Source organism: Pleurodeles waltl, chromosome 7, assembly GCF_031143425.1.
Source record: "Pleurodeles waltl isolate 20211129_DDA chromosome 7, aPleWal1.hap1.20221129, whole genome shotgun sequence".
In the NCBI taxonomy this organism is placed as follows: Eukaryota; Metazoa; Chordata; class Amphibia; order Caudata; family Salamandridae; genus Pleurodeles; species Pleurodeles waltl.
In genome coordinates, this window is record NC_090446.1 from 58,300,819 (window position 1) to 58,356,259 (window position 55,441).

The 55,441-nt window shown below is 44.9% G+C and overlaps 1 protein-coding gene across 1 annotated transcript; it reads left to right on the top strand.

Annotated features, from left to right (window-relative positions):
- Positions 1 to 26,735: 26,735 nt before the first annotated feature.
- Positions 26,736 to 46,439, top strand: LOC138246799 (killer cell lectin-like receptor subfamily F member 1). The gene is made up of 5 exons (XM_069201561.1): positions 26,736 to 26,798; positions 31,461 to 31,521; positions 39,453 to 39,613; positions 44,832 to 44,944; positions 45,904 to 46,439. The coding sequence occupies exons 1-5, from the start codon at positions 26,736 to 26,738 to the stop codon at positions 46,055 to 46,057; spliced, it is 552 nt and encodes a 183-aa protein (XP_069057662.1). The 3' UTR covers positions 46,058 to 46,439.
- Positions 46,440 to 55,441: the final 9,002 nt, after the last annotated feature.

Here is a 55,441-nt window from a genome sequence, read left to right on the forward strand (position 1 = left end):
ACCTAGGAATTTACAACATTAATAGCTCTAACTCGAGCAAATGCGAGACCCATTGCATTGCAAATGCTTGTTTATGTTTTCTAGTTTCAGCTTTTCCGTAGTTCTTTTGTAAAAGACAGTCATCTGTGAATTCATCTTTTATTTGATAAGGCCAATGTACATTAGAACAGTCTTGGCACCGAATTTCCTTTTCAGGTGCATTTGTGTGGGTGACCTAGTTCTCTCAATGCAGACCTTCCAGTGGACTCAAAGGTTTCTGTTGCTTGACCACAATAACCTTTTCATTTGTTAAGTGAGATCATTGTATGTTTGCATGTTGCCTTGTTTTTAATGATTTTCCCTCACAATCATAATTATCCCTAGTATGGATGTTCTATTCTCATAAATCCATGAAAATGTTTTATTTAGCATCAGTCCTGCAATCCAGTGATTTTATTGAAATATTTCATACTTCATTTTGTCTCTGTATCTATTTTTTTCTTCAAAGGAATGCATTTTTTTTAACATTTTGCACCACGTAATCAAGCATTTTCCTTCTATTCTCTTCTCCTTTACTTCATATATTCATAAAACTGAGGCGCAGCTGCTCCTCTGTAGGACACCTTACTTCATGAGAAACCTGATGTTTGTACCTTAAACAACAACTTCTGTACCAACCAGACTTCTAGAAGAGAGCCAAATTCGTGTGCACATCATGTGGGCGGTTCAGACCTTATAACGAGTGGGGGATACCAAATACATTTTTCCAGTTGACAATTTAAAGGAATTTTCACCAGAATGTATTTGTTTGGAGTTAATCGCACAGGCACTGAAGGGATGGTCACCTACTCTTTAAGGTAAATAAGACTTTGGGTTATGCAGCGGCTTCCTTTGGTTTGGTGAAAACCAGTTCAACCTTTTTTGAGCTACAAAGCAAAAATGTAAGATTTTTAGGTCTTCTCTATTGCCTTCTCCCAATTAATTGTTTGCACTGCTCTATCAATCGTAGCATTTCATTCTCATTTATTTTACAAGTACCTTGAACTGTAATATATTTGATTTCTTCTTCTCTCCCCTCTGACCTCTGGAGTAGCATCAGATGACTATTTGAGTGTTTGGTGACTAGTGGCCAGAGAAGTAGCTCTCAGTGGTGCAGCAAGTGCAGGGGCACCGGGACTCAAAGTCAAGATTTGCTGGCATTTGACTATCCAACCAGTGGAGGGGGAAGAGGAGGGTCTCCCTCGCTTGCACCAGGGCCCCTGACACCCTTACTATTATTATTAATATTTCCTCCAGCAGAGCTGCTCTCAGGCATTTATTATTTGAGTATTTTGAGGATGTGAGGGCTCCCAGAGAGTGCTGTGTACCCTGGGTAGGAGATCCACCTATTCTATTGACCTCAGCTTCTATGGAACCCATCTCCATCTTGCGTTTAACTCACATCATAGATTTTATGGTGACCGATTTAGGTTGAATGTTGTACATAAGCTGGTTTCTTAAGTGTGACTCTTGCTTAGCAGAGATTCCAGTTTTCCATTGTGATAATCAGGGTAGTCAGAGCAGGCACCATTTGGTGCTTTTTGGAAATGTGATTCAGGCCTGAGGCAATGGCATTTCTTACCAATACTTTGCACCTTAAATATGAAGCACAGTAGACCCACACCTATCCTCTTAGAAAGGCTTTCCGCTCATGCCATCTGCTGGCTGTGATTCATTGTGCACAGAGCGCTCTTAGAATTAGGAGGAACTTAGGCCCAGGTTTATACTTTTTTGAGCACAGCATTTGCGTCAATTTTTGACGCCAAAATGGCGCAAACGTGCAAAATAAAATTGTATTTTGTAAGTTTGCGCCGTTTTTGGGTCAAAAAGCGGCGCAAATGCGGTGCTAAAAAGTATAAATGTGGGCCTTAGAGTTTATTGTTTCTTTGGCCAGTTATGATCTGTGGATTATCTGATATGTGCTTTTCTGAAATTAGATGTCGGACAATGTATTTATGTACAATTACATTTTTTTTAATGAAAAAAAGGATTATTCATGCTACATTGATTTGTTTGTGGCTCTCTAATGGTTTTAAATATGCTGAATATATTATGTATCAATTGAATGATTGATTGACTATCCTGTTCATGTTAACATTCACCCTCACTTGTCTGGTTTTTAAGTGTGTTTTCAAATCATTTCAGTGCCAAAAAGGGGAACAAGAAGAAAGTGTGGTTTATCATTGCCATCTTCCAGGCAAGTGCATGTATAGCTCGTGGACAGGTATGGTCGTAAGCAAAGCCGTCATGTAGACAATTCGTATCTCTAGAGCCCTCGTATTCAGGGAAAAACACTGGTGGTTTGTAAAAAGAGTCCTCACCCACGAGCCTTCGCGGCAGGTTTGATTATCAGGCCCTCACTCTATGAATGACTCAGCATTAGGGTGTGCTCGAGCAGCGCTCTGGAACCTCTTTCACATTGTAGGCTTGAGATAAAATAATACAGTTAAGATTATCCAGGATGTAAATATATAATAGTTGATTTATTAATGGGTATCCATATAAGCTTCAAAATGAGAGTACTGGTTTAGTACACAAAAGGGAGGTTCTTAGGGTAAAGATGGCATCTACGTCATATCTACAGATACATCCATGTCAGGTGGCCCGGGGGTTCATGTCATGTGGCCACGGTCAGGACCAGGGTACCTCTAAACAGGGTACTGGGAAACCAACTAATAACTCCCTGATTCAGTAGTGAAAGGGATTGATATGCACACACTCATTCGAGACACTCACGAACACTTACAGTTGCCGAGGGGAATGATCGGTCCCCCCACCCATGGCTTGTTAAGGCCCCGTAGGATGTGCGGTGGGACCAGCTCTGTGGTCACACATTCGTCAAGAGCTCCGGTTTGCATCTGCACCTACACACCTTCCGCACACCCGCTGCGCCTGTATCTTTTATGGCTATAAATACGCTGAATAAACTATTTATTGATTGATCGACTGACTGACTATCCTATTCATGTTATCATTCACCATCACTTGTTGTGCATGTCAGGGTGTTTTCAAATCGGGGGCATTTTCAAATCACGCCTTATATGTGTTTTCAACGATTGACAAACTCACTAATTTGAGTTTTGAAACAGACATTTGTAAGTGACGTGTCGGTGCCCCTTTCACTGTGGCGGCCGTTTTACGTTGGAACTTGCTTCAGAGCGACTACCATATGTTCCAATCTTCATTCAGCTATTTTTTACATGTATTTGCAATGCTCAGTACACGTTGCATATGCTTGAATGTATGCATATGTAACTAGTTTCAATTAAAAAATATATTAAATTCAAACATTTAGCAAAAGTTGCGATTGTTTGGAAGTTATTTTGTTTGTAATTTTGTTTGATCATTCATTTCCCAAGTATAACTACAGTTCTATTCACTCTGATTATTACACTCATTACTTTTTGTTTACGTATCTGTGTTGCCTTCTTTTGTTATACCGGACACTCCTTGTCTAGGGTGTAATTTCTTTGTTACGGTTTGCTGTACTACCGATCTGTCTCATTTATTGGCATGGCCGGCTCCTCCATAAGGGCAGAGGAGCGTCACCCACCCACCCGGAGGCAGCAACCACTGCAAATCCTCTCACAAGGAAGGGATAATAAACCATGTTTATTACCCCTTCCTTGTGAAAGGTGCGGGCATTGGGGTTGACGAGCAGAGGGGAGTGCTCTGTGCACTCCCCTCAGAGCGCATGTGTGGTAGGCCGGCCGTCTCGGGCTGGCCAAACACACATGCGCACAGGGCTCTCAATCTGCCTGGGCGCTCCCAGAAAATCCTGACGCTGCTCTGAGCAGCGGCAGGATTGGCCACAGGGCAGGCTGGGAGCCTGTGTCTGACTGCAGCCGACACGACGTGGGAGAGAGGAGCGCCGTGGGAGGGGAGGTAAGTTCTTTAAAAATTATTTTAATTTTTTTTTTATTAGTTCCCCCCACCCCACGCACCGCCTCATTCCCAGGAATCACCACAAGCCAATACTGTTTGTTGGATGTCACTAGCTGTTTCTCCGGCCTTTTCTCTTGCTCTTTGTGGAGCAAACAGCTTATTTGTAATTCAAACATCTTATCTTCATCCTGTGAGCAAAAGTCTGCTGCAAACCATGTAAGTGTTGTCAAGTGTTGTTAGTGTTTCATATTTCCTTTTTAGACTTTTAAAAACTTTCACCAAATGTATTTTATCATGATAATGTACTGAGGTGCATGTGCAGTAAATATAGTCATTTTTAAGGGTGCATTTTGATCTTCCTACAAGCTTGTAGCAAATGTAATTTCTGTGAACCATTTGCAGTGCTCATGCATTACTCAAATGTAGTCTCATCAGCACAGTGTTTTTTGGTTTAGCACATGTATGCATTCACCAAAGCTGTAAACATTACTCACATTAATATTCTTGCACCTTATTATATCACAGCAACACTTCTGACAATGCAGCTCCCTTTGCTTTTCCTCTTACAGTTCGCTCTAGTGCAGGAGTATTTGGCTTTTCTTTAAACCAGAAATTAAGACAAATGGAGAGGGATAACACGGCTCAGACTTCACCAGGGCTGAGGCTTACGGCCATGCAAAATCTTCTGTGATCCCCCATCATGAGTTGCATTACAAGCATCTCAATCATGGGTAAGACGAATGAGATCTGTGCACCTAAGAGCTTCCCGCATGCGAGGGAAGCCAGGCAGATAGTCATTCCCTACCACCACTCTTGCAACACACTTCAGAAAGTTCTGCCTGATCTGGCCTGCCTAAGAACATCCATGACTCCTTTGCCAGATTCCCAAAATGTACCTTGCTGATTGCAGCACAGGTCGTAGATAAGTGACCCATTTTGCCATAACTGTTGTGTTGTTGTGCATAACTGAGATGAGTGATGTTGGTGAGCTATACGCAACCACTGAACTGCATCCAGTCTAATGCCATTGAGAAGCATGACTGCGTACACCACCCTTAATTGTTTTTCTTTTTCTGGCATCGAACAAGGCACGGTGCCGAATGGATTGTCTGTCTAAACTCAATTCACACCACATTGGTTGTTCACAGGAGAGTTAGTCACTAGTCCTAGTTTCTGCCAGGCCCTGAACCCTTGGCATCTGGCCCTCACTGCGCACGGCATTTGGCAGTCATAGTATGTATGTTGGCCACAGGACCTGGCTCTTCACCAGGCCCTACATTCAACCATGACACTTCACATGTCATGTTGCAGAAGGCTGTTTATAGCTATTGGCTGCAAGTACTGGCCTGCTCCCAGGAATGGAACTCAAAAACCCTTGGTCCAGCCACTGTTGCGTATGTCTGAATGTTGGACAGAGCATTGATTGAACGCAGGGTATGACCTGTACCCAAATGTTTATGTTCAACCTCCGCTATGCATGGCCTTCTGCAGTGCACAGTGCAGATTAACCACAGGCTAGTGCCTTGTACTGTGCACATTTTTTTGTCCTTGTCCACTGGAGTGTGATTGCAGGGCATAAGCGGAGGCCAGTCATGAGGCCAACCGTCCCTATATACTACCAGTGCTGAGCTCAGCCGAGGGAATTGTGCAGTGTTGGGTTGATTGTAGAGTTTGTGTCCCCGCACCTAGGCATCCATCTGCTGCTAAACACTTAACCTCCAGTTGCGCACTGGAGGGTGTGACTGAATGTCCAGAACTGCGGCCAGGTCCTGCACCCAGTGGTCGGTTTAATACATTTATGCTGCACCCTACTTAGAGAGTGAGTAGCAGGGGATAGCTATGGGCCTGGCCTGCGGTCAGGCAACACATTCAGCTGCCTGTGCATCCAGCCTCCACTGAGGATGCTCAAGACACCCACTGTGGATGGTCCTTTGCCGTGCAGGGCAAGGCTTACTTTCTGATGTAGTCATGAGATGCCACCTCTGAAGCGAGACCTTCAAAGGTAGCAAAATGTATGCTTTTTGAATCTACTAACTAAAACTTGGTTACAAAGCCATAGGTTTCATAGGGAAATATAACCACTTTGGCATGTAATTTGGCATGGTCAATCCTTATTTAAATTAAACATAGGATTGTTTTCACTTTTCTCTTCCATGATCTTGCATTTCCCATGGTAGCCCTAGAAAGTAGATTCTCGATGACTGAGAATCTAGGTGTAAGGAGCATGATGGGAAAATAAAAGAATACACAGATCTTACAATCTCAGGCTGCAGGCAATGGAAGCATCCCTTCAGTGAGCAGTTCTTGCCAACTCACACTACAAAGTTGAAACTCAAATTACAGATACCTTGGTGGTTCAGACATCACAACAAATATGTGTTTACAACAATCTAGCAGGTTTACAGGTGCCAATATATGGCGGTAAAGCCATTTCACTACATATTATCAAGTGTCCTATGTATTTAAATAATCGCCATACTAGTTACAAATTCTAGAGCCAAGGGCATCTTGACAAAGAAACATTTTGTTCTCAAAGCGTATCTTGTCATTTTCTGAAAAGGGGAACCATTTTGCTGTTAAATAGATGCCTTTATTTGTAAGTAAATGCATGTGTTCCCTACATGTACAAGATTGTCAATTTATAAAATATAGGGGGTCATTACGACCTTGGCGGCGGTAACCGCTGTGCGGCCGCCAATGCGGCCGCACTCACGCGGCCCCCATTATGACATTTCCGCTGGGCCGGCGGGAGCAAACCAAGTTTGCGCCCGCCGGCCCAGCGGGGATGAGGCCGCAACATAGGAGCAGGCTCCTAATGGAGCCGGGGGTGTTGCGGCCGTGCGACGGGTGCAGGTGCACCCGTCGCGCTTTTCACTGTCTGCTATGCAGCCAGTGAAAAGCTGGCCGGGGCCCTGTTAGGGGGCCCCTAGACACCCCTTACCGCCAGCCTCTTCCTGGCGGTGCAAACCGCCAGAAACAGGCTGGCGGTAGGGGTGTCATAATCCCCAGGGCAGCGCTGCCCTGGCGGATTATCACTGCCGGGGCTAAAACGGCGGGAAACCGCTGGCCCCGGCGGTGCAACCGCGGCGCTTCCGCTGCGGTCGTAATAGGGCTGGAAGCACAGCCAGCCTGTTGGCGGTGCTTCCGTCCTTTTAGCCCTGGCGGTCTCGGACCGCCAGGGTCAAAATGACCCCCATAGTGTCTCTAATTCACAAATATATGTTGAGGTTTAAATGCACGTTTATGGCCATAAATTTATCCATTTATTGTTAGCAGGAATTCACAAAAGGGTTCTTGGTAGGTGAAAATTCATTTAGTACTGGACATTTCTCGGCCATGACTGCAGGTAAATCTGCATTAATAAATAACACACCTGCATGCTCACTCATATAGTTAGTTAAAAATACCTTTTAAAGCCATGCACTTGTTCATGGAGACACACACACGCTAATATGAATAAACACACATGTATGTACTCAAAACATACAGCACCAGTGTAACTTGTGGGGGGCTTCCTCTCCTTGGGCACTCCTGGAAGCACCAATAGCAGGCTGCGTTGTATCGAACGTGCAGCTCTGGTCAAGGGATGCCCAGTATCTGTGTCTGAAGTCAGGTCCCGATTAACAAACTGCATTTTGTAGTAGGCAAAGTAGTACTACTCACGTGCCACAAAATGCAGTTCAGAAAACTAGAGCCACCAGGAAGAGGGAGATCTCCACACACATAAGTATACAGTTTAGTTTAGTTTAGGTTAGTTCTGTTTAGTTCAGTTGTGAATTCATAGAAAGAAATCGAGGGAGAAACTAATGTAAAAACGTTTTTTTCTGAATGATCTACTTTTCCAAAGGTTTATACTTTTTCCACGTTTTATTTTTTGTAAACACATTTTATTGATTTTACAACTTCGTAACAGTTCCCCAAATGAAGTACACTAAATTTTATTATTGCAGTATTGCTAAGGTAGGCTCTGCATGTCCGCTGGTCTTTGTTCACTGGGCGCGAGAGTCCTGAACAAGCGAGGGACCGCTCTGCATCTTCTCAGCTTTCCGCATACGTCAAGGTCGTATCGTAGACATGCAATTTATATACATTAGCACACCTGTTACTCTGTTTAGCAGTCTAGAGTCATATCCTATCATGGCAGTGAAACTCCTTCTCACCCCCCTTGCTCCCTCTCCCCCTCTGCACCCGCCCGCTTCTTGCCCCACGCTAGTTTGTCTGGTTGTACCCGTGTCTAAACAGCATCTGTGCGCATCCTTTGGTTTGTCTGCTCATGGGGTAGGAATATGTTCAGGCCTCATCTCCTTCAATGGCTCACCGCAAAGGAGGTGTCGCTACCCAGCGCAGCTGACGTGAGGTGATTAGGTTAGTCCGACTGGGGGGCTCTAACTCCTCCTGCAACGCTACTACTATCTGTTCCCAGGCTGACATTAGATCCTTGGGAGCCCGACCCCCGAGCCAGCTCTCATTTCATGACCAGCCCTTCAAACACCTGCCCATCTCCTGAGCTCCCTTCTCCATCTGTGGACGTTGGGGGCCATGGAATTCTTCCAATTTTTTGTTAATTCACGTTTGGCCAGGATGTATGCCAAGTCTGGGAGTTTGCTGGTTGCCCTGGTCTTAGCAGTATGGGGGAACCAGTGTAATAAACAGTGGGCCGAAGTGCAATCCACCTTGTGCTCGATGACTCCCGCGACATATGCAGTCACTTCTTCTTCCAGTATTCAGTCAAGTGGGGGCAAGACCAAAGCATGTGTATTAGATCTGCCGCCTCCTCCCCACATCTAGGGCATTTTGCATCTGGAACATGGAAGTGCTCCCGGAGCCTTTTCGGGATAAGGTGCGCCCTGTGTATAATGTAGTAGTGTATGAGTTGAAACCTGGCGTTTCTGGAGACCTTCGAGGCTCAGTCCAATATCTGATCCCAGGTCTCCTCCGATTTAGGGGTCCCTAGGTCTGTCTTCCATTTGTGTCTCAGAGCAGCCAAGAAGTGTCCTATCTAACCAAGAAATGGCTTTTTGTGTGCCGTCAGTGTTCAAAGCGCTAGGTCTATGAAGGGGCGGTTCTTCATCTCGCAGACGCCAGCACCTGTTGATAGTGTGTGTCAATGCCCGGTGTAACAGGAAGTGTCCCCCTGGTAGGCCATGTGCCTGGCGAAAGTCCTTGAACGGTAATTGATTAGCGTCGCAGTAGAGATCTCACATTTGTACAGCCCCTGCCTCTTCTCAAGTTGCCAGTCCTCTCCAATCTCCCTCCCCAGGAACCCATTTTAACCAAGACATCGGTATCTCGGGCGTGTAAGGTATGGTTGCACGCGTCTTGCAAAGGCATTGTCTCCAACATCGGTGGACCACCTGAGTCTCCAGGGCAAGTGTTCTGTCCGGTCGACTCAGATTAAGAAATATGCTCGCCAGTGTCGAGTTTGCGGGGGTAGAGCCTCCCCCACAGCCTCATTCGGACCTGCCATCGTCAATCCATCTGGTAAACCACTGTAATTTGGCTGGCAAGTAATACGCCTCGAAGTCTGGGACCACCAGGACCCCCCTCCGCTCTAGGTTGCTTCATCACAGTCAGTGCCACTCTGCGTCTCCCGTCCCTCCATATGAATGCCGTTAGTAGAGAATCAATTTCTTGGAACACCGTTGCCCGGATCCAGAGCGGTAGTGCTGCGAAATAATATAGTAACCGTGACAACACTATCAGCCACAGAAATCAGAAGTGTTCCCCAGAAGCCTATGTTAGTTTTCAGCACCCTTATGGCTCCCCGATGTTGCCCTCCAATATATCCGCTCTTGTATGATATATTCGCACTCTCAGGTACGACATGCATCTGGGTTCCCATGTCACTCTACCCTGCACCTCAGGTGTTCTACGATTACCCTGCAGCGGGAACAAGTAAGATTTCTGCCAGTTCACCTGCAGGCCCGTTAGGCGGCCAAAGAGCACCAGGAGGTCACGGGTTCCCCTGAGGTCTGAATCAGTGTCATGCAAAAATAGGAGGAGGTCATCCGCGTATAGTGCTATTTTGTTAAGTGGGCTTCCCTGCCTCAGGCCCTAACACCAGTCGGCGGTTCGAGCGTGAGCAGCCAGTGGCTCCATTGCCAATGCGAACAATAAGGACTAGAGCGGGCATCCCTTTCTATTGCCCCTCTCCACTGGATATTGGGCAGAGATCATGACCCCGGTTCTAACCCTTGCTTTTGGCTCTGTGTACAATAATTCCGTCCACCTGAGACAACCTTCCCCCAGGCCCATGTGAGCGAGTACAGCGCTATCAAACGCCTTCTCTATATCTACTGCCAGAATGGTTGCCATAGCTGGCTGGAGGGCAGCATTATCTATGATGTTAATAACTCGACGGATATTCTGAGCAGTGTTCCTAGTAGGGATAAAGCCCACCTGGTCGCTATGGGCCAGTCATGTCATGTATGGGAGTAACCTGGTCGCTAATATACGACTTAGGATCTTATAGTCCGAGTTCAGCATAGACAGAGGCCTATAGTCTCTGCTATCATCTGATTGTTTACCCGGTTTTAACAGTGGGATTATCAACGCTTCTTTTATAGAGTTTGGGAGGAGTTCGGATTTTCATGCTTGGTTGAATAATTGCACTAGCTTGGGGGTCAAATCCTGCTCATAAGTGGCATAGAACACAATTGGCAACCCATCTGTGCCTGGAGTATTCCCCCTCGTGAGGCTTTTACTTGCATCCCTGACTTCTGAAGACACTATGGGGGGTTATTACAACTATGGAGGAGGTGTTCATCCGTCCCAAAAATGACGGTAAAGTGACGGATATACCACCAGCCGTATTACGAGTCCATTATCTCCTATGTGTAAAGAAATGGCTCCCTGTTGCAGTTACCCCCCACTTTTTGCCTGATACTGATGCTGACTTGACTGAGAAGTGTGCTGGGACCCTGCTAACCAGGCCCCAGCACCAGTGTTCTTTCACCTAAAATGTACCATTGTCTCCACACTTGGCACAACCCTGGCATCCAGGTAAGTCCCTTGTAACTGGTACCCCTGGTACCAAGGGCCCTGATGCCAGGGAAGGTCTCTAAGGGCTGCAGCATGTCTTATGCCACCCTGGGGACCCCTCACTCAGCACAGACACACTGCTTGCCAGCTTGTGTGTGCCAGTGGGGATAAAATGACTAAGTCGACATGGCACTCCCCTCAGGGTGCTATGCCAACCTCACACTGCCTGTGGCATAGATAGGTCACCCCTCTAGCAGGCCTTACAGCCCTAAGGCAGGGTGCACTATACCACAGGTGAGGGCATAGGTGCATGAGCACTATGCCCCTACAGTGTCTAAGCAAAACCTTAGACATTGTAAGTGCAGGGTAGCCATAAGAGTATATGATCTGGGAGTCTGTCAAAAACGAACTCCTCAGCTCCATAATGGCTACACTGAATACTAGGAAGTTTAGTATCAAACTTCTCAGAATAATAAACCCACACTGATGCCAGTGTTGGATTTATTAAAAAATGCACACAGAGTGCATCTTAGAGATGCCCCCTGTATTTTACCCAATTGTTCAGTGCAGGACTGACTGGTCTGTGCCAGCCTGCTGCTGAGAGACAAGTTTCTGACCCCATGCGGTGAGAGCCTTTGTGCTCTCTGGGGACAGAAACAAAAGCCTGCTCTGGGTGGAGGTGCTTCACACCTCCCCCCTGCAGGAACTGTAACACCTAGCATTGAGCCTCAAAGGCTCAGGCTTCGTGTTACAATGCCCGAGGGCACTCCAGCTAGTGGAGATGCCCGCCCCCTGGGCACAGCCCCCACTTTTGGCGGCAAGTCCAGGAGAGATAATGAGAAAAACAAGGAGGAGTCACTGGCCAGTCAGGACAGTCCCTAAGGTGTCCTGAGCTGAGGTGACTCTGACTTTTAGAAATCCTCCATCTTGTAGAAGGAGGATTCCCCCAATAGGAATAGGAATGTGACCCCCCTCCCCTTGGGAGGAGGCACAAAGAGGGTGTACCCACCCTCAGGGCTAGTAGCCATTGGCTACTAACCCCCCAGACCTAAACACGCCCTTAAATTTAGTATTTAAGGGCTCCCTGAACCTAAGAATTTAGATTCCTGCAACTACAAGAAGAAGAGGACTGCTGAGCTGAAAGACCCCTGCAGAAGAAGAAAAGAAGACACCAACTGCTTTGGCCCCAGTCCTACCGGCCTGTCTCCTGCCTTCTAAAGAACCCTGCTCCAGCGACGCTTTCCCCAGGACCAGCGACCTCTGAATCCTCAGAGGACTGCCCTGCTTCAAGAAAGACAAGAAACTCCAGAGGACAGCGTCCCTGTTCCAAAAAGACTGCAACTTTGTTACAGAGGAGCAGATTTAAAGACCACTGCAAATCCCCGCGAGAAGCGTGAGACTTGCAACACTGCACCCGGCGATCCCGACTCGACTGGTGAAGAAACAACCCTTCAGGGAGGACTCTCCGGCGACTCCAAGACTGTGAGTAACCAAAGTTGTCCGCCCTGAGCCCCCACAGCGACGCCTGCAGAGGGAATCCCGAGGCTCCCCCTGACCGCGACTGCCTGACTCTAAAATCCCGACGGCTGGAAAAGACCCTGCACCTGCAGCCCCCAGCACCTGAAGGATCGGAACGCCAGTGCAGGAGCGACCCCCAGGAGGCCCTCTCCCTTGCCCAGGTGGTGGCTACCCCGAGGAGCCCCCCCCTTGCCTGCCTGCACCGCTGAAGAGACCCCTTGGTCTCCCATTGAAAACCATTACAAACCTGACGCATGTTTGCACACTGAACCCGGCTGCCCCCGCGCTGCTGAGGGTGTACTTTTTGTGTGGACTTGTGTCCCCCCCGGTGCCCTACAAAACTCCCCTGGTCTGCCCTCCGAAGACGCGGGTACTTACCTGCTGGCAGACCGGAACCGGAGCACCCCCTTCTCTCCATTGAAGCCGATGTGTTTTGGGCACCTCTTTGACCTCTGCACTTGACCGGCCCTGAGCTGCTCGTTTGGTAACTTTGGGGTTGCTCTGAACCCCCAACGGTGGGCTACCTTGGACCCAAATCTGAACTCTGTAGGTGGGTTACTTACCTGCAAGAACTAACAATACTTGACCTCCCCCAGGAACTGTGAAAATTGCACAGTGTCCACTATTAAAACAGCTATTTGTGTTTTATGTGAAAAGTATATATGCTACTGTAATTATTCAAAGTTCCTAAAGTACTTACCTGCAATACCTTTCAAATGAGATATTACATGTAGAATTTGAACCTGTGGTTCTTAAAATAAACTAAGAAAAGATATTTTTCTATAACAAAAACCTATTGGCTTGGAATTGTCTCTGAGTGTGTGTTCCTCATTTATTGCCTGTGTGTATGTACAACAAATGCTTAACACTACTCCTCTGATAAGCCTACTGCTCGACCACACTACCACAAAATAGAGCATTAGTATTATCTCTTTTTGCCACTATCTTACCTCTAAGGGGAACCCTTGGACTCTGTGCATACTATTCCTTACTTTGAAATAGTGCATACAGAGCCAACTTCCTACATTGGTGGATCAGCGGTGGGGTACAAGACTTTGCATTTGCTGGACTACTCAGCCAATACCTGATCACACGACAAATTCCCAAAATTGTCATTAGAAATTGATTTTTGCAATTTGAACTATTTTTCTAAATTTTTAAAAGTCCTGCTAGGGCCTTGTGTTAGTCCCTGTTAGCATTTCTTTTAGAGTTTAAAAGTTTTGTGAAAGTTTGAATTAGAACCTAGAACTAGTTTTAGATTCTTAAAAAGTATTCCAACTTTTAGAAGCATAATGTCTAGTACAGATATGAATGCGGTGGAACTCGACACCACCCCTTACCTCCATCTTAAAATGAGGGAGCTAAGGTCACTCTGTAAATTAAAGAAAATAACAATGGGCCCCAGACCTTCCAAACTACAGCTCCAGGAGCTTCTGGCAGAGTTTGAAAGAGCCAACCCCTCTGAGGATGGCAACACAGAGGATGAAGATAGTGACTTGGAGGAAAATTCCCACCTACCAGTCCTAACTAGGGAGAACAGGGCCTCTCAAGCCCTGTCTCCAAACATAATAGTCAGAGATGCTGTTCCCCTCACAGGAGGGACCAACTTCTCTGAAATCACTGAGGATAACTCCAGTGAAGAGGACATCCAGTTAGCCAGGATGGCCAAAAGATTGGCTTTGGAAAGACAGATCCTAGCCATAGAAAGGGAAAGACAAGAGATGGGCCTAGGACCCATCAATGGTGGCAGCAACATAAATAGGGTCAGAGATTATCCTGACATGTTGAAAATCCCATAAGGGATTGTAACTAAATATGAAGATGGTGATGACATCACCAAATGGTTCTCAGCTTTTGAGAGGGCTTGTGCAACCAGAAAAGTAAACAGATCTCACTGGGGTGCTCTCCTTTGGGAAATGTTCACTGGAAAGTGTAGGGTGAGACTTCTCACACTCTCTGGAAAAGATGCAGAATCTTATGACCTCATGAAGGGAACCCTGATTGAGAGCTTTGGATTCTCCAATGAGGAGTATAGAATTAGATTCAGGGGGGCTCGAAAATCCTCGAGCCAGACCTGGGTTGATTTTGTAGACTACTCAGTGAAAACACTGGATGGTTGGGTAACTGGAAATGAAGTGCATGACTATGTTGGGCTTTATAATTTGTTTATGAAAGAACACATTTTAAGTAACTGCTTCAATGAAAAGTTGCATCAGTATCTGGTAGACATAGGTCCAATTTCTCCCCAAGAATTGGGAAAGAAGGCAGACCACTGGGTCAAGACTAGGGTAACCAAAACTTCCACTGGGGGTGACCAAAAGAAAGGGGTTACAAAGCCTCCCCAGGAGAAAGTGGGTGACACTAGAAACAAAGAAAAAGAGTCCTCTGTAGGCCCCCAAAAACCAGACCACGTGGGTGGGCCCCGAGACACAACCCAAAACAAAGGTGGGTACCAGGGTAAGAACTGGGATGCCACTAAGGCATGGTGCCATAACTGTAGACAGACAGGGCACCACACCAAGGACACTTCTTGTCCCAAAAACAAACCCCTTAGCAAAATCCCAGGGGTGACCAGTGTAGCCATTGGGGATGACTCCTCAGATGAGGAGGTCTTCATAGCCTTCAACTGGGAAAAAGGGCCCAACAGGTGAGTTGGAGATTCCAGAGGGAAGTAGACACTTCCACCACCTACTGGTGAATGGAATCCCAGCCACTGCCCTGAGAGACACTTGTGCCAGTCACACCATTGTGCATGACAGGCTGGTGTTCTCAAACCAGTACATCCCAGGTGAGACTGCCAGAGTAAGAGTTAGCCCAGACAGGGTCACTGACAGGCCTGTGGCTTTTGTGCCCATAGAAGTGGGTGGGACTTTTAGCTGGAGAAGGGTGGTAGTCAGTACAGACCTCCCCCTTGATTGTCTCCTTGGAAATGACTACCCAGAGGTTAGTCAGAGCCCAAAAGAGGAACTGGTCCAGTGCCAGTCCTCTCCCCAGGATTCTGGTGGTGCTGCCTCTGCAGTAACTGCAAGTAGGCCCAAGAAGAAAAAGAAACGAAAACAGAGTAGGAAAGGTGGACAACCTTGAGCCAAGGTTCCAGCAAGCCAAGGAGATTCTGCTCCAGTAGGGGAGAACTCCAAATGTGGCACTGGTAAAGTCCAACCTGACCAACAAGAAGTCCTGGCTAGTCAGGCAACTGTTAAACCTGAGTGGGTGGCTCCTCAGTTAACAGAAGAAAGAGTGGAAGAAGGGTGTTTACTACAAGAGGTAGTAACCCCCACTCTAATACAGCAGACAGGCACCCTGAACCCAAAGAAGCCTGTAACTTAGCCCCTTCCCTTGTAGGTGAAGAGCTCAAGGTGTGGTTCTGGGCACTGACAGCTGTCAGTGGCCTCTGCTGGGTGTTAGCCTTTATGGCTGCACTATCCTTGGCATGGTGGTCTGACCCCATGCCAAATAGCAAGTTAGGCCCCCTGACCTTGTTGGTCATGGTGGGGTTACTCCAGCTCTGGGTAACCTCTTTGGGTAAGCTAGGGGTGACCCTGGCTAAGATAAGATTAGCAGAGGTGGATACCTTGAACCCCAAAATAGAGAGAATGGGTGGAGACATTAAAGATACAGACAAGAGGCAATTCAGACTAGGCCCTATCACTGTGGAAGTGGGTCAGTTCCCCAGAGTGAATGACCTGAACAGGAGGATGTAAGGCAGAGTAGGCCCTGCAACAAACCAGCCTATTTCCTCTACTCTTCCTCGCCTGACAGACTAGGAAGACTCTCCCAGCTTTGGCTGAGTCTCCTGGCCTGTGGGCTGGGGGGGGAGGGGGGGGGCTTGTGTAAAGAAATGGCTCCCTGTTGCAGTTACCCCCCACTTTTTGCCTGATACTGATGCTGACTTGACTGAGAAGTGTGCTGGGACCCTGCTAACCAGGCCCCAGCACCAGTGTTCTTTCACCTAAAATGTACCATTGTCTCCACAATTGGCACAACCCTGGCATCCAGGTAAGTCCCTTGTAACTGGTACCCCTGGTACCAAGGGCCCTGATGCCAGGGAAGGTCTCTAAGGGCTGCAGCATGTCTTATGCCACCCTGGGGATCCCTCACTCAGCACAGACACACTGCTTGCCAGCTTGTGTGTGCCAGTGGGGATAAAATGACTAAGTCGACATGGCACTCCCCTCAGGGTGCCATGCCAACCTCACACTGCCTGTGGCATAGGTAGGTCACCCCTCTAGCAGGCCTTACAGCCCTAAGGCAGGGTGCACTATACCACAGGTGAGGGCATAGGTGCATGAGCACTATGCCCCTACAGTGTCTAAGCAAAACCTTAGACATTGTAAGTGCAGGGTAGCCATAAGAGTATATGATCTGGGAGTCTGTCAAAAACGAACTCCTCAGCTCCATAATGGCTACACTGAATACTAGGAAGTTTAGTATCAAACTTCTCAGAATAATAAACCCACACTGATGCCAGTGTTGGATTAATTAAAAAATGCACACTGAGTGCATCTTAGAGATGCCCCCTGTATTTTACCCAATTGTTCAGTGCAGGACTGACTGGTCTGTGCCAGCCTGCTGCTGAGAGACAAGTTTCTGACCCCATGCGGTGAGAGCCTTTGTGCTCTCTGGGGACAGAAACAAAAGCCTGCTCTGGGTGGAGGTGCTTCACACCTCCCCCCTGCAGGAACTGTAACACCTAGCATTGAGCCTCAAAGGCTCAGGCTTCGTGTTACAATGCCCCAGGGCACTCCAGCTAGTGGAGATGCCCGCCCCCTGGGCACAGCCCCCACTTTTGGCGGCAAGTCCAGGAGAGATAATGAGAAAAACAAGGAGGAGTAACTGGCCAGTCAGGACAGTCCCTAAGGTGTCCTGAGCTGAGGTGACTCTGACTTTTAGAAATCCTCCATCTTGTAGAAGGAGGATTCCCCCAATAGGAATAGGAATGTGACCCCCTCCCCTTGGGAGGAGGCACAAAGAGGGTGTACCCACCCTCAGGGCTAGTAGCCATTGGCTACTAACCCCCCAGACCTAAACACGCCCTTAAATTTAGTATTTAAGGGCTCCCTGAACCTAAGAATTTAGATTCCTGCAACTACAAGAAGAAGAGGACTGCTGAGCTGAAAGACCCCTGCAGAAGAAGAAAAGAAGACACCAACTGCTTTGGCCCCAGTCCTACCGGCCTGTCTCCTGCCTTCTAAAGAACCCTGCTCCAGCGACGCTTTCCCCAGGACCAGCGACCTCTGAATCCTCAGAGGACTGCCCTGCTTCAAGAAAGACAAGAAACTCCTGAGGACAGCGTCCCTGTTCCAAAAAGACTGCAACTTTGTTATAGAGGAGCAGATTTAAAGACCACTGCAAATCCCCGTGAGAAGCGTGAGACTTGCAACACTGCACCCGGCGACCCCGACTCGACTGGTGAAGAAACAACGCTTCAGGGAGGACTCTCCGGTGACTCCAAGACTGTGAGTAACCAAAGTTGTCCCCCTGAGCCTCCACAGCGACGCCTGCAGAGGGAATCCCGAGGCTCCCCCTGACCGCGACTGCCTGACTCTAAAATCCCGACGGCTGGAAAAGACCCTGCACCCGCAGCCCCCAGCACCTGAAGGATCAGAACTCCAGTGCAGGAGCGACCCCCAGGAGGCCCTCTCCCTTGCCCAGGTGGTGGCTACCCCGAGGAGCCACCCCCTTGCCTGCCTGCACCGCTGAAGAGACCCCTTGGTCTCCCATTGAAAACCATTACAAACCCGACGCATGTTTGCACACTGCACCCCGCCGCCCCCGCGCTGCTGAGGGTGTACTTTTTGTGTGGACGTGTGTCCCCCCCGGTGCCCTACAAAACCCCCATGGTCTGCCCTCCGAAGACACGGGTACTTACCTGCTGGCAGACCGGAACCGGAGCACCCCCTTCTCTCCATTGAAGCCTATGTGTTTTGGGCACCTCTTTGACCTCTGCACCTGACCGGCCCTGAGCTGCTGGTGTGGTAACTTTGGGGTTGCTCTGAACCCCCAACGGTGGGCTACCTTGGACCCAAATCTGAACCCTGTAGGTGGGTTACTTATCTGCAAGAACTAACAATACTTTACCTCCCCCAGGAACTGTGAAAATTGCACTGTGTCCACTTTTAAAACAGCTATTTGTGTTTTATGTGAAAAGTATATATGCTACTGTAATTATTCAAAGTTCCTAAAGTACTTACCTGCAATACCTTTCAAATGAGATATTACATGTAGAATTTGAACTTGTGGTTCTTAAAATAAACTAAGAAAATATATTTTTCTATAACAAAAACCTATTGGCTTGGAATTGTCTCTGAGTGTGTGTTCCTCATTTATTGCCTGTGTGTATGTACAACAAATGCTTAACACTACTCCTTTGATAAGCCTACTGCTCGACCACACTACCACAAAATAGAGCATTAGTATTATCTCTTTTTGCCACTATCTTACCTCTAAGGGGAACCCTTGGACTCTGTGCATACTATTCCTTACTTTGAAATAGTGCATACAGAGCCAACTTCCTACACTATGGAACTCGTAATACGGCTGGTGGTATATCCGTCACTTTACCGTCACTTTTGGGACAGATTAACACCTCCTCCAAAGTTGTAATAACCCCCTATGTCTCCCCCCAGTGCAGTACGTTCCTCTTCGCTGAGGCCCCCACTGGGCAAGTATCTAAGGAAGAGTTGTATGTCTTCCTCCGCACTATGGGGTACACTAGTATATAGTGCCTGGTAATATTAAAAAAAAAATGGTGATTAATTTAGTCTTGCCGATATATTCTAGCCTCTTGCGGCGTCTTAATTTCCAATATTGGGTTACCTCGCTTCACCGGGTTAGCCAACCATGCCAATAGCGCCCCAGCCCTATCCCATTCTGCATGACCCTTTATCATGTAATCCTTATAATCAAAACTTCAGAGCCTCTCTGTGTGGGCTGCGACTGCTTCCCTGGCCTCAGCTGCTTCATCTGTGACTCAGGGTGCTCCAAGCCCATTTTTTCTAGTGTTTGCAAGCTAATTTCTGCCGTCTCTATCTCTTTTAGTAGTGTCTTCCTAATCCCCATGGAAGCAGCGACCTTAAATGCTTCCCACAATGTCTGAGGGGAAGGAGCCAGCGCCTCATTGTCATCGAAATAGTGCGTGATATGTTCTCGTATTTGGGTCCGGAACGCCAGGTGCTCCAGAGAGTCCACTTTTAGTTGCCAGGTAGGAATGCTTGTGGACACCCTTTCCCATGCTAGTGTTGTGGTCCGATATCGTGCGTCCCAGATATTCCGCCCCACCAATCAATCTGAGCCTGTATATCAGGTGAACATAGAAAGGTGTCCAGACGGACGTGCAAGTCATGTACAGCGGAATAGAAAGAGTATTCTCTGGCGTTTGGGTTAAGGTACCTCCATGAGTCTAGAAGGTGCCATTCTGTCTGCCAGCTCTAAAACCTCTTGGCTAGCGCTTGGGCCGACGAGCCCCGCAACAGCAGGTGGGATCTGTCCAATTCAGGGCTTGCTACGCAATTAAAATCCCCCCCGATCAGCGTTGTCTATAAAAGGTGGGGTGCCAGCATCTGCGATAGGCGCTCTAGGAATGCGCTTTGATCTGCGTTTGGTGTGTAGATATTTATTAGTGCTGTGTCTCGTCCTGGTAAGTGGCCCGTAACGACCACAAATCGCCCCTCAGGGTCTACCACTGTGTTCTTCACTTGGAACGGTACTCCCGCTCGTATCCAAATTAGGGTACCTCGCGCATAAGCTGAGTATTTTATGTAGTATGCCTGTACCTCCAGCGTCTCTGCAATGCCCTCCCCTCTGTCGCTGTCAAGTGCGTCTCTTGTAGCATTGCTATGTGTGCTCCTCTCCTTTGTAAGTATGAGTGGACTTTATAACGTTTTGCTATGTTGTGCATTGCCCTTATGTTCCAGAAGAGCACCATGTAGGTCCTCCTGTCAGACATATCCAAGCAATCACACTAGTTATTCCATGCATACGTGCATCGTCTGGTATTGGCGCACCTTAATGTCTGTAAATTCCAGAACTGGTAGACGGGCTTGGCAGCGGGCGAGCAGCCTAATCACTATAAATTGAAACTTCCCCAACTCCCCTTCCCCAGGAAAGGTGTCAGAACAGCCCCCATCCAAGCTTTACCAACTAGTACCAGTACTTAAAGGGTGGGTGAGTGCATTTCTCCAGCCGCGTGGAGCTCACGGCCCTCCAGCTCCTCCGCCATTGCTGCAGAAAGGCCAGCAATGCTTCCGCCAGGGGAGTCTCGGCCCATATACAGCAGCAGGGCCCCAGTCCAGATTCATTGGCCTTGCCTGTGTGATCAAATTATTTCGTCCGATGTCCCAGGTGTCAACATTGGCCGTTCTATGCTGAATATCGTCGAGCTCGCGGATCCACCATCAGAATCTGACCCCTGTTCGTCTCTCTGTGCGTCCTGGGCACGCAGGCGGAGGTTTCCCCCGCTCAGTGATGCCACTGCGGTGGTGGCGCTCTGCCATTCCTCCCTGGTCTCCGCCGCAGTGGGCACCCCTCCTCTGCGTCGCGGTTCTCTGTGTTGTTGCTTTCTGTTCCTGGGTCCGCGGGGCTCATCCGGGCCCACGGAGGCGTCTCTTCCGTCTATCCACTCCTTCGCATCCTGTGGCATATGGAAGAACTTCGCCTCTCGTCCCTCTGCCACTCTCAGCATGGCATATAGAATGTTGAGGGAGCGCAGTATCCTCTTGATGCCCATAAAGGTTGCTCTCTGTTTTTGTATTTCCCTTGAAAAGTTAGAAAAAATACGTACAATAGTGTTCTTCACTCTTAGCTCGTATCTCTTTCGGGCCTGAGCCAAGATGTGGTCACGGTCCTTGTGATATAGAAGTCGGGCTATCACCGATCTTGGTGCCGCTCCAGAGGGGAGGGGCGCGTCGACACCCTATGCGCCCTTTTGAAGGTGAAGAACCGTAATAGGCCCTCTGGTGCCAGCTTGTAAGATCTGTGGTCGCAAGTTTCTCGGGTAGTCCCACAACCCGTATGTTATTCCTCCTCGATCTATTTTCTGCATCCTCAGGGCGGGTGTTCAATGTCTCTACATGCTTCTCAAGGACAGTCACCTGGTCCTCCACCCCAGCCACCGCCGGGGCAAGATCCTCCATTTTTTGTTCTGCTGTCGCTACTCTCTCCGCCAGGCATCTTTGATCTTTTCTCAGGAGGCTCAGATAAGTAGAGATTGTGTCGATTTTAGATTCCAGTATTTCTCTGGTGGACGTGACAGCTTCAAATGAAGGCCCCTGGCGTTGCGCATCCGGGGAAGGTCCTCGCTCAGCGCCCGTCGGGGTAGTATAATCTATTTGGGAGTCGGAGGCCCCCGTTGCGCCTTTTTTCTTATTAGGTTTCCCCATTGCATAAGAGGCAGTTAGGGTTCCAGTCCAGTTTTAGCCTCCCTCGGGGTGAGGCCCAATGAGCGAGATATGCGCTCCCACACCCAATCACCTCCTCACCACTTTTGTCGTTCAAGGGGGGACACTATCCAGTCCTCAGCCCCCAGTGCCCCCGCCTCTGTCAGTCGCCAGGGCCAAGCTAGGGGTGGGGGGGTGGGGTCGGCACTCAGTTTCCCTGGTGGGCAATCTCTGTTAGTCGGGGTCCATCCCCAAAATTCTTCCAGTCCTTATTCGCCCCCGGTCTCCGCTGCTCCAAGTACCACTTGCTCAGCATGGGCATTCAATCCCAGTCTGCGGAGGGCAATGCCTACCTCAGGCATCGCGCCAGACCCGCTCCTCTTTTTATAACCAAAGCTCACCGATGGCTCCAGCCATGTTCTATGCCCAAGGGGAGGTCGCCCCAGTGGACAGCCAGCTAAGGCCCCGCCGAAGGCCGCACCTCACGCATTTGCCATCTTGAGGTCAGGCAAGTAGTCAGGCACCCTGGCGCTTCTTGCCACCGGGGCCTGTCTCTGCGGTTTTTTTTTTCCAAGGCACGCAGCCTCTGTCCCCCCCTAGGTCTTGGGGGCGAGAGAGCTCCTTATTTGAGGCTCCGCCGTGTCAGGATGTTGGTCGGCGGTTCGGTCCAGAGCTCCTGCCGCCGGCTGCTCATTGAGCACCAGGACACGCCCCTATTTTTTCCGTGGTTGTAGTGAGCATTTAATAACATTGATTGAAGTTTAAAGGATGGCATGTTCTTTTCCATAAACCAATTTATTCAAGTGTTTAAAAGGTGAGTAGAAATTGCGAAATTTGCGAAGGCAACACCAGAATGTTTGAAGAGCTTTGTAGATGTTTTTTTTGTGGAAACCAAAAAGGCTGTAGAGAGGCAGCCCTCCCATGTTTCAATCTTTCCTGCAGGCTCACTAGGGCTTCTTTGATGCAAGGTATCAAGCAACACAATAGAAGTAGCTAAAAACTTGGAGGGTTGTATATAAAAGGGCCATATGCTACGGCAAAAGAGAGTCGGAGGGTGCAAAGTGGGAAGGACTTTTAGATGCTGTGGGAAAGGGAGACCAGCGGTCCTTCTGGAACTTGGTGTCTACAAGTTCTGCTGAGGGATTCCACATTGTGGAGACCAATGTCCCTGCTGAAGAAAGGGTCACTCATTCTTTGAGCATGTACTCTGTAATTGGAGAGGCTAACCCCCCCTTTGGTTGCTTCTAGTTGTGGTACCTTAGCAGACCTGAGATACATGTACAATAGAGCATTATGCTGCAAGAAGTTAAATCTGCAATCCTTAAGATCATCCCCAACAAGGCTCCATGTGCTGATAAAATCCCAGGTGACCTCTATCATAGTGAGATGGATGTCTGGGGTTGTTATTTTACAGTTCTTTTTAATGCTATATTGAGGTGGGCTCCCATTCTGCATACCTGGCTATGGGCTGACATTGTTCCCCTATACAAAAAAGCTGTCCCTCTCTTTCATCCAATTAGAGGCCTATAAACCTCATTGACTGCTCTCAGAAGTTATTGAGCAGGATCCTCTTAGGAAGGTTGCAAGAATGGCTGGCTGCTGAGGAAGTGCTCACCCCCACCCAACAGACTGGCTTTAGGATAAGCACCAGCACATTGTATAAGGTTTTCTGCCTCGAAATGCTCTTTTGGAAATCAGTAGTTTTGGGAGGAGGGAGGTTGTATGTATTGTGTGTAGATCTCCACTCTGCATTCAACTTGGTCCCGAGGCTCACACTCTGGCAGGTGATGGCTGACATAGTTGTCCCTAAATAGTTATTGGCCAACATCATAAGACTTCATGAGGGACTGTTTCCCATAACAAGAGGGGTTAGACAGGGCTGTGGTTTAGCCCCTACCCTTTTTTACAATTTATATTAATGATCTGCTTGACCATTTGAGGGGGTATGAGGGAGATTCTCCAAGTCTCGCAGGCACCAGGGAGTTGGACGTTTTGGGGCCGATAGACAAAGGCATGTATGAGAGATCAGGCTTTGCATATCACAAGTGTTGATCTGCAGGACCAGTGGAAAAACAAATATACTTTAAACCATGCTAAAAATAATACACCAACAAGACTTTCACTTCTCTCTTTTATCATTTGAATTATTCAGTGAATGTTTGAGAACAATGCTTTATCTATATCCAAATCACACATGGGATTGCAGAGGATTTTAGAAAGTTTTGACACTTTCTGCAGTAGGAGGGCTCTGGAAATCAACATCTCAAAACCGAATTACATGGTCTTCCCCCCGTCTCACCACCAGACCCAGTCCACAGCTTAAAAACTCCCTGCTGGAGCATGTGCAAATGGTTGAGTATTTAGGACTGAGGTGTTAGAATTGTGTTGTTATTTGATAAGGGTAGACCTAAACTCAAGCAACATACAGGGGGATTGTTAAAAGTGCAGAGTAGCTCCAAATTCCATCCAACTTCAAAGGCACTGCAAATCCACAAACAGCAGGCTATGGGGCTGCCCTCTATAGGGGGGAGCTTTGGGGTCATAAGGACGCAGCTGCCCTTACTCTAGTGGAAAACCGGTTCTTGCGCAAGCTGACAGATCTTCCTGTTAGCACCCCCTTGCTCCCACTCAGACTGGATGTGGATATCTGGCTGGTCTCAGAAGAGATAGGGTTGAGACCAGTCCTCTATTGGATCCTTATTGCCAGTGGTTGGAAGAAATCTTGGGCTTGCCAGGTTCTGAGACACACTGAGATACTTGGACTATGGGCTTTTGTAGGATTTCAATGACAGCCGGGTCCATTAGTAAGAATACTATTAAAACGACTTATGGTCAGCACTCAATGGCCCGAATGCAGACACAACTCTCCTTTGGCCCCCCCCATCTGATGCTTTCCTTTTGGTGAAGGATGAGTGTAAGGAGGAACGATTTCTTGACAAGATTGAACCTACAGTAGCTGGGAAACCCTACTTCCAGTTTCATTATGGCACCCACCCCTTGCTCTCCTTCACCTCAGCATGGGGATGGCATCATGGGCAGGACAGGTAGGCATGTCTCTCTTGTGGCACCAGTAAGAAAACTGTGGAACATCCATTGTTTTTCTGCCCCGCCTATCAGAAGGGGAGGAAAAAATGGATACTCCCCAAATGTTGAACTTTAGGGGTCAAACAACATGTTTAGGCCCTTCCTATTTTGAGATACAACACAAGTCAAAGCATTGTTTTTTCTGTCTCTCGATACCTCCTAATGATAGAAAGGACTAGGTGCATGTTGTCCAAGTCCACCGTTGGTTCTGATACCATAAAAGTACAAGGTGTTCCTGTTGTGTCTGCTCCCACTCATGCACTAGCAATTTGAGATGTGTGGTCCAAGCCTGTATCTGCACATTATTAAAGCACAGGACGTTTCTATAGACCCCTACTCCCCTCACACCCTAGCTCTTTGAGAATTTGTGGCTGAAGCATGTATTTGTTCATTTCTTGTGACCCATTCAAATGAGTTCATGGAGTGTTTTGGCTGTAGTTGATTTTATCAAAACGTTTATTTGATGTGTTTGATTTAAATAGGTTTTATCGATCGATCTGGTATGATGTTTGATCTGAATGTTTTAACAATTTTATATTTTGCCTTGTACTTCTACGGCTTGCAGGCAAAATAAAGATTTGATGATGATGAATTGGGGAATCCTGTAATTATGAACAATCTTTCAATTAATCTGTAACAGTAAAAACATGGCTATTTAAATTGGAGAGCAACAAACTCACTCTTTTGATTATGTATTATTTCTTGTGGTCTCATGAGATCCTGAGGAAGGGACTGTTTGTTCTTGAAACACATTGGTCGACAGGGAAAGCAAGAAATATACATTTTAATATTGCTGTGAATTTAAAAGTAATAAAAATAAAGAAGAGAACTTCTAATGATTCCTCACACTTTCAGGCATATCTTTTGTGGGCTTGTATTCCATATAAATTTCTCAGTTGGTCTAAACCTTTCCAACTCTCAGAGTATTAAAGCGGTTGCCAGTTCCCACTGTTACTTGGTCCCCACAGACGTAGGGGCAGATTTACAAGCCCCTAGCACCTCTTAGTGTTGCTTTAGTATAATTTTTTATGGTAAGATGGCGCTAAGTAGGCCATTCCTCTGTGCTACATTTACAAAGTGGCTCAATGTATGCATTGCACTACTTTGTTACGCCTTGCGCCACATTATGCCTGCGCCAGGCACAATGTATGCACGGGGGTGTTCCCACGTAGGGAGTGCCCAAAAACATGGTGCAGTGAAACTTACAAGATTGTGCTGTGCATTATTTCAATAATTTTTAACACCTGCAAAAGGCACGTTGTACAGTGACCCTCCTGTATTGGCCTATAAACTTCCCTGTGTTTTGCTGCAAAAGCGTCAACATTTTTTGCACTAGTGCAGCAAAGCTCCACAACAGTGCAAAACCTTTTTATGCTTTTGTGGTAACAACTACCATTGTGCACCGTATTGTAAATATGGTGCAACCATGGTGTTGATAGGGGGCAAAAGAGGACGCAAGAAAAGTGGCGCATCCGGACCATGGCTCCACTTTCTTGTAAATATGCCCCTAAATACATTAGTCCATGCAGGGGGGCTCCTCCATTAGGGAGGAGGAGTGTCGACCACCCCTTCCCTGACAGCAGCGGCAGCTGCGAAACCTTTACAAGAAAGCAATAATAAACTGTGTTTGTTATCTTTTTCCTGTAAAGGGGCGGGTCCACCGGGGTGATGAGCAGTGAGCATGTGTGTTTGGCCAGCCGTCTCTGGGTCGGCCAAACACACATGCACAGTAGGCTCTCTCCAGTCAAGCAACCCAGTTGCTGGGCTGGAGAGAGCATGCACAGGCTCCCTGTCTGCTTGGGAGCGCTCTGGCTGGGCACTCCCAGCCAATCCTGATGCTGCTCTCAGCAGCATCAGGATTGGCCGCAGGGCAGGATGGGAGCCTGTGCCTACAGCGGCGAAGGAAAGGAGATGGAGGAGCGGAGTGAAGGCGTTCAGGTAAGTGTTTTAAAAAATATATATATTCTAATGTTTATTACCAGCCCCCTTCTCCCCTTGCACGCTGCCCTGCCCCTCCATGTCCCGCAAGCCGTGACTAAATCCAAGCAGCATTTTGGGAAACAAGAGTACTTGCAAAAAGATGGTTACAAAGAAAAATGACTGCACCCTCTTTGCATTTTGCCAAATAGGGAGTTGGACTTTTTGGGGCCAATACACAAAGGCATGGATGAGAGTTGAGGCTTCACATATCACAAAGTGTTAATATGCAGGACCCGTGGAAAAACAAATAGAATTTAAACCATGCTAAAAATAATGTAGCAAAAAGGATTTCACTTGTCTGTTTTATCATTAGAATTATTCGGTCAATATAATTAAAGTTACTTCAGCAAGGCATCCAGGAAAAATGAATACACTGCAGAAAATCAAATGTTAGATTTTGGCACATACATTTTCCAAACAAACAGAGCACAATCCAATTTAAATAAGTAACAAGTGCCCCACGTGATAAAACAGTATTGTGTGCTCATAGAAACAGCATCTGTGTCACGCAAAAGTTCTAAAACAATAATAAGCCAATGTGCAAATATAAATAAATACGCAAATGAAATGTCCTAGCAATAATATCTCCAAATGAAAAACAGCAGGACAGAGCAGGAGAGATCTATGCAACATGAATCTTTAAGACAAGGGGATCTCACCCTAAAACTCACGTCCTCCCACAATGAATTGAACAATTAATGTTATACAGAAAATATTGCAACATTGTAGCATAAATAACAATTTTTAGCAACAAATTTAGGAAGCTATAATTGTTACTTAAGATTAAACAGATTACTTGTGCTTTCCATCAGGACACATGTTAATATGCAAACATTTATTATTAATGTAGTCTTTTCACCAGAACCATAATTCTGACTGCAAAATGAACTGCATAAAATCATATTTTTGCACATAATTTCTTCCTGCGCATAACAGACAGAAACATCATGATAGACGATGGGAAGATTCACTTATGCTAACCCGGCTCCAGAGCACCAGCCTTGAAAAGTTACATCCTACAAGACAATGTCTGACAACAAATTATTTTTTTCTATTTTAAAAAGAAAGATTCTCATGCAAATTTATTTTTGTGAATGTTTTAACGCTTTTCTGCACCACCTGAAAAATGATGTAAAGTACATCTTAGAATTCTGTTAATTTGCTTCCTCGTGAGTTTGAAAAAGTGGACTCATATAGTACTACGTCACATGCTAATAACAGCTTTTGTTAATAGCCCCTTGGGCTAGGATCCAAAGATATTATTTACAAAGTACATTTCACACTTTTAATGTTATATTCATTGTAAATGCTCTGCACATTCCTCTGCTGAGTAACTAAATTAAGTATGTGCCACTACATTGCATGTTGTTGTAGAGCTGTACGTCACCATGAATCTGTAGACAATGGCTGCAGCATTAAGTGGTGAATTTGTAGATACTGACATTATCCAGGCTTCATCTGTTGTTATTTTCTGACCCTTTCATTTCACAGGTGCCCCAAGTGGTCCCAGTTCACACCGAGGGGTGCTGTGGATAAGTGGAGCTCTGAACATCCTTCTGTTGCTGGCTGTTGTGGGATCCGGTCTGTGGAGTAAGTGCTGACTATGCTCAAAGGTTACAGATACCTCTGTCACTAAGCTGTTCTCGCTGAACAAGGGCTCTTCTGAATATACTGCAAAGTAGTGGTAACACATGACTTTAGGAACTTCTAGGAGATCAGACTAAATTATATTGAGTATATTAATATATAATCAAGGCTGCCTGGTGACACTACAACAGAATTCATAAAAGCATTTTTTTTTTCATTCTCCTACCTCGCCTATGTTCAACTTTGTACAGCAGTACCAAATTTACTAAAGATAATTGATTTCAATTTCCTTAAGATGTGCTACTTTGCTGCCATCTGAGTTCAGTCAAAAATACTTTTATTCAGCTAATTTAGCCATAAAAAGGAAAAACATTTTATAAAACACAAACTAGGATTGTTCAAAAAGAATGCTCATAAAGTACTAATAGTGATTAAAGTGCTAAATATGTTGCCAAAATAAGTATGACATTTACAATAAAAAGTTTTTTGCTAAATATAATACATTAGAGAATTTGAAAACACTGGATGGATAAAAACCCACTCGATCAGGAAGGGACATATTAACTTGAAAATTCCTGAAGCAAAAGAATTATATGAAACAAGACATTCAGGGCTTGATTTATGAAAAGTTAGCGCTGCCGTTACGTCATTTGTTTGTAACGCAAAAGAGGAGCAATCTTACAAAATATAGTTATATTTTGTACGTTTGTGCTGCTTTTGCGTAAAAAAATAAAGTAAAGGAAGCCTAACTTTTCATACATCAGGCCCTCAGTTTTCCCCTAATTCTCAATAGTCGCTGAATATAACTGAGGATTACGTGACATAAGAATAAGGAATCCAGCCACCTTAACAAACATAGTGGCTGGGCTTTCAAAACCTGGAATTGTTTAGACATAAAAAGGGCCTTAAAATCTGGACTCTATGAGTAACATAAAAACTAGAGAAAACATCAAATGAATGAGGGGTTGTTGGCTATTATTAGAGCAGGGACATCAGGGCAGGGTTTAAAACTAAGGGCCAGATTTACAAGTCCCTGGTGCTACTGGAGCATCACTTTTTGTGGCGCTCCGGTGGCACTGTGCACTGTGCCGTATTTACCAGGCAGTGTTAAGCCACTTTTTGTGGCTTAACGCCACCTTGTAAATACAATGCCTTAACAAGTAGCACTTTGTATGTAAGGGGCGTGCAATGGGTGTTGCTGTGGGTGTTCCACAGCAACACCCATTGCTTTCGATGCTGTACCAAATTTATGAGATTTAATAAACCTGAGGCAGCGCCAAAGTCTAATGCCACCCCAATTCTTGTGTTTGCTCTGTGGTCATAAAAAAGAGATTTTACCCTAGCTGTGATTTATTATCAATTTCATTAGGGCAATAGAACAACTTTTGTACACCAAGTTCTGTGATTTTTTTTTTAATACATGTAAGCCACCGGATAGAATCCCTATGATGAAATTTGATATAATCGTCTAGAACGTAGCGTGAAAAGTTTGTATGAGGAGAGTCACATATCTTTAACCACAATTAAAGGGGTTCAGTTTTAATTTTGTCATATTTGTAAGCTAGACCAGCTTCTGTATTGGTTACAAAGCTGACCGCACTTTTGGGACTGCTAATAGTCTTCTAAGGAATTCATTTTCGATGAACTGCAAACACCCTGCATCAGTGTAGCCCCAAACTCCCTCTCCATAGGTTCCCAGTGAGAGACATCTAGCTTTGTATTGTGAGACTTGTTCATTAATAGGTTTCTGGCCTAATTTTCTAGGAAATTTAAAAATGACTTCCACAGCCTCTGACATTTTAAAACCTCTCCGTGATAAAAGCTTATCACACTTAAAAGTTGAGTTCATCATTGGTCCAAGGTAATTAAAATTACGGCCCTTTTAATAGAAGTTTCATCAATAGTGAAATTTTGCTAACATGCATTATTTTGCCAGCAAGCTCATGATGTATGATTTATGATGGGTGACCTTTAGTTTCAATTTGCCCATGAATTTATTAAAACAAGTAATTAGCCTTGCAAGAGATAAACACTGCATTGTCGCGTGGAGAAGGACTGGCACAAATCGATCACCAACCCTAGGAGCGTCCTTCCACTTGGCCCTCAAAATTGAGCGAGGGAATTGATATAAAATAAAAATAAAATGGGAATAAGTATGCAACCTTGTCTAACCCCCTTTTGATCAGAAACAGGGGGGTGCATTCTCCTTCCTTATCGTACTGCATTTGGGCAGGGGTATCGCACTGGAGATGTTTTCAAGAATTCTACCAGCAAGAACTAGACCCCTGCCTCCCTCATCATATCGCAGAGCCTGCCTCTGTCCACCAGGTCAAATGTACTGGAAAAAGTCCATAAAAGCTAGGTGGAGAGAACCTCCCTTGGCCTTAACATACTTTCCTTTGAGCAGGTTCAGGGGCTGTTCAACTGTGCTGACACATGGATGGAAGACATATTGAATATCTGAAAGAAAACCTCTCTCATCCACCGACTGTTGCAGCTTATGAAGGATCACCCTCTCTAAGATCTTGGTGGAGGTAATTAAAACCATGTTGGTTGCCTTCTATCACCCTTTTTAAAATTAGAGGCAATAGTGGATTTCTTTCAGGAACCGAGAATTTCAGATCTAACAGCGGCACAAAACACATTGGTGGGTAAAGGGACCCAAAATGTTGGGTTTTGCCTAAAAGCATTTACAGGAACCCTATCTGTGCTGGGAGCCTTACCAGCAGGGCTCCTTAGGATGGCCATAGCTTTATCGCAAAAATCAGTAGAGATGATGAGGAGATATGAGCTCTCTAGACTAAAATAAAGCACGACTGGTGAAGAAGAAGTGGGGCCCTCTTGATCAACAATCCCTGAAAAATAAGATACCCACTCATCTGAAGGGATATGACATTTTATTTTGAGATTCTTTTCTTCAGAAAAGAAGGGCCATTTGAGAACCTCCCAACAGGCCTTAAGTGCCTTGAGTTCTGCTGCTGCTTGTAAGTCCTTCCATGCCTTATTTTAAATCTCTTTTTTCCTTTCTTCCAGAGTGGTCTTGCAGGTCTGACTGGCAAGTCTAATCTCTTCTGCATTTCGTGCTTGGCCCTAGGTAACCAATTTTACCTTTTTTGATCCAAGAGAGCCGGCACAGCTAAACCATCTACAAGTAGTAGATCTAATAGGATTTTTGGACAGTCGCCAAGTTGGTCACTGTTTTACAAAGGGAATCAAACTTTGCTAAAACTTCATTTGGTTTGGCATTGTCTGATATACAATGCATTACTTTAAGTTCGCACATTTGATTTGTTTCCCCCCGCTTGGGCAGAAGTGCAATTGCGATAAACAGGAGGGTTTTGGAATTTTTATAAAAGGAAAACTTAATCCGAAAGAAACTGGGTTATGGTCACTAATTATTGACACTAAAATATTTGATTTCATTACAAGCGGGCCAAATAAGAAGAAAACAGAATAAAATTAATGGTAGACACACTATCCTTTCCTGTAAAGGTTGGGGTATAAACTGCGTCATTTCAGAAAAAATCTGAGTTAAACAATAGATATATTTTGAGACATTTTGATTTAACTCATCACTATTTGTTCTATGCAGAAATGGGTCAAGTTATCGCCTTCCCAATTAGTTAGGTCACATACACCATCACCCTGCAGATAACATTTTGTTATATCAAAATCCCCAACCATACAGTGGCCACCCAGTCTGCATGTTTTTCAGGAAAGTCGCAATAAAGGCACCTATTTCTAAAATGGGTTCAGCTGTTTGATTAGCAAAAAAAGGTAAAATAAAAATGAATCAGCAAAATTACAGGAGAACCTAAAAAAAGCAAAAGTAAAAGTTTACAACAAGGAGGACACAGCATCAGTTTGATTTTGATGTTACTAAGTTTAAGCGAGACAAATGTCCCTAGCCTTCCCTTAGGTCGACCAAAAATGGACAGAGTAGCTTCAACACAAAAGGATTGAAAACCATCAAGGTACCTTTTCAAGAGCCCCCATCTCTTGGCAGTATACCATATCATAGGATTTTACAATTTCAAGCCAGTCCACATTATCCATTTGTTTGAGCATGCCTGCAGCAAGGAAGCATAAATCTATCCTATCCTATTGTTGTTAGGTATCACTAATAATAGACCCTTGTCCCTCAGAAATGACAGACTCAGCAAAAGGTACATTTGGTAGCAGAAATGTTGCCGTGGCTTGAGGAGAAGCTAGTCAGTCAATATCTCAAAGGCCCGAAAGAGGAGCAAAAGGGTTGGAGTTCTGGTTAGCCAGAAGGGGCCCTGGCTTTTAGACCTACCATCGCGGGCCATTGAGGAGGTAGACCACAAAAAAGCCCAAGGGAAGTGCAAAAACCCTGGCTTGACCTTTAGCAAATAGTCCAGATGATGTAATAATGATTTAATTAACTGGGAATTCTAAAGTTCACTACCACACAATCCCCTATTATGGTTTTATGGCCTTGGCCGAGCCAGCCCACCCTCCAGACCATAGTAATCGTGTCCACCACATCCATAGGCCAAGCCAACTTATTTTTGCACCAGTGGGCAACTTTGTATTTTAAGCCATGCCAGTTGATGCTAAGAGGAGGGACACCTGTAAGAATTAAACATAAGGTGAGCATTCAGGTGGCAATTGAAGGAAGGCTGATTGCACATTAGTAAGAAAATTATGCCTGCAATTGTCAGGAAGTTGGTGAAAGTGGTGATCTCGAGTGACTGGCATCCACCCAGAGGTATCCACGTTTTACTCAGTATTTAAAGAATTAGAGGATCTGTTCAAAGGCCTTATTGGGGCAATTGGCTTTGACATTGGTTTTGTAACAAGAGGTGCAGATAAAGAACAAGCTTTTTCTTGTGGTATCTGTCCTGGGACTGGCCCAGGGTTTGGCTGGATGGAATTACTCTGATTATCTACCAGAGTTTAGAGTTTCTCATCAGAAAGTTATAATTGCATTACTACAGTTTTCTGAAAATCTTGTAATAAAACCACTATGGATTCAAAGAAGGGTTTACAAATATTTGCAGGGCAATACTACAGTCGGGGCTCCACGGTTAGCTGGGTTTAGATATCGGGCGACAGGTTGGGTCTGTGGCTTATCTGAATTTAGTCAGTCCTTGGGATTTTACCATCATCTCACTTGATTTTCTGTGGTGGAGGTTTGCGACCTTGGAGAGGAACTGCTTAAATCAGCTATAGGGATAACGCTGTGGGAGGAGTCTTGCGGTATACAGGGGTTAGCAATATGAGCAGGGACAATCTGAAGCTGGCCATTTAAAGATTCTATTGTTCGAGTGAAATTACACTCTGTTAAAAGTGCCTTATCAGAGTTCATCTGTGGAATTCCCAGGATTGTAGGATCGCTAATCAGTTTCTGAACAGCATCAATATGGTTAACCACTAGTTCCATTTCGGTAGTGATTGCCCTATAGCAGGTGATAGATACAAAGTAATCAGGGGGGATGAAGAGGCCCCTTTTCACCAGGATTAGAAGGCTGAGTTGGCTTTTCTTTCCCATATGTTGGTGTTAAATTTAGCAGATACGCACAAAAATGCTGATAGTAAAAGGCCTACCTTCCGCTTATTAGTCCTTTCCAAAAGCCAAAGGGGGTGGCCCAGCCAGCTCAGATTCACAGTGCTAGGCCCACCATTCTAAACTGCAGCATGACAGGATGTAAACCTTCCCGGACCCCATCACAAACCTATTACAAGAACTACTCAACACTGGTTAACTTCACACAGCATGGAAAAGGGATCTCACAGCTTCTCAACAACTCCCGTTGTCTTGGTCTCTCAGTTCAGTAAGCGGAGCCCTGTGATGTAATGACCATCACATTTACAGAAGCTCTTAGCATCACCAGCCTATAAAAAGAGGGGGGCATAGGTTTGTCTGGAAAATAGCAGATTTCACAGGCTTGAGGAGCTAGCCCCCCTGCTTCGCATCCTCCACACTCATCCACAATCGTTTAACTCTTTCATGTTTACCTTCTTGTCTCTCCTGACAACTCTCGCATCAGTCTGGAGGCTACGTCATGAAAAACAACATTTAACCACAAGATATGAAGGCGTGTATGACTTGAACAGAACTTCAGGTAAGTCTAACATCAGGTTCCTAAAAGTGTTTATTTTTATTTTGGGGGTTTTGTAAAGGAGTGCTGTTGATGTCTCTGGTTTTTCTCAATTTACTGTGTTGCTTTAATAGAGAATTTGTACTCAGGTTAACGTTAGGCAAACTAGGCCTCGAAAGCCATTTGTTTCTGTAACACTTCACCTGAATCACATGACTAATCTGGCATTTCTTGCTTTACTGGAATAAAAAAATAAACTGCCTTGGAGAGAAATACTTTGACTTTCACAGACTGTCCTGAATAAATTGTACTTAATTCAAGGCCAAACCTAGTTGCCTGAGGGAGAATCACATGTTCTGTAACTATTACTGTTTCATGTGAAGCCTATTCCTCGTGGGAAGCCCCATGTAGGAGAATTATGAGAAACCTGTCAACTGTATTCAATAGCTAATGTGCCACTTCGGCATTGTTTTGATTGGTTCAGCGCCTGGTACCTATGTACTACTGCATTAAATGAATGCAATCCCTTGTTTAGAACCCTATAAAAGACTGTGGTTTCTTGATGTGGAGACAGGCCCTTTCCCCTCACTTTAGAAGGTGAATCTCTGCTGGATTCCTGTCTCATTCTATATTCTGCATTTTACTGATGTGGACTTTACTGTAATCTTGACTGATTCTGTTATTTGAGGGGCTGTATGGGATTTCATAGAAAAACAATTTCATAGAATGAAACAATTTCACCTACTCTGTTTAATGGGCATTTTAAGAACTAAGGGCCATATGTACGAACACATTTTTCCATAGATACAGAATGGGTAAAACCCTTTGCTACATCTGGCCCAAATTGCTTTACCATTTCATAGAACACAATTCACAGCATGTATTTTTGTTTGCCACCTTATGTTTTTTTAAGGTGTAAGTGCAATATTTGCTGGTCTTACTTTCAGAAGGTATTTATTTCAGTGCTTTACTTCAGGGGACAATATTTCAGATGAATATCTTTTACATTGTAAAACAAATATTTCATATGCTGTAAATCTGCTGACCTTTAACCATCCCTAAACAGCATTCATCCCTGACCCCTCATAACCCCTAAAAACCATCAATCCCTGCCCCCTAAGAATGCCTCACCACAGCAAATCCACAACCATCTTTGAACCTTAAAACCCCTTTCTTCCCCTAAACCCCAACCACCCCAGAAACCTACAAAACTCCTCACTATCCCTAAATTCCACCCAACCCTGACCCCTAAATCACAACTATCTGTGAACCTTAAAAGCTCTTTCTGCTGCTGAACTCCACCATCCCTCAACTGTAAAACCTCTCACTATACCTAAACCCCACCTAACCCAGAACCTGAAATCCCCTTTCTATGGCTAAACCCCATCCATCCTTGACCCCTTAAACACCCTCACCACACCAAAACCTCCACACATCACTGATGTCTAAAGAAATGTACCATCTATTAATGAGACCCAAAAAAATCTCCCCATCTCTAAACTCTACCCCTCTCTGAACCCTAAAAACCCATTTCTACATCTAAACTCCACCTATCCCTTAAAACATCCTCATAACCATGAACTCCACCCAATCATAAACCCTAAAAACCTTTCACCAACGCTAACCTCTACCCATCATTGAACCTTGAAAAACCTCACCAGCACTAAACCTGTTCCACCCATGATCTCTAAAACCCTTCAACACCCCTACTCTCCACCCTAAATTCCACACATCACTGAACCCTAGACTCCCCTCACCACCCCTGGACTCCCACCCTTTCCTGATACCTAAAACAAATCCTCACACTCTTAAGCTTCACCCATCCTTCATCTCTAAAAACCCTTTTCCATGCGTGAACCGCACTCATTCATGACCTCTAAAAAACCATCACCCCACATTATTACCCATCCTTGGACACAAAAAACACCTCACTGGTCCTAAACGTCACCGAAGAATAATGTAATTTTTCCTTAAAATGTACTTTCTTTTAAAAAGTTTCCTTACATTTTTTTACTTAAGATTGTTTTTCCTTAAAATTGGTTTTCCACTATTTGGTTTCCTCCAATGTGATTTCTCAGTTTTTGTTTTTCCGATAATTCACATACACAATTTTACTTGCATTCTGATTTATTGAGTAATGGATTTTGATTATATTGACTTATCTTCTGATTTGCTACTTTTTCAACTAAAACCTTTATGGTAAAGACTTATTGTCTGTCATTCTTTTAGGACCAAATGTGTTCTATATTACTGGTATATGATATTGTCACCTTTAAATTTTAAATTTGAGACACGTCCAGCGGGGAACACCAAAGACCCCTAGGGACTGCTTCACTCCCATTTCATCCCTGGTGCGTGAGGGGAGAAATGTTGGATGGATTTTGCACACAGTCACTAACCACCCTATGGCAGTCTCAGACCGATTTGAGAAAGGGGCTATAAGAGCGGAATGGCATTGAAGTCCCAAATCTGGAACTAGGGTGTGGCACCAGTCAACTGGCCTTATGAACCACTTCAGGAGCAAGTCTCCTGTGAAATATGACCGTAGGTGATGAATCCTTGGAGGATCAAGAGGCGAGTGACTGGAAAAGATGGCCATTCTTAAGCGCCTGACTGTGAAGGATGAAAGGATCAACTCAACAGAGGCCATTATGTAGAAGGAATGACTAAGCAAATGCCAGGTTGTAGACATGAGTTTTTGAGGAATGTGGTAATTTAACATTCTTATTTTCAAAGTCTCAGATGAAGAGATAGCTCTTGACAGGGCTGAGTCCTGAAAGTAGAAGGTCAGCCCTTCATCTGCTGTACCATCATTGTCAGGTTCCCAGTATGCCCTGCATGACAGAGCTGAGGTTTCAGACTGATTATTAAGGAGCAAACAGTTTTTCATGGTAGTTTGGTGCAGGGTCAGATAGCACCCTGTATACAAAGCATTGTCCATACTACTTTTCCAACTCAATAATAGGCTGCAAACAGCGGCGGCGGCCACATAACGCAAGGGGAGCGGCGGGGGTGTCAGAGAGAAGGTAAAAATAAAAAAACACAAAAACTTACCTTGTCTCCGTCCCTGCCGCATCCTGCCGCCTCACGCCCCTCTTCCTCTGGTGTCCCAGCATGCTCTGCTTGCGAAAGTAGCCACTGAATGTCTAAAATAGACCTTTACAGCAGGGATGGTGCAGACCTTGTGACATTCTAACATAAAGAACTCGGCAGATTTATTCAAACAAATCCTGATTCACCCTAAAAAAATAGCAAAGTAGATGTAAAAACAATGTAGCCTTGTATTTGTGAAAACCTCAATGTTACTGTAAATTGAAAATAAATGTCCATGGAAATGCTTACAATGTAAAAATCCCAATGTACCGGTTTTCGTGGTTTGTGATTACACTGAAATGTCTGATACTCCCTGGCCCCGCCAATCCAAGCCTGCAAGGATACGTTTTGGATTTTGTTGTGGCATTTTACTACTGACCAAGCAAGTTTGTTGTCTCGGCTGAGATGTTTTTTACGCACAAATATGAGAGGGGAGCACCAACCCAGATATTCTCCTAATCACATCAGGGCTCTAATGAATGAAGTTCACATGTCCCGAATATAGAAAAAAATAAGGTAACAATTGTACATGATGCTGTTTTATGAAAGTGCTGTACAGAATGTGCTCACATTTTTCTTCACACACCCGCACGCACACACGCACACACACATACACACACAGAGCCCTGTTACATGCAGAGGGGAACATGACTCCCTGCAAATGATGGACGTATCTTGCTTGTTTTTTCAAATGCATCATATTCCAAAACCAGCGCACAAGCAAAACGTGCGCCCAGCATTCACCAGGGTGTCCTTGGGAATCTGCGGGGATTCCCTGACAGAGCTGATGCTGTTACCGACTGAACCCCGCTTCACTGGGCGCCATAGCTCCCTGGAAAGGAAGGCTCGGGTGCTGAAGCTGAGGCAGTGTGGCAGGAGTCACGCGGCTGTGCCACGTCTGCACACACACACTCCACCCTTGCACCTGAGGAAGCCACACACTAGAGGCAGAGGTTGGTTGAGTCTCTGATGACCCCCATCTTCACAGAGGGAACCTGCTCAGAAACAGTGAAAGGCTATGACATGACGCGTTACCTGCAGCACATGAACAAACCAGCCCGTTTGGTAATTAGGTGCTGATGGGCCACAAGGCAAAGACCACTTCTCTCGAACCATAATCTGGCATAAATGTTAGATGGGACACATATCATTGTGAGTGGCAGGCTCATGACATAATTATCATATATAGAATGGATAGAATTTAGTTCCAAAGGTTATCCCTGACATGTCAGTACCAAGGAATGGATTTTAAAATGATTTCACTGTTTACGTGAGACGGTCTACACATGACACAAACATGTATAAATACTTCTCTGCAAGGATACACTCCTGAATGACTTCTCTGGGAAGTCCATGATGGCCATCATTTTCTGCATGGTTCATTTCACAGTTGCATAGTTTTTTCATTGAGGCTGGTATCTACTTGCATAAATAAACTTTAGCAAAATTGCCAGCGCTATAACCCCCTAGCCACAGTTTCTTTCGTATATGTATATTTAAATTCCTAAATCAGGAAGGGGTGGTCCTCTTCAGGAACAAAGTCAAATATTTAATTTCAAAACCAGAACTCCCATTGGTCAGCATGTTTCAGCTGCACTGCTCTTCTACTTATGTTGTTTTACTCTCTAGAAATTTAAAACACTTCCTCATTAAGAGCTCTGAATGTTACTGAAGGAAAAAATATTACCTATGTTCTCAAGGCTCATAATCATTCTTCATAAAGGCTTCACAGCTATAGCTTTTAAAGCTGCACACATTTTGTTGGGCCAGATTGCCTTACTTGCAAGTAAAACACACTAATGACTTTATTTCATTGTTTCTTATCAGCCAAATTCATAGTAACCTTTCTTTTCATGTCATCTTTCAGCAGAATCTGAACATGCTTTGTGCCCATCAAACTGGCATCAACACGGTGGAAACTGCTATTTATTCTCGAATATTACTGACATAACAACTTGGAGCAAGAGCCATGAGCATTGCTCCTCCCTGGACTCCCGCCTGCTAGTAATACGTGACCAGGAACAGCTGGTAAGACATTAGTGACCCTGGACAATGCAGAAGTGGGAAGGTGCAGTGACAGAGAACTAAACATTGCCGGCAAGGCATGATGCAAGGCCAGGCAATACTTAATAGTTCAGCATAACAATAATGGGTGTCGCTGGTAAGGCATCAGCATGTTTGTATGATCATTTAGGTAGAGTATAGCTATAAAGCAACTGAGTACAATAAAATGGGATGCAATGTGAGAATAAGAAAGAGTTTCCTACAAATGGAAGGTTCTCTGTTTATGTCCACATGGAGTAAGCAATGGGTGTGGGCACTTCTGGAATGGTTGTTTGCTCACGGGGAGGGTTTCACTTTCTTCCTGAAATAGCAGAGTGAAGGTGGTTGTCGGGTTGTGTAAGGATGGAAGAAGAAGACATGTTTTGTGGTACGCCCTTTCTTACATTTCTTTGTTTCTAGCCTTGTGATGTTGTGGCTTTGTGTTGGGTTAGCCACCGGAGGTCCTGTTCTGGTCTCCTGGGTAGGGCGGTGTGCCAAAGAGGACAGCCTTGAATGTGATGAAGCAGATCCTGATAGTTATTTCTGCTTGCAAGGAAAGCTAATGGAGCTTCTGGGACAGTGTGGGTGGGCGGGCTATGCTTTTTCAGCCCTTTCAGTCTTTCTGCTGTTGGGAGCTGATGGAGCAGCTCTGTTAGGATGGAGTATGTAGTGGGGCTGCCATCACCAGATGGATCAGATGCATCTTCCACACCAGAAGTGGTCTGTTGATTTTTCTCACTTTCATTTGACAAACACATCTTCAACATGTCTGAAGAAAACAAACTGCTTTCATAACTGTACCGATTACTTCGTTGGATGTTGTCACAGATTCAGAGATTCAAAACGTGTTAGCTCATATTGACATATCTTGAAAAAAAGCTGATTGGGGATTCAAAACAAAAAACAGCTCCCAAAGTAGTAAAGCTTGAAATGTTACATATTAACCCATGATGAACCCATTTGGTTCTCATCCTCCATCCTACAACGAAAAATAGTTGTAAAGACATTCGTGGTAAAGGCATTAGTGAAAAGAACGAGGTCGTTGTTCCGATCTCGTCGTTGAGCCATGGGTGCTTGAAGCACTCGTGGTTCCAACATATAACCATTTAGGGGCAGATTTAAGAAAAGTGGTGCTGCCCAGGGTGCAGCGCCATTTTCCTTGCGCCCCCTAGCGCCCCACTACCACCTCCATGTGTGCACCGTATTTCAAATACTGCACACCATGGAGCAGGGTAGGGGGCAATAGCGTTAGAATTTCTGGCGCTATTGCTATACTGTTCAGGGCTATAGCCAACATTGTGGCTCATACACTGAACAGTACATAGGGGCCCATTGGAAACAATGGTGTGTCCCCTTTTAACGCCTGCTCTGAGCAGGCATTGAAATTGACAAAACAAATGATGCAAAGGAATCTTTTAGATTTCTTTGTGCCATTTTTTCGGGCTCCCTACCTGGGAACACCCCTTTGTATACATTATGCCTGGTGCCGGCATAATGTGGCGGGAGGGGTTACAATGTGGCGCAATGCATGTATTGCACTACTTTGTAAATCTGGCGCAGTGATTTTGGCCTTGTTGGTCCACATTATGCTAAAAAAAATGATGCCATTGTGGCGCAAGGAAGTGCTAGGGGCTCTTAAGTATGCCCCTTAACTTCTTAGAGGGATTACTTGTGTTTTAAAAGTTTGTGATATTTAAATCTTTCTATAGGGCTTTCTTAAGTGTGTTTTTAAATGTGTGTATTGTTATTTTCGAGCACTCATTGTGACAGAAGGTGCTGATGTGCACAGATGTATCATTATATTATTCTACAATTACGTATTGTGTTGTTGACCTCAGTAGTCATTAGTTAGTTAGAAGCTTTCGAAGAAAGGTTTGCCTGAAACCAAGGCCTCTCAAAGGGTCCTGTGTGAAGCAGGAGTAGCTTGGATTTTTTTTTAAATATTTTTTTAAGTATATTGCAGCAGGGGATGGTACCTGACAACTGGGGACCTGAGGCAATGAGAGCTCTAATGTACCCTGGCTTCTTCATGTTTAATGCGGATTAGTGTGTTCTTTTATTTTGTCCCTATTCTGGGTTTTCTTCAACCAACAACCTTTTGCTATAGAGGCTTGTCAGCCTTTCTTACAATGTATTTCAGAATAAATGAAGGCTATTGGTGAAAAAAACAACTGAAAGATCGGCTATCCCTTGACTGACTCTAGAAATATGTCTCTCACGAGAACCCACCCGTCACTGTAGAAAAAGGAGCCTTTTTCTTTTTAGATTATGACCCCCACCCACTCTAGCAGTGGCACGCTTTATCACCTGGTCTCACCCTGGCCCCTAAAAGCCAGGATGGGCTCGACCGTATTTCAGGGAGCACTTGAGATTTTTTTGTGACCAGGGGAAACTAAAGAAATGAAAATACCTAATCCAGACCAAGGTATTGCTTTATTGGCAGTCTGGGTGGGTATAGACTAAAAATTGTCACGAGGAGTTGGTTTAGGATGTAATGATCTAATGACCCTCAGTTTGTCATCAACATGTTTCTGCCCCTACTATGTGGCCAATGTGATTCAGGGCTTTCATCAGGACACTCTCAGCATTCTCTGCCATGGTAAAACATGTGATGATTGTACCTGCAAGGAGAAGAGATTAATGACATCATATGGGGTGGGTGGCAAGCTGGTGGAGCTAACAGAACTTTTGGCACCCCTCGCTCTGCTTGGGGCATGGAGTTTGATCAAAAACTCTGCTAGCCCCACCAGCAGAGCAGAGCTTGCCACGTGCACACTGCAGCCTACTTGTGGGCCACACAGCACAAATGCAGACAGTCTGCGCTTACGCTGTGTGGCCCATAACTGAGCTGCAGTGTGCACTCACCCCAATGTCGGCGATGGAGTTGCTCGCCCACGCCAGCAGCACTGGCTCCAGGCCACCCTCTGTCAGTAGGCTTGACTGGGCCTGGTAGCAAGGGGCAGAGGGAGGCAGAGCTCTAGGCCACTGGCAACGAGGACACCCTTAGAGGACCCAGGTAAGTCCTCACTTTTTTTCTTCTTCATTTGTGCATACACTGGTGTACAAGAGGACTGAAACAGCAGCTTTCTCTGCCTACGGCTCTTGCCTAAATTCAGGCCAGGGCTATAGGTAGCGAATGCTGACATTTCAGGCCTCTTGTGCACCACCCTGCCCAGGCTTCTTATGCACTGGCCTGCACCAGGCACCTGGGGCAGGCCGGTACACAAGAGGCCTGAAACTGCAGCTTTGACTGCCTAAGCTGCTGTATCAGGCCTCTTGGGCACCAGCCTGCCCTGTGTGCATTCCACAGGGGCAGGCCGATGCACAAGAGGCCTGAAAGTTTCAGGCCTCTTGTTCACTGGCCTGCCCCATGTGCACTCACTGACTGCACACAGGGCTGGCCGGTGCACAAGAGGCCCAAAAATGGCAGCTTTTGCTGCTGCCTGCCCTGGCCTGAATGCGACCAATCTTCGAAGTGCTAAGCGCTCATGGAACTCCATGGAATTCCATGGAGTTGACCTCTGCCCACCCCTAAAATTCATTCACAATTATTCCTTGAGGGTATAAAAGGCATAGGTGAAACTGGTACATCAGGCGATTAAGCGGTCATTATGACCCCGGCGGCCCGTTATAATGTGGCGGTAGTACCGCCAACAGGCTGGCGGTACTTACCGCCACATCATGACCGTGGCGGAGCGGCCACAGTAATACCGCCGATACCACCAGGCTGCTGCCAGCCTGCAGCCTGGCGGTCCCTGCGGTTGCAATCTGCCAGGGCAGCACTGCAAGCAGCGCTGCCCTGGGGATTACGAGTCTCCATCCGCCAGCCTTTCCATGGCGGTAAACACCGCCATGGAATGTCTGGCGGAATGCGGGGCTCGTGGGGCCTCTGGGGATCCCTGCTGTGCCCATGGCATGAGCACTGCAGGGGCCCCCATGCGCAGCCCCATCACGCATTCCACTGCCCGAATTATGGGCACTGGACTGCGGGACAGGTGCTGCTGCACCCGACGCACGTCAACATTGCAGCCGGCTGGATTACAAGCCATCTTCAATGCTGAGGTGAGTTTTCTGCTGGGCCAGCGGGCGGAAACGATGTTTCGGTCTGCTGGCCCAGCTGAAAACTCATAATAGGGCGCCAATCATACTGCCAGCACTGGTGGTATGTTGGCACCCGCGGCTTTGGCAGTCTTTCAAAAAGACCGCCAAAGTCGTAATGAGGACCTAAATGTTAAACAGCCTTCGGTTCACATTGGGGAATACTAAAAAGTGATGGGTGAAATGCTTGATTTAATCTCAGCCACTGGTAATGATTCTGGGCCTCATTTTAGTTTGTCATTCTTTAAACTTGCATGCCACCTTGAACAGGAACACAGCAATATGGAAATCAGTGTTCATCCTACTCCAGTAGGAACAGTCCAACCCCAACCACCAGGCCTTCTCTGAACTGGAACACAAGCAACCAAGGCCGGTTTTGCCCTCGTTGGGGCTCTTCAGTTAGGTGCAGCTTGGCCCCAGAGGCACATTGCGCTTGGTACCCACATGTCGGGTGTTGCACTGAGGAATAGAAAAAATGAGGTGCCATGGGTAATCACTCAGGCCACATCTCCTTATATCCTTTTTTGGCTCACTATGCCACCACAGATTAGACCAAGCCAAATTCAAATCAGGCTTAATCCTGATCCAATAGGAACAGTCCATACTGAGCTGCCAGGCCCGTTCCTCTCCAAACTTGAAGACAAGCAACCCAAGGTCGGTTTAAGCCTAGTTGGGGGCACCTCATTTGGTGCAGCTTGGCTCTAGCGGCAAAGTGAGCATGAAACCCACGTCTGGGCATACCCGTTGCACTTAGAGTGTCGCACTGAGCAGTGCAGTGATGGCTGCAATACAATACATTCATCACTTGTTTTGGAATACATTTTACCTCTAGTGGGGTGGTAAATCTATAAGATTTTGGCACCACTATTAGTTAACTTGGTTGGATTCTGTAAATTGGAGGGCTTTTGAATATGAGCATGTGCCTTTAAAATCACTGCACTCCAAAGGGTAAATCTTTTGTTTATGCCAAGAATTGTTTTCTGGTAAAGGATATAACTCAGGCACTGTTTCATCAGATGTAACATTTGTCTCATGGTGTCATAAATATAGAAAATATCATGAGCTCTGATTGCAGGCACTGATCCTCATTTCCTTTTTTGTGCAGGACTGGATTTCCTCTGTGTCCACAATCAAGGACTACGCCTGGATTGGACTTTTCAATACAACACCAGGAAGGCGCTGGACCTGGGTGAATGGAACCGCTCTGAATCAAAAGATGTAAGTAAGTTCCTAATCGGAACCTTTTAATACCTGCTATGGACTTGGGCCTCCTGGACCTACAATGGGCACCCATTTATAACGTATTGGCGCAGGGCAGTGCAGAAGCCTTCTTGCTCCGCTACTCTGCGTCTAAACAAAAGGGTGGGAATGTGCCGTATCTACAAGAGATGGTTCATTACTTTCATTTTCTCCTGCACTTGCACACATATTGCTGCCATATGCCAAATCAGGCACCATGCACCATGGTGCAAGAGTGCCTGCATTGCAGGGACGATTGTTTCTGTGCAGGAAGGCACAGCTTCCCGCACATAAACAATCATGAGAGGTATTTTCCTCCTTCATGTGTGCTCCAAAATGCAGCGCACACAAAGGAAGAGGAAAAAACAGGGAGAAATAAAGACACTTCTCCCCAGTGTGCCACCCTTACACCACCCCTGGGGTGGCATAGCTTTTTGACACATTGATTGCTATGTTTACAAAACCTTGTAAATCTGGGACTGCATCAAAATCCATGGGTGTTGCGTGGGAACACCCACTGCAACACCCATTAAAAGCCTCTTTGATGGAAAGTAAGAAAGGGAGGCAACTCAGCGACTTGCAATGGGTTGCTTACTCCATATCTACAAATCCATGGAAAGCCACACAAAGTAGCTTTGCGTGACCTTGTAGATATGGGCCAGCAGCCTGCCCGGGCAGTGTGTCACAAGAATTGATGCACTGGCACTGCACGCTGCTGGTAAATAAGCTCCTTCTTCCCCCTGGGTTAGATCAGCAATGCAAGCATCAGATTGTATGAACTTGGGATGTTAATTTAAGATTAGGAAAATTCATAGAGAAATAAAGGAAAGTGGAGGGACTGGGGCACGTGAATGCAAACACACGTATCCCTGTGGAGTAAGGTTGTACCATCTCACCAGATGCTATGTCTGACCTTTGCCCCATGTCTCCTTACATAGGCTCAGGGTACAAGATTGTGATGAAGACTCCTGTGGAGTGATGAAGAAGAAGTGGATTGATTGTGAGAGTTGTAGCGCGCAGCTAAACTGGGTTTGTCAGAAGGAGACGCAGTGGTGCACGAAGCCCCCCGTGGACAACGCCCAGAGACAGTGATTGATAAGGAAGTCCTTAAGATGGCTGCTCCCACAGTACCTCTTCCAGAAAAGCCTTCCATATTGAGCAGTAAACAGACCCTTGTCCTCAGATCTGGCCCTGGTCTGACACTCCCCTGAGTGTTGACGAGTGATAGACTGTCCGCCTGCCTCATCCTTTAGCGAAAGGAAAAATATCTGGATTTAAAGAAAACAGAATATTGCCAAATGTAAAAAGCAGCAGCTTTATTCTTTCTGCCTGAACTTTTTTCTATTTTCATCTCTTTGTTCTTTTCAGTAAAGAAAAAGCAGACCAAAGAAATAAAGTAGTTTCGTTACATTAGTCATGTAAATAAGGCGTTAGAATTTCTAACTGATGTGAAACAAGTATCTTATCTTTTGTGCATGCCATAGCAACAATGTTTTGCATGGTAAGACTTTTGCATGGATTTTTGTGTAAGTGCATGGCTACAAAAACATTCAGGAAAAGAATAAATGAGTAAATTTGTTATACGCAACACTTTCTTCAGGGTTCAGACACTGAAAAGTAAACACTATCAACGTCAGACTAACACAATGGGTCTTTAACGTCCGATATGACAATTGTATCTGTGTGAAAGCGCTAATGTTACAAAGAAATATGAATTGGCAAAGTCATTAGGTCTTGCCTACGTGAGGTATTGGTTTTGTAAATATTTTTTGCCATGTTGCACAGCAGCATCACTGTTGTGCAGCATGTCTAAAAGTTTTTTTTTTCAAAACACTATGTTGTGACCAGCGCTAGCCATGTCCTAATGCTTTGGTTGAGACCAACATGGAAAGCGGGAGGAGGTTGGCAGGGTGCAAGCAACACAATCAAAAGTGGGAAGAGGAAGGGAGCAGGCAAGCAAACTGACAGAGACCAGGAGGAGGTTGGGAGGGGGCAAGAAACATGGCACACAGCAGATTAGAGCAAGGAACAAAACAGACATGGATAGCGGAAGGAGGTTGGCAGGGTGCAAGCAGCACAACCAACAATGGGAAGAGGAAGGGAGCAGGCAAGCAATATGACAGAGAGCAGGAGGAGGGTGGGTGGGGGCAAAAAACATTATGGACAGTGGGAGGAGGAAGGGAGGAGACAAGTATCACACTGGACAGGAGATAAAGGCAAGCAACATGATGGAAAGAAGAAGGAGGGCGGGAGCGAGAAAGCTACATGATAGACAGCGGAAGGAGGATGGAAGGGGAAGCAATACAATGGTCAGTGGGAGGGAGGGGGCAATAAACATGATGGACAGCAGGGGGAGGATAGGAAGAGACGAGGAGCACAATGGACAACAGAAGGAGGCAAGCAACCTGATGGCAGAGGGAGGAGGATGGGGAAAGCAACACGACGGACAGTGGGAGGAAGAAGTGATGGGAAGCAACACGATGAGCAGTGGGAAGGTGGGAGAGGCCAGCAACATGAGTGACAGTGGGAGAAAGGAAAACCCAACAGGACAGACAGCGAGAGAGGGCAAACAACACAATGGAGATGGAAACACTTGCACTCCTATGGAGTGCCTTCACAACAACAAAAAAGTATTTCTGAATGGGTGAGCAGTGGTATGACACCGGACAAGGAAGCAGTGTATGAGCCATGCCCCAGGGAAGGATCAAACACATGAGGAAATGAAGTCCAGCACATGCTGATAAAAGAGAATCAGGCAAATGAAAGTAGCAATGAAGTCAACCAATGGTAAGTAATGGGAAACCTCAAAGCCCCATTGTAAGTAAACAAAATGTCTTGCAGGTGGCAGCATCTATGATGTCTTAGGCGAGATCTAAAAAAACTAAATCTAGGGTGGGGCTTCGGATTAGTCTCCTTCAGTCATTAGTTGGTGAAAATGGCATTCGCATTTCAGATCAGCCCACAGGGCAGCTGAACCATGACCCAAGTGTCAGTTATCATAAATGACTACATTTTGCCTCACAATGTTCAGCGAAACTCTTGAAACTGTTATTGAGTAAGACAGAATTTAATGCACATTGGGCCGCTGTGTCTGTACCTATAACTGTAGATTTGGCTTAGATTTTTTTCAGTCAGTAGAGTTTAAATTCTTTTTGATGACAGTTCAGGCTTTATTATAAAGAAATTTAATTTAAGCAAGTTACCGATAACAAAATACCCAAATACTAACCCACTAGGGCATCATCTATACAAAGATCACTATGGGGAACTGGGTTTGAAGTGTGCACGGCATGGATAACTAATCTTTTTCACAATAATGCTGTGACGCTATAAGAAGCGCTGACGGATCGAAGGGATTGGAACACAAAGGTCTAGCAGACACCAGCACATCCCAGGTTTGCACAGTACATTTGTAATTGAATAGGGGATGTCATATATGTTGGCCATTTACTCCCTCTTTTTATTTTGTTTATTCCAACTTGCAACCCTTGAAAGTGGGTGAGAATTCACCACAATAAAGAATTACCCAGATATAATACTAAAGTTCCATAAAAACACTAAAATAAATGCAATTCAGGATGATGAAGCCATGCAAAGCACAGTCAACAATATGTGGGTTTGAACTAATATGGAATACATATCACTATTATATAACCTTAGGTGTGGAGGGAATATTAACTGTGGGTGGGAAGCCCCTTGGCACAATAGACTTCTTTTGAAAATATGCTCTGAGAATTTTCGTGAATATAGAAGTAAGACTGTCCGCTGCCGGGTGACATTTCAATATAAAATGGATGGGAAAGGAAAATCACTGGATGTATTAATACATTAATTAATTGATAATACATAAATTGGTAAGTGTGACAGCCAACAGTGAGTAAAACAGTCTAAACTGAAATAGACCATGTGGACAAATAAGAATAGTTAATATAGCAGACAAACCAATAGCACGGTTGTAAGCTCTCCGTAATATATGAATATTCTCTCTGATGGATGTAACTACCTAGACACATGCTCTTACGAGATAATTGCCCGGGATCATTCTGTCTTGAACTCAGGAATGGTTCTCTTTCTTTTAGGGAAGTTAAAATGACTTTTTATATCATGATGATGACGGCGCAAAAGTGAACAAAGGACAGAAAAAAGCTGAATCTTGAAATATAAATATTATCATGAAGTATTGGCTTTTAATTAATGGTGGCTTAATAAAAGCTAGAGTGGTTGAATGAGCATTAATTTAGAATATAGCGTCAGTGTAAGCAGGCACTAGCGTTTGATTCATATTTTTAGTAGTTTAGCGCTTGTCCAATTGAGGTTGGAGTTGCTTAGGTTAAATTGTGTCTCACAAACTTTACCTAAAAATATTGTGGTCTTGTTTTATGTTGAATTATATGAATACTATCAGATGATAGAGAAGAGTGAACACTAAACCAGATACCTTTCCAGATTATTGCTTTTCTAGGGAAATTAATGAATCGAAGTGTATATTTTGCATTTATTTGAACAGTGTAAGACGGACCAGTTTTGGCCTGGAATTGGTGCTGGGAAGAACCTTGCTACATAGATATCTGCACCCAAAATGGAAAGAGAAGCACTGTTAAAGGTAACAAAGTTCATTGCTGTTTTCAGTTGAAAAATGGACAAGTCAAGGGTCTGATCCCCATTTAATTGTTTAAACATCTACCACACATTGACGCCTGCTGCTAGCACAAATCCATTTTTTGTCTTTTAATAATGTCCACCCTACTGACTGCTCAAGAGCAGGCAATTAACCAGTGTGCTGTTTAATAATGCCTGTCTCTTCATCGTAAGGGTTTAATTGCAATAGGGAATGGTTAAAGTAAAGTGATTAGCCTCAGTAGATAGCAACTGTTTTAACAGATGCATTATTACGCTAGTCTAATGAAATAACCAAAAAAATAAATTTTCCATCATTCAGAAACAGTAATGGTGCTTTTTTCAGACATTTAGGATATGCGAATTTGTTAGCTGAATACAGTACTTGGTTGGTAAATTGTACATTCACATATTTCACAATTTTAAGGTTGGTTGATGTACTGTGACCTGAGGTGCATGGCCAAAAGACTGATTTCTTTGTAATTGGCGGGAAGGCACTTTGTTGCAGGGCATGTGCACTTAATGGTGAGTTTCGTAAGTGCATTGTAGTGCCAGAGACCTGAGGCCACTGAAGGGCACAGAGACCATGAACTGCTGCACACAGAATTGGTGGAAGGGTCAATCAATCAATCAGGAATTTGTGAGGGTCTCAAGGCGCTGGTTGTGGGTGGTGGAAAAACATATTTAATTGAGCAGCCATGATAGTGTTTCAAGACATTCACGGTCTCCATAGAAATGTCTGACAGTATGACACTGCAAGCTCAGCACGTTTGCACCCACATGTGACTGGCCACAGGACACATAAACGAACTCAGATGTCAATGAAAGTGCACCAAAACTGTTGTCGTGGTAACATGTTCTATTGCATATATGTATATCTCCGTACAGATCTTTAAAGAGTCTTTGACAATAAATAATCTCTAAATAGTTAGCTAATCTCATCATGTTGAAACTTTTTTTTAACGAAATCAAGTTTACTGGTATATGTTGTGGCAGAAATTATTTTGTAAAGAGAAAAGGAGAATTTTGTTTTTTCAAAGAAGGCTTATTGGTTAAATTCAGAGAGTGTGTTTGAAAGAATTACTACAATGCACAAAGTGTAATGAAAATGATCACTGTTAAGAGTATTATTTGGGCATTAATGTCAGTAGAGGGGCATTAGAATTCAGTTTAGATGTTTTATATTCTCGATGACTCATTTGATCGTGGAGTGGTGGTTTTGAATTTTGGTCTGTTCGTGACTGCTTTAGTTAGGAGATAGTTGTCCAGGTTGCCATCTCTGAAACCTTGTTTACCAACTTCAGTCAGTGAATGAATCATCCGAATGAATCTACTCACCAGGGATGCAGTCAAAACCTTTAATATCACCCTCGAAATTCATTATAGAATGTATTGTTTGATCTCTTGGATCGTTTTCCCCACATAGTTTATTACTTGACAGAAAATGACACATACTACCCTTTTGGTACTGCAAGTGGAAGGATTATTCTATAGCAATTTTGGTGAAATTCATTTCCTGTCACTGTCTGGTCTCAGATTGTTGATGGCCCTTTAGAGGAAGGAGGTTTTGTATTGATCTTAATTCGTGAGATCTCCGAAGGTTTGCTGGAAGAAGTGCTCCAACCATTTCATCTTTCAAACTCTGTTTTTTTTAGAGCACAAGTGCAACACATATGATTTGAATTGCTGTAAATTTGTTTTGCCCTTTGAGAACCTCCTTCCTTTGAACAGATCAAGCTCTCTTGGGAGCCTTTTTAAGATGTTGTTTTGAGTGTCCAATCACTTGTGCTTATTGATGCGCATGGCAGAGTGTTAGGTGTAATTTTCTACGTTGGTCTGCATTCTTCTGATTTGTAAACATTATCCGTAAGGGATATCATCAAGGTGATGTTTGAGGTGAAAGCTTTTTTTAGCATAGGAGACTATTTCTACCTGTTGGCTTTGAGAAGAGTGGTGATGGATTTTCTTCTTCAGCCTGAATCACAATGTCCTAAAAGCTTATTTCATGGCATCATGTAGAGTGACCTTGATACCTACTGAGTACCCAGTTGTAAAATTCCATTAGTTCCAATAGGGAATCATCCCATATGCACAGAATGCCATTAAAGTAACATCCCCATTTAGTCATTATTTTGTCTGAATTGATAACATACCCCCACTGTTCCTCCTGTTCTCCCATGTATAAAATAGCCAGCATTAGTGCAAAGGTACAGCCCATGACTGTTCCTTTTATTTATAGATAAAATAATTTTAGGTTTTAAAAAAAGTGTTTTTTCAGAGTCAATTCATTCAATGCCACTGTTAATTCAGTTGAAACCTGGTGAATGGGTGTTCCTTTGTTCATGTGAAATTCAATGACCCATAACTCTTCAGTCTTAGGAATATGTATATGAAGTGCTTTCAGATCAAATTTAATTAGGATCTGTTCACTCAAATTGAATGGAAGACTTTACACAACAATTCAGATTTCAAATGCATTATTGACATATGATCTGGTGGCAACAACAAATGGTTTAAGAACAATGATGCTGAATTTGGGTACAAGATTGAGGGGTGAATCATATATTTAGACTATCCGGCATCCAGAAGACATTTGTGGATTTTTTTTATTTTTGGATTGCATTCTTTGTTATTAACGTGCATGTTTCAACTGTGTTTCCTAAGAAAATCCCTAACTGCTACCGTTATCACTCTGGATAAATGTCTAAGTCTTTATGGTACAAATGGAAGTCCCACACATGAAAGTCTAGTTTGTCTCTACTGCATCTCAGTCCAGTGAATTTATAAATGGTACAGTACGCATGCAGCATAGTAGAGAGCAGGTCTGTCATCACTCACTGGATCTTTAAGCGGAAGGCAATATCCCTGTTCTGTGCCACTGCCCCAGGCTCACTTAATTGCTTGACTTCTCACTTCCCATGATCTGATTAGGGAGCCATTAAGAATCTTAGGTCAGCTTCAGTACTCTTTAGGCAGGAGGTGGCAATGATCTTAAATCAGGCTTATGGCTCTCAGGCAGGGTGGAGGGGAAGGGAATTTGAGAGGAGCATTAAGGAGACTAGGGGCCTGATTACAACTTTAGAGGAAGGTGTTAATCCGTCCCAAATGTGACGGATATACCATCAGCCGTATTACGAGTCTATTATATCCTATGGAACTCGTAATACGGCTGGTGGTATATCCGTCACATTTGGGACGGATTAACACCTCCTCCAAAGTTGTAATCAGGCCCTAGGTTGTTTATTAATCACATTGGAGGACAAAGGATGTATTCTGAAAAGTGAACAACAATTTTTAAGTGATTCAACACTACCAAAGCATTGACATTTAAATGTATTGTATAAAAAAGGGCCTCACAACATCATTAATACATTGGTGAGTTGAGCACATGAAACAGAAAAAGTGACATCTGTGGGTTACAGGCTAACCAAATGAGATAATTGAGGACATTGACCTGTTGCAGTGATTTTTGTGTGACCTGTAGTTCTCACATTCCTCTGTGGACAAAATAGCTTGGTGGGTTCATGCACAAACTGAAGAAAAAAAGAACATTGTAGAAAGACCACACGTCTAGGTGTAAACTCAGGGTTATTTTAAATTTATGCTAGTCATTTCTTATATTTTGAAAGGGGATGGAGGGAGCGACATGTGCCCTGTTTGGGCCACTGTTGGAAAATGGGTTATTGGTAAGGGAAGGTAAGTACCTACACTTAGCAATAGGCCTCTAACCTCCACTTAGGTCCAGTTAGGTCTCAATAAATTTAACCTAGCTCAACCCTTGGTAGCTTGGCGACAACGCTTAATTTAGGAGACAAAGCGAAAAGCATTTAAAAATCACAAAACAGTAAATAGGTAACATACAAAACACAATAGAAAATCCAACACCAATTTATAAAAATGGATTACATTTTTATCTTTACAAAGACACCAAAATGAATAAAATTGGATAAGGGGAACCAGAGATATGAATTTTTAAAAAATTAATGCTTTTTAGCGTATTGAAATGAATAGCGCCAATCTGGTCATCTGGTCGCACCTTGACCGGGGCAAAGTCAAAGTTTAAGGCCAGCCGCGATGGAGCCCTGCTTGGCTACAGCCTGCGGGAAGCCTCAGTCAAAAGTTTACCTTCGGACTTAGTGTTTTTCTTGAAGATTTTCTTCAGCGGGACCATGACACCAGTCCAATCCGACCTTCTGGAACTCTTGCCCAGATATGCGCCCCGGAAGCCCTCGGTGGAGATTTTTACCTTCGGACTTTGTCGTTTTTCCGAGATGAAAATCCTTCAACTGGGGGAAACCTGAATCTCGATCCGACGTCCTGGGAGCCCTCTTCGGATGCACTGCCTGGGAGGTCCCGGTCAACTTTCTACGTTCGGACGTAGTCACTTTTTTGGAGACTTTCATCACAGAGATGAACCTACAAGTCAGGATGGATAGCGGTTGAGGCAAGCCGGCTGGAGTTGCTGCAGCGGGTTGGTCTCTTTTTGTAGATTTTTTCCAAAAGTTCTCCAAACTTCGCCAAACTTCTGGATCTTCACCCAGATGTTCGTTTAAGGTTCTTTAGAGGTCCACAGCTCACCCCAAGGTTCCAGAAGCTCTGGGATGCTCCTTGAGGGTGCAGACTACAACTCCCAGAATGCACCTGGTTGGCAACTGGACAGTGGTCAGCTGGTCAGTTTCTTCAGGAGTTGGTGCAGGGGACTCCGGTTAGCAATGTTTCTCCTGTAGCAAACAGGGAGTCCCTCCTTGAACCAGTTGAAGCCAGGCAAAGTCCTTCTTGTGGTGAAGCCCAAGTGTGCAGCTGGTGCAGTCCTCCAGAGTGCAGTGTCCAGGTCAGGGGTCCCGTAGGGCAGTCCTTTTTTTCCTGCTGTTCTTCCTTGTAGGGATCTGGTAGGGATCTGAGGTGTGGGTGCAGCTTTGCCAGTTTTATCCCTGCTCCTGGGTGAAAAACAGGGGGGTCCTGGTTCTCCAATCAGATGCAGGATCCTTCCTCCTGTGATGACCACTTCCTGGGAAGTGTGGCAAAAATCAATCCCAGGGAACAACATTCTTCAGAAATCCATCATGGCTGAAAATTATTTTTGGAGGTTACATTTGGCTGAGCCCATCCACTGGTGTGGCTCAAAATCTTAAACACACCTTTCTCCTTCCCTCTCCTAATTGTCTATTTGTCTAGGTTTGCAGGATGTGAGTGAGGTGCTGGGTTGCTCCAAATGTCCTTCCCTGTCTTTGAAGACAAGTTTGGCAGCCCTCCCCCCTTCCTGCCTCTCCATCTGCTGAGGGAAGTTCTCCTCCCCAGGCACATTCCTTTGTGCTAAGCCCAATCTACTTTACACCTTATTAAGGCAGCCTGGCCAGGCTGCCAGAGGCTTGCCAATTAGAGCAGAGCATTACAGGGCTGGAGTTGGCAACTTTTTATGTAGAGTTTAAAACTCTTTACCTGAGCAAGTTATGTTAAATCCAACAATTGTAAGTTGTGGGGTTTATTATAAAAATTAATTTGATACCAAACTTGATATATGTGACACTTAAGGGGACTTTATAAATTAAAATAAAGTCTCCCCATTCTAGCCTATGGGGGCCATTCACTACAATGAGGGAAAAACAAATTTGGCTGTTTTACCTCACCAGGGCTTATAAAACTATTTGTATAAGGTCCATGCTTGTAGTTACATGGCAGCCAACCATAGGGACATGTAGGGCTCACCTTAGAGGGGACTTATATGTAAAAATAAGGTAGTTTAGGACGTTGGAACTACTTTTAATTCCAAAGTCGAATTTGCATACAACTTTCGTTTCAAAGTAGCCAACAAGGCAGGCCTGCCTTTAAAATGACACTGAGCACCTCAGCAATGCACCT

Bases quoted from the DNA above. Each gene is read 5' to 3' on its own strand.
- LOC138246799 (XM_069201561.1), top strand. From the start codon at position 26,736: ATGGGAGCCTGTGCCTACAGCGGCGAAGGAAAGGAGATGGAGGAGCGG. The intron at 26,799-31,460 runs GTAAGTGTTTTA...CCTTTCTTCCAG, and splicing joins AGCGGAGTGAAGGCGTTCAG to AGTGGTCTTGCAGGTCTGAC. The intron at 44,945-45,903 runs GTAAGTAAGTTC...CTCCTTACATAG, and splicing joins ACCGCTCTGAATCAAAAGAT to GCTCAGGGTACAAGATTGTG.